We start from the raw sequence: 72,089 nt of genomic DNA on the forward strand, positions 1-72,089 counted from the left end.
AGCCCGATGCAAGACTCGATCCCAGGACCCTGGGATCACACCTTGAGCCGAAGGCAGATGCTCAACCACTGAGCCACCCAGATGCCCCTCGTTTCTTTATTTTTAAAGCAACTGTTTTTCTTTCTGGAGTTGCCTCTTGGCTAAGCAATTTGACCAATGGCCTTCTGTGCTCCACATGCATGGACTCAGCTCTGTGACTTTGTCTGGGCCAGGCCCATGCTGTTCGGAGGATGATCCACGATCTTTGCCCCTCCTCCCCAGTCTCTGCTGGTGGCCCTGTGTCCATGGGTTCCAGACCATGGCTCCCACACAGCTTCCTGCAGTGCGTCCAGGCCCTGGTGAGCTCCCTGACCTCTTCTGGAAGAAAGGATTTTAATAAGCCTGGTCTTTCTCATGCACACTATTTGACACAAACTGGATTCATTCGTAAAAACAGCAGATCTGCAGGTTGATCTCTGAAAATTTTGGAGCATCTGTGGAACTCTTATGGACTGAAACACAATAAAATGAAAAGGTTGTCTAGAAGCTGCTTTTCCCAGCCTTAGTTTTTAGGAGTCAACAGGTGGATCACATCTCCATGCCCCAGCCTGCCTACCAGTTGTGAGGGTGACAGCTCCTCCCAACACCCGTAACCAGGCCCTAGTTCCCAGGTTTCTGAATCCTGCAGCAGGAAAGCATCAGTGGCACTTGAAAGATAACTCTTGCTTTACTTGTTGTGTGTGCCTGTATGAAGCTCTGGACGCCACGTTGGTGATATCTGACAGTTCTTGGGTGTCCACAGTCAGTTAAAGAATGACTGGGGACATCAGAAAGAAAGGGTTGGGGGGCACAAGCCTGTGCTCTGCTGGTATCATATCCAAAGTCATCTGGTTGCTGCTCAGACACACACTGAGGACTTGAGGTCCCTATGCCTCCTCTAAAGTGGGTCTGCCCCCACCCAGCACTCACTCTGTTCTCTGCATCCTTCCCTCCAGACCCTATAGTTTACACATGCACATGTTTACTGGCCCATGCCTGGGCCCCCTTTAGGCACCCTGGGTGAGGGCAGGACTATCCCCTCAGCACCCACAGGGCTGTGGCTGTGGTCACTGGTACATGATATCATGGGGATCATGAGGGGCCAGGCAAGGATGACAAAGACAGGCATTGTCTGTGGAGTGGAATGTACCAGAACACAGTGCTGAGAACTCTTTTTCACACACCCAAAACATTTATAAACCTTTTTTTTTAAGATGCCAGTAAGTTGAGGTGCCTGAGTGGCTCAGTCGGTTGAGCATCTGACTCTTGATTTAGGTTCAGGTCATGATCTCAAGGTCATGACATTGATCCCCGTGTCTGTGCTTGGCAGGGAGTCTGATTGAAATTCTCTCTCTCTCTCCCTCTCTCTGCCCCCCCCAAATAAATAAATACTTATTTTTAAATGTGCCAATAAATTAAGATGATAGACCTAATGTTGTCAGTAAAAGCAGTGAAACCACAAATAACCAATATGCATTGAGCACAAACTATGGTCCAACGTGTGTGCTAAGCATTACATGTGCACTAACTCATGTAAGCTTCACCCTAGCTGATCGGGTAAATCCTATTTTATGCTGAGTTGTGTATGGGGAAACTGAGGCACAGAACATTTAAGTAATTAGCCCAAGCTAGTATATCTAATAAGAGCAATTCAGGCGGGACCGTCCCAGAGCCCGTGTGCCTGACCATCCCACCAGGCGACTGCCGCAATATTGAAGGTCCAAGCCAACAGTGGTAGGTGTCCATCCTTGTACTGCTGTAGTGAAAGAAGCACATAGGATTCTAGCAGGCCCTTTCCTAAGTCCGCACGCCCCTCTATCCTGTCTGTAACTATATTTATTTATTTGTTTGTTTTTTTATTTGTTTTTATTGAAGTTCAATTTGTAAGTATTTTTAGAGTCAGCAACACGGAAAAGCTCCTGAGAGGAGGAGGTGGGTGGGGGTGGGCAGTGTTGGGTTTACTGCATTGAAGTGCAGGTTCCAGGCATTCATCGTTGCTTCTGGGACAGTCACGGGACACGCATGTTGGAGATGACCTACGACCCATGTCAGCACTTACATGTCAGGATGGGAATCGACCCTGCAATGCTTTCCTTTCTTCTCCGTGAATTATTCAAATATGCAAGGATGTCTCTTCCTCATCAACTGGAACCTCAATAAGAAAACTCACATAAGTAAGAAGGTCCTTCCCTGAGAACGTTCGTGTTAAGAAAAGAGTTAATGCATTTTGCATACTCATAAATGATGCTAAATGTTATTCTTAGCTGCAGGTAATTAATTTTTTGCTATTTAAAGTTAAGCATCAATATAGTCGAGTTAATTATTAATTATTAATTAAAATTAAAGTTACATGATTAATTCATTAATGTTGAGAAGCTGAAAATGATAAGAGGGACATGCACTTCAGGATCAGTTGCTTTACAGACAGAGCCCCTTCCACTGCAGCTCCGCGTGACTCAGGGAGGCGTGACGCCTGAGGGAGCAGGAAAGTTGAATGTGAGGATGAATCATCAGAGCCACAGAAGATGAAAAGTAACCCACCTACTTTGCACGCAGCGCCCATAGAACTTCCACGTGAGGGGACATTCCCGAGCTACTGCACCTGTACAAACACTGCATCTCCTTTGCTGCCCAAGTAGAAAGGCATCCATCCCTCTTAACAGTTCTGCTCCCTAGGGAGGGTCACAGTCCCTGCCCACCAAGTTTGGGGCCACCTGAGCACTCAAACTGGCTGGTGACACAGGAACAAAGGACCCGAGTCATCTTCAGGCAAGAGCACCAACAACCAGTGATGGCTCCAACAGGCTCTCTTCCCTTTGCCAAGGCAATGGGCAGAGGCCCCCTTACCAGCTGCTCCATCATTTTGTGTCCTGGGATGGTAATGACAATGACTCAGGAAGAAGAACCCCATGCTGGTGGTGGAGTGTGTATGGAAAATCAGCCCTGGTGGCATAGCCACCGGGATTCTGTGTGGTGGTTGTTGCTACTGCAACATGATTTTGCCTGTTGTGGCTGATATGATCATCAATTTTCTCTGATACTGCAGGTTCCCCTCCTCGAGTGAAATCTCCTCTTCCCCCTTGGCCTCAAAGTAGAATTCTTTCTTCCCAGCCAAGTCTTGATTTTTCTAGGCTCTCTCCCCAGCAGACTCACTTTATGGTGTAAATCAAAGTACCCTTGCTGGCTCAGCCCTCACCCCAGCCCTTCCTCTGCCTGCTTCCCCCCTGAACCCCTTCTCTTGAACCCAAGTGCCCAAATACCCAGGCACTGCTGGTTATCACTGGGCTCTCATCAAGGGAGAAGCTATATGTGCAAAATGACCTTCTCTCTGAGAGGTGATGGTAAACTCCTGCTTACTAATTGTCTGCATGTTTAAACTGCAAGCATATCAACATATGTGTCTGAGTGATAGAACAGTAAAATATGTTGTATGCTCCTAAAATGAAAATTAAAGTCTGTTTCTCTTTTGCAGGAAAAGCTCCCTATAAGTTGGCATGACACATGTGGCCCAGTAAGTGGTAGTCGCAGTCTCTGGACTAGCATCGCTGACCTCAGGACCTCCTCATGATTCCCTTGTCAGCAAGGGACACCCCATCCATTCATTGTGGGGTCCCAGACCTTCAGGGCCACTCAACACCCAGCTCCTACCTCCACATTTTGTCTGTCCTTCTGTCTCAAGGACTCTTCCTCTGGAATATGGTTTCTCTGTGTCACCTGCCAACCCCCCAGCACCCACATACTGTCTTTTTCTCATGGTGACCATCATTCTTTTCATGGCAGCATCGCAAGATAGTCATGGGATATTCATTGCCTGAACTGGCCCCAGATGGCTGCACCGCCCACAAGGCCCATTCTGGGTAGAAAGAGCACAGGACATCAGAGCACTGTAACAGTATATGACAATAAATGACAATGCATGGTTCAGCTGAGAGTAGAAAGTCTTCCCTGAAGAACAACCATTAGAAACCTGTGGGTTGAGGATAACCTTCTTGACGACTTGTCAGTAATTAATCTGGGAAATGCCACTAGAAGGTCATTGTGTCCTGGGATACCAGCAAGCAGCGAGAAGCCCTCCAGCTGAGTTAGCACAGAGCACAGAGGCACCAGGTCAAGAATGGATGACATAGAGCCTCAGGGATGAGATGAAACCTCTTGAGTTGCTATTATGTTTTAAATTGTTATTGTGACTTGAACAATGAAGTGTTTGGATGTGTGTGGGGGTGACTAAACAACCTTTAGAGTTTTCCAGGAGCTTCTATAACCAATTTAATTGGTTAATTCTATAACCAATTTTGGTTATAACCAAAATAACCAATTTTCCCAGAAAAATGGACCCAGATTGGATTATCAAGTGGAGTCACTGCAGTAACTAAACTGCCTGAATTAAATAACTATCCAAAGTTACTTATATCAGCACGTTAAAAATAGCTCACATACAAAATGTGTAAGTGAGCCTTCCCTCCTTTTCTGGTTTCTGTTGGAAGCACCTCCATTGGAGCACATCGCTGGGACCGTGCTGTGCCTGTTAATGTCAAAGCCATCCCGATGTGCTGTTTAGAACCCCTTGTGACTACGTTTTTCCCTGGAAACTCAGGGCCCATGAGACTCACTAATCTCCCACGTTTCTGGAAGCACTTCCTCCTATATATGAAACCCACCCATGGTAATCCGGGCTTGTGAAAGGAGATCACCCCTCCCCTGATTTACTCTCTTATTTCCAGGTATTCTAATCTCCAGGGACATTGAAATTTAGAGCATCAGGGGTACAGTGAACCACCTCCTTTTTGGGTTGGACCACATTTCCCCAAAACCCAACCCAAAGCTGCCTCTGGATTTTGACCCCCTTGCACTGCACTTGGGTCATATACACACATGCCCATGTGTCCTTGTGGGTGGCAGCCTATCGTTCCTCTTGAATTGTATGGGTTTACCCACTCAGTAATAGATCCTGTGCACCCCTCAGAACCCAGCATCCTGCTATGATAGGAAAGCAAGTCTTGAACACACAGCAGTGCAGAGACAGTGAAGTGCAGAGACCCAAAGATACGGCAAGGTCACATCCTGCCCCCCCGCCCCCCAAACACCTGGAAATAGCAGCATTTCTCTTTTCTGTTGCCATCAACAGCTACTTTTACCTACCACATAAGTCCAGAATATGAATTGGAAAGAAGTGATAAGAGAGCCTGAAAATGAACAGTGAAGCTAATGCATGAAGGGGAGCCAAGCACAGTTGTCCGCCGCTAGTAAACATTTAACTCGTCCAAGTACATTGACTCCTGCTCCAGTGACTCTCCTATTGAAAAGAAGAATCCAGATGGATGTCAGTATGCGAGGGCCTTGTGGGGGCTTCTCCACCTGCAGAAGTGGATGAACGACAATAAAGCTCACGACGGTGCTTGCTAATAAGATGAGTTTTCTCGTAGACAAGACAAGAAAGGGCGATGGTTATTATCCAGGATGGTAGAGCGCTGGTCTTCAGAAAGTACTCGAGTCTTAGGTTTTTCAGAAAGGAAGACGGAGGGAGGAGGGGAGGCATGGAGGGCAAACTACTCCCTCCTGGCCACCAGCACATGAAAAACAAAATGTCCACTCCCAGCGAGTTCTTTAAAACAAAGGGCGCCCTGATTTCAGCAGCACCTCTCAAAGAAAGGAGAGGCACAGCATTTGTTGGCATTTCCTACTCACTGTCACCACCCAGGCCTGCACTTTCGGGTGAGCGTCTTGGCCCGACCCCAGGAAGATGCTTCCAGAGAGGTTGTGACAGCCGTTGACTGATGGTTTGTTTTGCTAGCCTGTCAGAGTAATCCAATAGCTTGCTAATTTAAGGCAAGGTCTTTATTTGAAAACATCAAATGTGTTTTATTGTACACATCTGTGTCAGGGACTACCCGGCCAACATATAAGCTTTTGCTCATTTCAATAAATCAGCCATGTGAGTATCAAGAGGAAAATATGCTTGAGGGTTTGGGGAGCGGCGGGTTCCCTAACATGCAGGGGCACGGGAGAGGCTCAGGGCACTACCCGGCATTCCTGGGAGGTGTTAATGACTGTAAGCCTGTGAAGAATGTCTCCAGTTTATACAGAAAAGACAATTCATGGGGTTGATAAAAAGGTGTAACATTTCCTACAGGTGAGCTTCACTGATCAAGAGATAAAAAGGCCTTTGGTTGCCACTTTGGAAAGATGCATTGTCCATTTAGCCAGTGCTTTTGATGTGAGCTTTGAAGGCTTCCAGAGGCTTGGGGCGGGGGTGTCATGTGTTGTTGGAGGCCCGGCTGCTCTTTACTGAGGAGATGACAGAGTCCTGCACGTTGACACAACACGTTCATTAAAATGTCAGAGAGAAGAGTAGCACAGGGCTTCCAGGGGTCAACATAGGCCAAGAAAGCTCCAGAGCGATCATTCATCTTCTCCCCTCTACACCGTACCAACAACAGAATCTAAACTCTTTATGAAGAAGCCCATTGAATCTAGGAGCACTTTGCAAAGGGAGCAACACGATATTTACGGAGGCCTGGCACTTGGCGTCTGCTTTAGGGGCCAATCCAGGGCACCCCACACTTCACATGTGGGATTTGACGATGAAATCTTTCAGAACCTTCTTAGAAATACCAACTTATCCCAAGAGAGATCATGGCATCACTGCTGCACGGTAGCACTTTTTCCTCATCTGGGGCACCCGGGAAGGTGAGAATTGAGAAGTGGGGTGGAGAAGTCAGAAGACAAAGCTCTCCTCTTCATTTATCTGGGATATTGATGATGAGCTCCTCTCCCCATTCCTGCCGACAACCCCCCCCACCCAGCTCCTTCCCCAGTCACAAACTCCAGACCCCATTCTGCTGGTCGTGGGTGGCTAACTTCATATTATCAAAAGATTTTATCCCCTCGCAGAATGATACAGGTGCTGTGCCTTCCTAATGTCAGCTCGGGGTGATCTGTCTTAAACAGAAGGCTTGCACTGTGCTTGTTTCTCTTTCGTTTTAATTTCCCACAAGTTAAGCAAGAAAGTTACCAGATTTGGAGTCCTATTCAGTGTCAGAAATCACTGCATAGCATTTTGAGAAAGTAGGAAGCCGTGAACAGGGCTGGCTGTTCAAAGATCTACGGCCTGAGCAGTGGCCGTGCTTTTTTTAGAACAGATGTTGGTTCAGTACAATAGAGGCAGCGAGGAGGTCACATGGACACCACATTGTGGGAAATTCACAGAAATTGGAACAGGAAACAGACAAATTATGTATTACAATACATCCAGGCATTTCCATCTTTTAAAATGCACCATTAACTAGAAGGCCGTATAGGGTTTCCTCCAAGGGCACTATATCATCAGCAATATGTAAATGTTGTCTTTGTCAGTTTATTTTTCCAGGTGAAAACCCTTCCTGTCTGTGAAAGAAGCCTTTTGTGGCCACAGCTCCCTAGTTTGCCATAAAGTCAGAAGGGATCCTGTTCTTGTGGAAAATGTGCTGTCTTAACTTTAAATCTAAAATCAAGTCATCAGAACACTGGGCGACACACAGACGCGTGTGTTCTTACTGGATTCTAGTAAGGGATGGTCAGGGGGCCATCCCCTGAGAGCAGGGTCGAAGCTGAGAGAATGTTCCTCTGTCTGCTAACGTGAGCCTGTGCTCCTTCGTTGGAAGGCAAACACAGACTCCTGATTTGGAGTAAAGAGGACAGTTTTGTTTCTCTCTTGCAAAAATTATATTTATGGCGATACTCTCCCATCAAGCCAGCCACAATCTTTCCAGCGGATCCCTTTCTATCAGAGTTAATTTTTTTATTGGAGGATACCAAAATGGGGGGGGGGGGGAACCTTCCGATGGCATTTCACAGACACCCTGGCCACACAGTGTCACAGAGCAGAGCTTTGCTGGAGGAAGTGCATTCTGAGAAATAGTGACAAAACAGAGTTTATGGCCAGATGGCCTCTCTCGTTGGACATGTTTTAACTGTATTATTTTAGATAAGTCAGCATCTAGGAAAAAGGCTCTGAGGCTGATGTCACATGCTTGCTTTGTGGGACATGTTGGCGATGCATGGACCCCTGAAGCATGTACTCCTCCTGCACGCCTGTTGTTTAGGCCTCAATGACTGTGAGCTGAGGACACAACAGCCTTTGACAGAGGGGAATGAGAATACATGGTAATCAAATGCAGGTTTTCAGCTTAAAAAGAATGTCAGAGGGTAGATAATGAGTGATAGAAGGCTTGAGCTTCCACTTGCACTGTTTTGTATAGAAAGAGTCAAAAGTGCCTTTTACGGGGCTGCCCACATAGAATTTATTATAACATTCTATACTATAATATTTTGAAACTACAGTCATGGGGCATGCACAACAGGCTGTGCCTGAGCGTGAGATGCACAAGGGCTTGTTCTTTAACCTCACAAAACTCTGTGAGATTATTGTCAGAAGCTTCCAGATGGAGTTGAAATTTAAATAATTTGCTCCAAGTCTCCCTAATAGCAAATGAAGCGCTGGGATGGGAGCTGCAAAGGTGAGCAAACCCTTAGCCTGGACTCTGGAGCTGTGTGTGCAGAGAGATACGTGGGGTTCCCACACTCCTCTGGCTGAGGATGCTACACCCTGAAGCCCATTTTATTTTATTTAAAAATTGTTATTTAGGGCAGCCCCGGTGGCTTAGCGGTTTAGCATAGCCTTCGGCCTGGGGTATGATCTTGGAGACCCGGGATTTAGTCCCACGTCGGGCTCCCAGCGTGGAGTCTGCTTCTCCCTCTACCTCTCTCTCTCTCTCTCTGATAAATAAATAAAAAAAAAAATCTTTAAAAAAATAAATAAAAAATAAAACTTGTTATTTAAATTCAATTCAATTAACATACAGTGTATTATCAGTTTCACGGGTAGAGTTTAGTGACTCATCAGTTGTGTACAACACCCAGTGCTCATCCCACCATGTGCCCTCCTTCATGCCTGTCACCCAGGTACCCCAAGCCCCAACCCCCCTCCCCTCCAGCGACCCTCAGTGTGTTTCCTAGAGTTTAAAGTCTCTGATTTTTTTTTTTAAATCAAACACATGCTCCAGCTCAGCTGAAATGGGGGTCGGTGTGGGTTTGAGCAGAGGCTCAGCAACAGACAGCCTGGGGCCAGATCCTGGCCCTCTGCTGCTCAGTGTGACTTCCAGGGACCTTCCTCCTCTCCTCATACTTTCACTTCCTCCACCGTCAGCTGTGGATTAATCAAAATCCCCACCATGGAGCTTTGTGCTCCTGGGAAGAGAACATGGACAACTCTGGCTGAGCCTGGTCAGCACTCAGAAGACTCAGCCATGATCACATCTACATGATCACATCTACAATACAGTGGCACAGCCACATGGTGCTTTGTTATGTAGAAAATACCTCTAGTCAACTGTATGGGTCCACATACTACTTTCAATTTTAAGAATCATTGTGCAAATTACATCAAGGGTCCACCTAATGATCCATGTACATTTACTCAGTGCTTAGGCTTTATGCTGGGATTAGGACAGTAAGTCCAGTTTTCTGTTAAAAGCGATGTTCAGAGAGTGTGTGAAAGTAGACTAGCCACCGCCGAGTTTGGTGAATCTAGGGTGGAGGCATAAAGCACAGAGGCATAAAGCACAACCTGGAGTGGTCCACTGAGCTCTGAGCCTGGTGGTTGAGGTGGAAACACAGAGAGACTTTCTGGGGGGAGGACTCCACGCTGTGTCCTGTGGTGTTAGAGGAGCCAGACAGGTCACCACTGCAGCAGCTGGGTTATCTGGAGGCAGACATGGAGATGGACCTTGAGCTAGATGTTCATGGGGTCAACATCTGTGAGAAGTGGGAAGAGGGAGGGTTGGTCAAAGACAGAAGTCAACCTGGGGTGCAGACTCCCAAATCCCCATCAACTCAGGGATCTCTGGGAGCACATTTCTCATCAGAGACTCTGGTATGGGGATGGAATCCTACATCGCTTGAGGAGAAGATGAAGGCTACCCAGGGAGCAAGGGCATGACCTCTCAGCTGAGGAGACCCTGAAGCTGTTGACACCATGTCTCAGCAACATATTCTTCCCTGCAGGGGTATCTGGGAAGTCAGCACTTCTCTGAGTTGACCACAGTCCACCCAATACATGTACCTGGGGCCACATGCACCTGCTCTAGCCAGTGTACTGTATCTGATAGCATAACCAGATTTTGGTTAACTGCTTGGTTGGGCTTGTGGCAGTTTGTGTCATTCTTGAGATCCACCCATTTTTCTACATAGATCAGACTGGTCAATCAAATGGGTATACACAAGGGAACTACCACCCTTATGCCCTTTTGGTCCTTAATGTTGGCACTGCTTTCCATCATGATGTCTGGAATGGAAATATTTGTGATTTCCTACCAAGATCAGGGTTGGTGAGGAGTGGTTTTTGCTATGATAGTGCTTATACTGCACAAAATGAGGGCCTTTTTGAGGGTTGTCCCACTGCCATGTTTGTCAATCCAACTATACGTTTGGTCACCAGGGAAAGGAGCACCAAGTGAGTTCATTGGCCTAACAGATTTATTGTAAGTTGAACTTTGGACAGGACTCCATATTATTATGGTGTCTACCACACATACCCAGCCTTATGTAGGGGAAACATAGTGACCCTTCGGATCTCTTCATCTCAGGTGATCTCAGACACTGGATCCAACCATTTCCAAAAAGCTCGATCTTTCCCTTTCCTTAAAATAGTTACCCAGGTAAATGATTGTCGGTTTCTTGAGAAAAAACAGGGAGAATTATTATAAGCAGGTCTTCACTCCTGGAACTTGATCACTTCTGCAGTCACTGGGCTCTGGGTCTGACTCTGGCTCAGGTGTGGAATGTGGGCAAGGGATTAGGACATTTTTTTTGCGTTATTTTTAGTCTTCCGATCATGTCTCCCTGTACATTCTGCTGTTACAACCTGATCAGCTAGGGAAGCTGTGTTCCATTGACTGGCTCAATAACACTCCTGGGTCAGCCTTGTAGGATACCACTTCATCGGCTACTCAGTAAGCAAAGTGCTACCCCTTGGCAGCAGTGCCTGGACCCTGTTGTTTCAGGGTCCTATCATCTTCATCACCATTGCCATCCTCCCTGTCATTACATCACATCCCTGTAGATGAAAGGTACCACCAAACATTTTAGTGATATTTGTTTATTCTCACCAGAACATTCCTTATAGCTCTGGGAAACGGCGAGTCCTCTGGGCCTTCTTGGAAAAGGCGGTGGGCCCTCTGGCATCTGTAGTAGAGCTGTTCCAACATGCCCCCTTCTCAAACTTTCCACAACACCTCCATAGTCACCATAGCAATTCAGGCATCTCAGCTAATTGCAGACTGGTCCATCCTCCTGCCCCGGTTTCAGTGATTCTTTCTAGCCGTAGGCAGGCCCCATCCAGTGGGGTCCTTGCAAAGGTGGCAAATTCTGTGTGTAGGAAGAGCGCTCAAGCCAATATACTCTTCCCCATCAGCTGTATGTTACAACATCCCCTTGATCAGGCATCTTCAAAATCCAATCCTATATGTACTTGCTGTGCTTGCTGGTACAAGCTGCTGAGATTTTGAAGATCCCTGGGGGGTTAATCTCTCTCTTCCTGTATTGGTTTCCTGTGGCTGCTGTAACAAATTTCCACAAATTGGACAGTTTAAAGCAACAGAGATCATTCTGTCACAGTTCCGGTGGTTAGAAGTCTGAGATCAAGATGTCAGGAGGGCCATGCTCCCTGGGAGATGCCAAGAAGACCCTTCCTTGCCTTTTTTCAGGTTCTGATGATGGCCATAAGCAGCATTGGTGATCCTCAGCTTGCACTGCAGCTCTGCAACCCCTGCCTGTGTGCATACGTGGCTTTCTCCCTGTGGGTCCTTGTTTCATTTGGTGTTTTCTCTTCTTATCAGGACATGGATCATATTGGCTTGGGGATTATCCTAATGGCTTTGCTTTAACTTTTTGTATCTGCAGAGATTCTATTTCCAAATAAGGTCAGGTCCACAGGCATGGGGGTTAAGATCCCAGCCTATCTTTCTGTGGGACACAGTTGAACCCATGGCTCCTCCTTTAAACATCCCCGGCTGAGTTATGTTGCAACTTAACTGAGTCACAGACCTAGATGGAGTGTACAGTGGAGGCAGGTCCTGAGGGAGCACCATTCACCTTTCAGGGGAGATACTTCTGCATTGTTCTCCAGCAAAGGGAGATGTCCTGCCTCATGTTTGGGAAAGAAGGGACAAGTCTACAGATTTTTAAGTTTCTGAGGCATCTGAGGACTCAAAGTGTTTGGGAGTATTTTCCAAGGTACATCCAGCCCATGGGTCAGTGTCGTGGACTGAGTGCTTATGCCCCCTCCCATTCATCTGTCAAAGCCTGAGCCCCCAATATGACAGAATTTGGAGATGCAGCCTTGACAAGGTGAAAAAATTTAGGAATAGTTATGAGGATGGGGCCCCCATGATGAGATTAGGGTCCTTTTGAAAAGAGGGAGGCACCAGAACTAGCTCTCCCTCTTAATCCCCATTTACACTCACACCGAGGAAAGATCCCGTGATGACATAGCAAGAAGGTGGCTGACTGATGCTGGGGAGAGAGTCCTCACCAGCTACCAAATAGGCCAGCACCTTGATCTGGACAGCCAGCCTCCAGATCCATGAGAAAGAAATGTGAGTTGTTTTGGTCACCCAGGCTGTGGCGTTTTGCTCCTCCAGGAAACGATAGATTCATTGTATGTGACCAGAGTCTGTCCCTTTTCTCCCAGCACCCCATCCTGGGCACTTGGCCATGGTGTCCCAATCCCATATGCTTGCACCTAGTGACTCCACCACACCTCACTAGTGCCTAAGCTGCATGGGCAAGTTGACTTCCTCCACGGGCACATCCTCCAACTCATATCAGTGCCAGTGTAACAATTAGACTCCACCTGCAGTGAAGGTGGGTATTGTCGGCATAGGGGTTATATCACTTCAGTAACAATCTTGTCTTACACATTTTGCACTCTTAGCTGACTTCATATGAAATCAAATATTCAGTACCATTCTATGCTAGTCATTCATCAAGGATGAATTACTGCATGAGCAATTCAAATGCAGAGCTTAATTTTTAAGCATTACTGAAAATGTCTTTTTCTGTCTTAAACATGCTCTAATATTAAATTAATACCTGATACCCAAGGAGTCAGCTTCTTTGCCCAACCTCTCAAATTCAATGTGTAGATTATCTCTTCATTCAACTACTGAAGAACTTGTCTCACCAGCTTTGGGAATCCAAGAGTGAAAGAATCGACTCTTCGTGTCTGAGACTTTTAACCGAGGGAATTACCCCAGTGGATGTCTGCCATCTGGAAAACGAGGCAAGTGTGGAGATCTTCGTATGAGTTTTCAGTGATTTTAAGGGATGGAGGCTCCTAACCTTTTGAAAAGGATAATTACCTTCAAAGGAGAAATAAATACTCACCCAAGGATAAATAGCATTCGTGCTTTCCCTCTGTGGGGAGATTTGCTTGGAAATTTGGAGGCGCCAAAACTATTCCAGAGGAGCCTGGGGAATTCCCAGAGAAAGCTGGGATGTGGCTGGAGGCTGTGCTATTACTAAAGCAGCTACACCCTCCTGCAAGCTGGAACTGAACTTGACCGCTCTGTGTTTCTGAAGGGTATTGGCTCTTTTTGATGAATCCTGGCAAATGTTCTCCCTCTCAGTTCACATTTAAAGTCTCTTCAGCAGACAGCAAAGAGCAGAGTAAAAGAATTGATGAAATTCATCCTTGTAGTTTTGAGTAGTGACCCCATAACCTCCAGATTGAGTGTGTGTATATGGTTATAAGCGTGCGCACACACATACACGTTCCCTTACTGTATGACAGATGTTGTGGGGAGAAGGGGGGGGGAATTTAGAAGGTGAATGTCTAAGAGTGGTGGTCTTATAATCCGTTCTAGAGCCAGGAGAGAGCCAATCAAGTGACTGAGCTCACCACTCAGCTGTGATTCTTCTGCTCACACGTTTCTTCACTTGCTATAAGGTGCCCCAACAATACCCTAAAAGATTTGGGTCTGAGAAGATGGAGAAAGCAGGAAGAATTTCTCTTGCAGGGGATTTTCTGTAGGGTTGTGCATCACTCTAAGTAGAATGACACTCGTAGTACAGACCTGAATCACACAGGAGCCCAGGTGCTTCACACCTATCAGCCTGGGCTCGGTAGATACTGCCCCACTACCATTATGCAGAAGAAAGAAGAGAGTGCAATGAGGTGATGGATTAGCCCCAAATTCCAAGGCCTCTGACTGCTGGAGGAAGGATCCACATAGAAGCCAGGGAGAGGTCACCAAATGCTTTCCGTACCCACATACCCAGAGGACACCCTCTGGGTGGAGGAGGCTCAGGGACCCACCTGCACACATCAAATCCAAGTGGATGTGCTCCCCAACACTAGTGTCTCTTGAGATGCAGTCCGCCCTCCCTCTCTCCTGGCCAAGGCATGAGGACCTTTCTGTGTGAGGACAGCAAGGCGATGTATGCAGACCAGCCCCTGACCCAGGCATGGCAGGTGAAGCCTGGATACGCCAGGAGCTGGGCCCAGGAATTGGGGGACAACCTGTTCTCACAGCCTTGCTCAAAGAAAGCCCACTCCCTCCCTGGCTTCTGTTCTGAGCTAGAAGATTCCAAGACCCATTATGCATTTTGTTCTCCGTCAGCACCACTCCCAAGTAGCTGTCCCAGAGCACGTGCTCCATTCCTTGAAGCACTGATGCTTCAAGGTGGGGAGATTGGAGCAGCACTGATTCTGGGGAGCACTCACCTGGTGGCTGGGTGACCGGTAACCAGGACAGGGCGAACCAATTCCTTCTAGCAGTTCTCCTGAGGGAGTCTTCAATAAAGGAAAGGGAAGAATTTTGAAGTTGCTTTCTCTGCCCCTACCTGTGAACTACCAGGAGCTTCCAGAAAGATCCCCTGTTGTCTTTCTTAGAGAGAGAGTGGAAGCTCAGGCTGTCTCCTTTCCTCTGGGCTCCGTGTGAATTCAGGGCTCGTCCAGCCCCTTCTCATTGCAGGACAACTCTTGCATCCCTCCAGGAGGTGCTCCCCTTCCCGACTGAACCAGACTGCCGTGGCTCTTCATGTCTGGACCATGTGGCTTCCTTTTGGGTTTAAAGCCACAGTTTTCACTTTGCTCACAGTGAGCCCTCATAGTAACAGAAGAGAGGAGGGCATCATCCAGAGTTGGATTCCAAGGAGGGACGTACTGCTCCTATAACAATGGAAATGGACCAGACGGTGGGGAGAAGAGTAGATTTTGTGTAAGGCATTGCATTATTGTGTGCATGTTTGAGAGAGACCCCACACTATGTGGGGTCAAAGCCTGGATGGTTATGCTGGTGACTAGGTACAGGTTTGTTGTAAGGGCAAGGCTGCACGTGCGCGCACACACACACACAAACCAAATCAACGCTAGTGGACACCTAAGAACAAAACAGCTGGCTGGTTTTAATGTTTACATAAACCTCATGGTCAGAATACATTTTCCTGATTATCTATTTTCTTGATGAGATGATTGTTTAGTGTCTAAATGTTAGCGTCACACTAGTAATGTCTTTGATGTAACCTGTTATTCTCAGAGTTTGGTACCATTTTGATATTTGCGTATCACATTTAGAGGACCTCCTTTCGGAACTATTCATTTTCAGTGTATCTTAAAAATAGATTACAAAATGATTTCTTTAAATATATTTTCTCCCCCTTTTCTTTGCCTTTTTCTTCCTTTTTTTTCCCTCAACCTTCTAAAAGTGGCCAATTGAGCCTCCCAATAGAAATCAAATGCATCTCTGAACATCTAAATTTACTTTACACCGACTCTGCAGAAGGAAGGTCTCCATAACCCTTATAGAAGCAATATTCCACTGCTTTTTTTTTTTTTTGATTCCTTAAAAGTGCTTATCAAGATGAATGAGAACAGTGGTGTGTAATTTCAAAGATGAAATTGCTTTTCTCTCCAGCTTTCCCTCAGCGTTTCAAGGTCACCCGTAAAAGGCAAGTCAGCCTATAGTGGCGACCTCCTCCTGGGTCCGTGTGGCACGTTACCCTCTCTGCGAAGGAGCATGCCTTTAGATGCTCTGTTTTATTTTTCCTCTCCAAAAAGGGTGTGAAATTCCGACTCATTCACACATTGTTGGGTAAGCTGAAGTGTTAAGAAGAGTAAATCACATTCTCTGTCCTCTGTCTGCAACACTGTTTTCATGGCACCAGTACTCACCCGCTGTCCTCTGAAACCGAGAGAAGCCTGCAACGTGCATCCCAACGATGAGTCTCCTCGAAAGAGTGACAGTGTACAGATGGGTAACGCTAGATGGGGCACAGAAATCACACCAGGACTGTGCCTCTTTTGATTTAATGTCTAACAAAATATCAAAACAACGTGTTCTGCTTTCTTCTCTCCAATCCCCGGAAGCTCACCACTACTTGAAGCTTTAATCTGACAATACACTGATGCCCAAATATTCTCAAGCATCCAGGATGGCTAGCAGCTCAAAAATTACCGAGAGATCCTGTTCCTTTATAGAAAAATATGCCTTGGTGACCACTTGTATTGGGGAGATCTGTAACTCAACACTTGATTTTTCTTGGATTAAAATGATGACTGTATTCTTACAGGTAATGTGGCCTTAAAAAACTTTAAAGCTATCTAAAATATCTTAAGAAGTATTATCTGTCGAATAGTAATTGTATAAAAATTAGGAGAACTATAGCTCAGATTGACAATTATTTTGCTTATGTCTATAAAACGCCCATTTCTACAGGAAAGTAACAAGACTTACGAAAGTTTAAAGGACAATCATCAACAATGAGGGGATTGAAATAAAAACACTCTGAATACTTGAACCCAAAACAAGAAAGAGCCCTTTAGGGACACCCCAGGGAATGACATCACAGTAGAGGATACTGCCCAGTGGTCAGTCTGCTATAAGGCGACACAGGCACAGCATTTGGCAGGACTTCCCCAGTGCTCAGATTCCTGGGCCCCAGAGGTGGTTTCAATCTCACAAAGTTCTGTCAAGGGTGAAAAGCATGATGCGAGTAACTGCCAGGCCATGCCCTCTTGGTAGTAAGTACCTGCTTTATTAACAATAGTCAATATTATGATGAGAGCACTTAGGAGAACTACCTAAGTAGTCCCTTGATGATAAAACAAGCACCTTAAAGGGAAAGACAAACCCTAATACATAGTTTAGCAGCATCTGCCTTGGGTCTGGTTGTACGTAATTTTTTTCACAGTGTGACTTGGTTCGATTTTTTTGACTCCTATTCCCATCCCCCAAATTTTCGATAAGTTTTGGGACATCGAGGAGAAATGTCATTTAGCACGAAACCCAAAAATGAGAAGCACATCAAGACACAACCTAGGATGTGGGGTGTGGCTTTCTATCAAGGTCCAGCCGTCACAGGGGAGGCTCTAGCAGTAGCCTTCCCTCCTCTGTGCCCTCTGGTGATCTAGCAAATCGCCACTGGGAAGCCCAGGAGGATTTGACCAGAATCTTGCCTGCAGTTACATTTTTTGGAGCAAGGTAGTCAAGAGCTGTGGTTTAGTAATTATCTCTTTAAAAAGGTTAATGCCACTTTAGATGACAACATGCTTTTACCTATAATAGTTACCGTTTAAGGAAGTTCGTCAGACTTGTCATCTCTGCACGCCCTCCCCACTGTCCCTAAGGTAAACAGTATGACAATAATAGTAACAATAATTACAATAAGAGTATTATTATTATGATGACTATTATTGTTTTATTGATAAGAAAACTGAAGAATGAACAGTCTAAGTGATTTGCAGGGAGAAGTTAAATAACTTGCTCCAGAACAAGAGTCTACCATGTGATCCGAAGCAGGAGCAACGAAGGGCGTGTGAGGTAGCACGTGTGCACTTACTCCCACCTGGTGCCTTGCACACTGAGGTTTGGGACCTCTGAAGCATCTAATCCATGAGTCTATTACGTTATTTAAATGAACCTGAGTATAATCGTGAATAAATTTACAATCTAGAAATGTTATATAGTAAAAAGAACACCAATTTAAAACAGGAATCTGATCTGAAGGTAATTGCAAAGCATTTAAGATGCCCTGTTGCTCTTCCCAAGTTCATGATATGGCTTCTAAGTGCTGTAATCTGTTTTTATACGAATATGTTTCCTAACGTGATTCCATGTGCTCATCAAATTCCTATTTCAAATATGCCAGCAACCTAAGTTAGTTTCTCTTCTGCTTCTCATCAGTGGCTTCTCATTAGTGGACACTTTCTAACTTGTCACTAAGGTTTGTTTCTGTGAAGCGGCGACTGTGTGAGCACCTGTGGCTGAGATCAGGGTCCATGCAGAAATCTCTCCCAGAAGCTCCTCTTCATGGAACTCTCTCGCATATGCCTCAGTTCCTGAGTGAGAGTCTCAGATGAGGACAGGTGGACCCAACCCAGTTCTCATGGCATATCTTACAGTCAATTATAGAGACTGGAAGATTCTCCCAAGTGGAAAAATATCTTCTTTCTATCCTCAAACCTTCTACCTCAAGACTTCCGTGCGACTGTGCTCTGCCTTCCAGAGTTCAGGATATTTTTTTTTCTCCCAGATTTGAAAACTTACATTCAGAAGATTAGAAGAAGGTAATTTTAATCAGAATGGAATTCTGCTCCCCTTGGGAAGGCTGGCATTACACAGTCCAAGGAGGATGTTTGGGTCCCACCTACAGACCCCCACGTGCCCCCACCCACACCCTCAGGAGTGTGGGATACACACACACACACACACACACACACACACACACACAGGACTGTAATGAGCTTATCCTGACAAAGCCAAGCTACTGAAAGGAAAACTTCACTTTCTGACTTTCTTATTTTGTGTCTTCTAAGTGAAAGCATGTTGTTCTTATCTGTGACGTTCCTGTTTCCCTGCTCAAGATTAGGGGAAGTCCAGCAAGGTCTGTTATTAACGTCAGTCGCATGTTCCACTGAATGGTTTATCGACACTGACACCCACCTAGAGGGCTGTGCCAACCATGCTCCTTTCTAACAAATTCATTTCTTTATAATGCAGCACATGTTATCTTTCTTTCAATGGTTAAAAACAAAACTTTGACTTCGTTGCATTTTAAGAACGTCACCTAATTCAATTTAGCTAACAAATCACTTACGGATACATAATCATCATGATTACCATTCTTTCCTTTTTTTTTTTTTTACTTTCTTCTTTTATTTTTTATATTTTAACTAATGTTGTGACAAAATTTCTTGTGTACATTTTGTGAGAATACATTCCCCAAAGGTCACTTCCTCAGGGCTAGGTAGTCCATACTTGAGATCTCTGAAACTTGGTTTCAGAAGCTTCCACAGACATGTGACCCTGCAGGGAATGCACAAGTGCTCATTTCCAATGGAAGAGCAGTTTTCACAGGTATCTTTAGCAGTATCCAACACATATTGACATTTAATAAATTCCTTTGGATGAATGAATTTATTTTTAACATTACTAATGTGGTGTTCACCATTTTTTAACCTTTGCTAACATGAGATGTAAAACATATTTCTTTGTTTTCATTTGCATTTGTTCGATTACTTCTGGGGCCAGATGTATTTCCACCAAGGCCTTGTCTGTTGGCGCGTTTACTTGCTCTCTCGTGAATTATTTTAGGGTGTCCTCTCTCATTTTCTTCTGATGTTATTGACACATTGGTTTCTTCTCATTGAAATCAAGGAGAATAATTCAGAAACTTGTCAGTAAGTCTTTGTTGGTGGTGCTTCAAATCTCTTTTCAGCTACCTGCTTGTCTCTTAACTTTGGTTGAGTTGTTTTTACCATACATACATATTGTGTTTTCCCATGTATGTTTATTTTTTCAAAGGAGAAAATAATTCTGGGTCTTTACCAGATTATTTACCCCTATTCTATGGGCATGTTTTTGAAATTATTCCAACAAACATTGATGGAGCTATAATATGTGCCTGACTCATAATTTTCAGAATATAGGACATAAAATTTTAGAATACCATATACAAAATTTGCATGTTTTCATTTGGAATTTGTTTTCCATGCAAGGGATGGGGAGCTTTCTAAATTTCCTTCTTTTTAAAAATACTTGTCAGCTGAATGAACACCATTCATTCAAAGTTCAACGTTTCCCCAGAGTTGAAAGGCCATCTCTGTCAAATATTAGATTTGCATATAAAACTGGATCTATTTTTAGACTCTCAATTCTGTTCCTCTAATCTCGCCCATAAATCGCTATGCCCATACTATTCCATCACATTTCAATTATTTAGCTGAAAACTGCATTTTATTATCTGGGATATCATGTGGTGGTCTTTGCACTTCCTTTCATAATTCCCAACCTTATTTGTGCATATTTACTTCCTGCATTAGCTTTAGAATTATTTCTGTTGTGTTCTTAAAATTCCAGTGGAATTCTCTTAGGATGCCATTACATGTGCGAATTAGATTGGGAAGACTTGCTGTCTTCATGAAATGTAACCTTCATGCCCAAGAAGCCGGCTTGTTTTTCAATATATACATCATATGTTTATGTACGTAACATAACTTTTAAATTCTATTTTAGCAACATATAGCACAATAAACATGATATATAAATCTATTTTCCATGAATAGAAAAATAAGGTCATCTAGGTTCAGCCCAGACACGAGCCTCTCTGCATCCCCTGGAATGTTAAGTTGTAAAATCGAACAAAGGACTCAGAGACTCCCTTCTTTTCTCTTAAGAATATTCCATTTTAACCCATCATTTACGAATTAATGGAATGAATTGCCACATTTTCTGATCTTGAGAGTTTGGAACCCTGAAAACCTCTTGGGAAGCATGGAGTTTAATCTACCTATTGCCTGCTGGTCACAGTGGCGTTTCTTTTCATTTGTTGGAAAATAGTCTTTCTTGCTTCAAGGGCTGCCCTTGCTCACTGGCGTTCCTTTATCCTCTTGTCTCTTAGCATCATCATTGTGTGGCTTTGATGATATCATGTCTCAGTCATTACATTTAATATAAAAGATCCCTAATATATTGAGCTTGGACTCATGTACAACCTTGCCATTTGATTCTCCTGTGGACCAGCAGCTTTATGTCTTGGGTAGTGCCATTGTCTGCCATTTACAAAGGAAGACTTGAGGCAGTTAAATGACAGAGTTTCCATCCCACAGTATCTGCAACGGAGCCTAGAAGGAAACCCAGGTGGCAGGATCCAGAAGCCTCCCCACCCCCACCCCCACCCCGTGTAACTCCTCATCCTGAAGTCTATAGTATTTCATTTTCTGTCCACTGACAGAAGAGCCCACCAAGCCTAGACATCACATGAGGAAGGTGAGTCGTTCCTGCATCACTGCTTAGAACATAGCTGCTGCCAGTTGAATTTTGGAGTTGAATTGAAAAAGAATCTTTTATTGTGTTTGGCCCATCATACATTTTGGGTTTATTACATCATCTAGTTGTAATATACTTAGCAAGCCCTGTTAAATATATGGTTAAAAAATACATCCTTACTGCATGTTTAAATAAATTTCAATAATTGAGCAACTATAAGGAGGATAACATTAGGGAATAGGATGAAACTAGAAATGAGGTTAATTCTCAATATGAAGAACATGAAAGCCCTTCTTCTGTCTCAGGGGATAAGTTTGGTTCTAGGGCAGAAGCTGGAAAAAAGGAAAAGAAACAGAATACATGACTGAGGAGAAACACAAGTGTTGGTAATGCCAATGACGGTGTTCTTTCTGCCAATCAGACTGAAGTATTTATCCATGTGAGGGAAAAAATTAGGAATCCATCTGCAATTAAAATATTGATGTAGGTGTCCATGTACATATAGATGATATGTAGATATGCAGATGTACATGTAGATGATATGTAGATATAGACATACATGCAATATATAGATATAGAGGTACATGCAGATGATACGTAGGTATATGTGTACATGTAGATGATATGTAGATGTACATGTAGGTGATATGTGGATGCAGATGTAGACATATGTGTAGATGATACACAACTGTAGACGTACATGTAGATCTAGGCATAGGTACACATGATGTTGATATAGACCAGACATCAGTGATGCAGGTATGATTTTAAGCATAGGCACAGACTTAGGTAGAGATTATAAATGCTTTTATCTCTCATTCACTTGTCCATCTCCAGCAGTTCATGGACTGTTCAATCAGTGACTTGTTTGGAGTACTCTATGACCTCTTCTTACTCCTTCACTCATCTGGCTTCTCAGCTGCCTTTGATATGGTCAGCCATTCCTTACTTCTTCAAACATCTTCTTCCCTTCTTCTCTGTGACTGTCTTGTGCCTCAGATTAGTTCAACCGATACAGCCGCTGCCTTGAGTGCCTGCTGCTCTGATTCCTGCTGTCCTATGAAAGTCCATGTCCCTCAGGTCCTGCCCTGGGTGGCCCCTGTTTCCTACTCCCACACTGTTTCTGAGTGTGCCTACTCACCTCTATGGCTTCAACTCCTTCCTTTGATGCTTCCTCACTAACCTCTGTCACTACCCCAGGCCCTCCTTATATAGCCCACATCCTGCACTGCCCCAGTGATGCCTGCCTGACCTGATAACCTGATGAGTCCCATGCCCAGAACCAAAGCTATCCCCTTCTCCAAATCTCACCACTGGGGTTTCCTGCATTGTCCTGCCTCATGGGGGCAGCTGCCCAAACCAGAGATTTATGATCTATCTCCCCTTCCCGTAGATTCCTTACACTCCCCACTCATCTCCATCACAACCCCAGTAGTGATGGATGTCAACCATTACTTTGTACACTGAAACTAATAGAATGCTGTATGCCAGTATATCTCAATAAAATAAAAGTGTGAGTCAAGGATTTCAAGGTTTTTTATTTTAAAGATTTATTTATTTATTTGAGAGAGGGAGGGCGAGGGAGGGAGAGGATGTGAGTGGGGGGAAGGGTAGAGGGAGAGGGAGAGAGAGAATCTCAAGCAGACCCCTGCTGAGCAGGGACCCCCCCCCCCAATATTGGGCTTGATCACACAACCCTGAGATCATGACCTGAGCTGAAATCAAGAGTCAGAGGCTCAACTGACTGAGCCATCCAAGTACCCCAAGGATTTCAGTTCTAAACTTCCTAGAACTTGAGAAATTTTGTAGTCAAAAATTTTTTTGAGTATTCTAGTAGGGGTCAAGCTTCATCCAACTAAAACAAAATTTTGGAAAAATAAGAGATAATGAGTACTGAATGGCTTTAATTGGAAAATCAAAAAATTTTCCAATTAAAATTTGGAAAACTTTGGCAAAATAAGAGATAATGAGAATTGAATGGCTTTAATTATAAATCTAAGATTAAAATAAGTATAATAAACCTTTAAGGACATTATCTAACAAAGTAGAAATACAACTCAAAATGGGAGTGAAAGAGAAATGCAGACCCAGTTTAATGATTACGGCAAAGGTTGTAGGTGGGAGTGAGAGACACCAGTGAAACTAGCAAACCAAAGTCTCACAGATGTAGGTGGTAAGGAAAACAGGAGTTATGAGCTGAGAGCCTTAGTTATTGAAGGACACACTACCTAATTTGCCCATGTTGAGGGCTTCCCCTGAGGCTCCTTCACCTCTGACCCTTGTGGTATCTTCTAAATACTTCAAAAAAAAAGGGGGCACCTAGCGGGCTCAGTCGGTGCAGTGTGCAACTCTTGATCTCAGGATTCTAAGTTCGAGTCCATGTTGGGTGTGGACATTACTCAAAAATAAAATCTTTAAAAAATATTATTTTTAAAAATGCTAGGAGAGAAAGAAGACCACGTAAAAACGGGTCTCAGTCAACACAGGGATATATATTTTGTGACATTTTGCAAATATATGAACATTTAAGACTATTTTTTATTCATTAATAGCCATGAAGTTGCACATAATGTATTAAAGCAGAAGTACATAGCTTTGTAAGATTATGAAAGAGAACACTGTGAAAACACCTCATTTATGAATTTTTAATTCTCATGAACAGGAATTCAAGCTTTATGAATTGGCACTTCTATTGAAGATTTATAAAGTATTATTAATCTGTAAATTTTATCATTTTAAAATCTCAATGATTATCTTGACTGATTTTCATTCTATTTAGATGTTTAAAAATTAGATAACAAGCTCAGATAAGTTCAATGATCTACTTCAATCTGAATATTAATATAGAAATAACCAGCACATTTTTCTCATTCTATTCACACCAAACACATATATAAAACTATATTTACACATCTTAGTCATCTATCTAAATATGTTTTGTGTTTGGACATAGTCACAGAAATACAGGAACTAAAATTATTTTGTTGTTACATAACAAAAATATATAATTCTTTGGAGAAAATTTAAAAATTATAGAACAGTTTAATGAAAAAAATTACCCATAATTCTAGAAGAATTACCCATAATATCTAGAGGAAACTTCTGTAACTATTTTGAGATTTTTTTATGCCAGACTTTTATTTTTAATATCTTATTGTAATGACATTTTTGCAATTCAAATCCAAATTTTTCACTTAATGCTATGGTAAACATTTCCCAGTATATTAAATATTGTTTGTAAACCAAATTTTGATGGTTATATATTATTCCACCACATGAACACCTGGTTATTTCATTAACAAATTCTATATCATTTTAAATGTGCATCAAAGTTCATAAGAGTTATTGTTGCTATTATATTTAACTTCCTTAGGATCAATTCATGAAGTGGAAGCATGAGGTCAAAGTTCCTAAATATTTTGAGTTTTTTTGTCCAGATGTCCAATGACTTCCCTACATAATTGTACCAATTTATATGAGCAAGGTTTCAGAGGACTCTTAAGCCACGCCTTCAGTGGAATATATTTCACATGTTCTAAAATGTTATTTTGGCAAAATAAAATATAGGTTAACTATCATCCATACCCTAAGTCCTAGTTATTGCTTTGTTTTTGTTTTGTTGGGTTTTGTTTAATCAGTTTTAGTAAATGATATGGAATATTTTGGAAAGAAATTATAATCCAAAACATGAGCTTCTGATTACCGAGGTGTTGGGGCAACAGGCTCCAAGGTCTCTCTTCTCCCTCCTCTTTACTAAGATAAAAGAAAAACCTATTTTTATTCAGACAAGTTTTCGAATACTCAAACACATGTGGTTCCATATTGATGATAAAACCTGCTTAGGGCCAGCTACCAACTGATTTTTTATACTTCCTATTTTCGGAGATGTTCAAATTCAAGATTAAGGATTCAAGAAATTATTACTAATTTTCTGTCTCTCCCTTTTTAAGGTTAGAATGTTGAGCATCTTCAGAACTAAAGTATCATAATATTACCCTGCCACCTAGGGGTATTGCCAAAGAAATTTATACATGCACAGTAGACAGAAAGGTGTAGTATGTTGGTCAATATACAAAAATTCTGTTAATACTATAAATAATTTAGGCATTAAATTCTGTCACTAATACAAATAGCATCCACCTTATGCTTTTATGTTTTAACTCTTCCAAAATAATCTATGTCTTTAAAACCATAGTGAAATGGAAATGATTAAGATGCTCCTTATGTCTGCCATAGTCTTCATGGAAATGTAAAAGTCAACACAATGAAGACTGCACATTGATATGTCCTGGCCCCATAAATAACATATATGTTTTCCCCAAGCCCTCCATGCCCTTTATTATTCCTCATTTAAGGCAGTGCTGTGTGCTTGGGAGACAAATCTCTGTTTGGGGCTTGGCCAGTTGTCCACTGCCATGGAGGTGAGCAGGGGCCCCAGATCATAGTGTGAACATACAGTCTGGCTGGCTAAACCCTTCATACCACCAAAGGCAATGAAAAACCATCATCCAAACTGTTGGTTTCCTATGGCTGTCCTCCGACAATGCCTAACAACATTTTCTAATCCCCTGAAAATAAGCTTTCCCTGATGAAATTTACTGAAGTGAGAAATCTAAATATTCAAACTTAATAGCAGTCACTGCCTCCTCTGTGCAGAGGGGATGTCTACCCCGAGGGACCTAAGAACCCACACGCATTTGGGGAGATAGCGAGCGTCCGGACGTGCAGGCCAGATAGCGGAATCCTTCACGAAGCACACTTGGCCACTATTTAAAATTAATGGAGCATGTAAACAGAACTTCATTTTGGAAACTCACACATTCTGACCTACAGCAGGGTTGTCCGGCTCTGCAAACTGAGGAAGTGACGAGAAGCTCTGCAGAGTGGCCCCAGCCGCCCTCCGTCGCTGGCGTGGCCTGTCCCCTCTGTGCCTTGGGGTCGAGATGCCCAAACCCAGGGCACCTCCCCAGCCCATACTCTTCAGTCTGATCCTCAGGATCCCGAAGGAATGAGCAAGATGAAGGGAAACAGAGTCTGTGTCGTGTGTTAGCCTTGTCATTTCAATAGTGATGCTATTTGTCCCAGGGACTGGTGACTAGTTCCCTGACCTCAAACCTCTGTAATTAATCCCTGCAATAATATCAGCCCAGAGGGAACCTCCTCTCCTTAATATTAGGAAAATCCTCAAACCTCACCCCCATACCTGTTTTCTTATATTTCCCTCTTTCAAGGCAGGGGGATGGAAATGAAAGATGTAGGTGGCCGGGGTTCTGCTTAGCTTGGGGCTCTTCTTCATCGTGACAGGCCTTTGTTCCTGCACAGAGAGAGCTCTAATTACACCCTCTCTAAGTCAGGGCTCCATGTCGGGGCCATGCAAATGCCAGGCGCCTTTTCTCTCCTCATTATGACCTGTCTCTTCCCAGGCACATCACTTTCTCCAAGGGTGGGGGCTCTTCCTTCTGAGTTACAAACACACTTTCTTCATCTCCATCTTCTGCTTACCGGTTTTGCTCCAAATCTCCTTCCTGTGTAGAGGACTGGGAAAAAAATGCTGGTTTGGATCATTTACCATATGTGCCAGTTTTTGTACTAAGAGAGCAGCGACAATGGTGTCAGATTGCCCTTGCATTCCCTCATGCAGGCTGCGGTCCAAGCTCACGCCAAGGCCCCAGGAGTGTGGTTGGGCCTGCCACCCCCTGTATGACCACCACAAGGCCACCTTGGGCCAGTGTAATGACATCATTTAAAATGCAATCTATGCACTCCAGGATTCCAAAACCCATCTGAAAGACACTCAAAGTAGCTGAGCCTGGGCTCCACTTGCACTTGGTGAAGGGGTCTGATTTGTGCTTTTTAATTAGGAGGTTACTCAAATACCCTTGAAATGCAAACTCAGACAATAACCAGACTAGGTCTTAGTATAATGGTAATTGTTGGGCTTTTAGGAAAAAATATTGAAAGGAGTCCATAATATTTTGGCGTAATAGAAGGATCTTTACAAGCTCATCTCAATTTCATAGTTTCTACTGTTATTGTTGGCCATGTCTTTATTTCAAAGGATTGCAATTGCTCTTCCAAGTTTAAAAATCAAGTCAATACCTGATGGAACAACATGAATAGCAATTCTTTTGGTTTTATTTACATTTCTTAGCACAATTTTAAAATTCAACACCAAAAAGAATTGACATAAATTTGAAAATTTTTGTTTTGTGCAATAGTATCTTCATCTGGTAAATAAGTCTTAGTAAGAAATGCTCACTAACTTTACAGAGATAAAATGTTCCAATTATATAAAATTAATAGGAGTTATTAACTCTGCTATAATTTGATATTTGCTGGTACAGAAAAAAGGTTTCCTCTTCTCAGCATCCATTTAGATAATAGATAATTCAGTACATATTTTATAAACAGTATTTAAATTATTTATGAAAATAAGATCCTGTATATTTTTACATATACATATACACAGGTTTTTGAGGAAATAACATTGAGCTATAAATTGTCAAATTATGCCATCATATGTATAACATGTGTTATTTAATATACTTAATTCCTTTTATTATACATTATATTGAAAACACTGATGTTAATTGGGCTGCTCTTGACTTTGCAGACTTTATTTTCTTGACTTGTGTTTTAACAACTAAATTATTCCTTTTTATTAGCAGTCACATCTCTAAAATATTCCTAAATGATAAAATCAAATAATTTTCCTATTACTATTATAGATAATTTCTGTATGTCTTTAAATAAATTACCACTGTTGAGTTTAAGCATTTTCATTAACAGGCGATTCTATCCCCTGCTTGAACTATCCTAATTAATTTTCCAGCTTTGATGTGAGATACTAAGATCACCTCATATAAGTAAAACGTACAGAGAGAATAGTGAGATCCTTGAATTCTTCAAATAATTGTTCAAGATTGTTTCTCATTGATAAGTATCAGATTACCTTTATATATAATTGATACCAATATATATTTTGCAGGAAGTGATTGCCTGAGCCAAAGATTTTTAGATACACAGATGCAGAATGATAATGTTTCCAATGGTATGATTTTGAACATTTGTCTGTTTCATGAAGTCACATCCAACTGCATAGTATTTATGAAAGATAGAAAAGTGTTCTCTGGTTTCCTGTTTGTAAAATTTGTGGGGCATCGTTGACAAATTCATGGGTGCTGCAAGGAATGCCTTGCAGAACCAAGGTCTGTTGGAGACACAAGTTCGTCCCCTGCACCCTCCGAGCCTGGTGCTGGTTCCCCAACATGGGCCATGCAGCCCCCAGAGCTCTGAGTGACTAACTCTGCAGGACACATGTCCCACGCTGCCCCCACGGCAAATTACTCAGATTTTTTTCAAAACAGATGCTTTTATTGGCCTGTTTGCCTTCATTCATGATCAGGTAAATTAGATTTTCTTCTTGAAAATCTATTCTAAAAATAATTGGGGTCATTTTAGCCATTTTTTTAAAGCAACATGAGTATTTTGGAAATCAATTGCTTTTTACTACCATCAAAATCTGGACTAGATTTGAAGATTTTCACTGCCTCACTGAATCCCTGCATGATAAAAACAGCTCCCAAAAATGAAAAATACAGCAAATGATCTACTTGGATCACTTCGATCTTAAAATTTTGTGGTTCCTCCCACTCCAGAAGGCATATGAATCGATTAAGTGAAAACTAGTGAAATAAAGAGCATATTTGTCAGTAAACTCTGGGGCTGTCAGAGGTGAATAATTATGCTCTTTGCCAATTCAAAAGAAAAAGAAGGAAGGGACAATAGCAGCAAGACGGAGCTACTAAACTAGGTTGACCAAGACAAGGATTAATTTATTGAATTCTCACCACCAACCTCTGCAGCATGAGGAAACTGAAACAGAGAGGTTGCACAACTTGCCCGATGTCACCCAGCAATCAAGTTGTGGAGCCCAGAATGGAAACTTGGGCATCTTGCTCCCAAATCTTACCCACTAACTGCTAGGAGTGGCTATGGCCTGGCCACCTCCCCGGGGTTACCCTCAGTGCTTTCTTATGTAAATAGGGGATTACAATACCTGGCTGGGGCAGGAATTAAATGAGGCAATTGTTATTGTCAAATCTCTTGGCCAGTTTGCAGAAAGGGCAGGAACCGTGCATGGGTGTACACGGATGTATGTGTTGCTCATATGTCCCTAACCCTAGAACTTTATCTCCCATCAAGGAGAAGTTCAATAAATGCTGGGAGAATAAATAAATGTATGTATAGTATAATATAGTATATGTATGTAACTGAATATTAAAAATGTTTTTAAAAGTGTTCTTGGAAAATTAGTTTTAATCTTTTTTTTTTTTTTTTACTTTGTCTTATACATTATGGCTTTTACTACTGTTACCTGTGAACTGATTGTTCGCTCCTCCCCTTACCAGACAGTGAGGTTATTTAGTTCAGGGGCCAAGACTTGCCAGTTTTTATACTCACACATAGTGGGCACAAAATAAATATTGGCCGAATACAATTAGGTTTGCTTTTACTCCAGGGCACTGTAATTCTTTGTCAGTTTGAAAGTGGCAATGAAGGGAAGATTTGCTTTGCAGGCTTGATATTAACAAGAATTCTGGCCTATGTGTTGTGATCCATTTAATTCATGTTCAAAATGCATTTTTCCCCAAGTGCTATATACATAACAGAGGAACAGCCAAACCCAGCTGGACATCCCTGACTGGCACTGGCCTGGTGCCCACAGGCAGGAGAAGCCAGGTTAGGTGTTGCAGAGGGGCGTGGCTAAATCTTCAGGCTTTCCTTAGAAAGGAGGGGTAAACAAAACAAAACAAAGCAAAGGAAAGAAAGAAAGAAAGAAGGAAAGAAAGAAGAAAGCAAGAAAGCAAGAAAGCAAGAAAGAAAGAAAGAAAGAAAGAAAGAAAGAAAGAAAAGAAAAAAGGGATAAACTTTGAAGGACAAGTTGTGACTTCAGGGATGAAAGAGAAATCCGAAGCAAATGTAGATGACAAAACAGGGAAAAGCATCCATTAAGAGTTTCAGTCTCACTGACTAACCTCCTCCTGCAATTGGAGTGCAGGGAACAGGTGTAAAATGTCTTACTTTCACTCTGCAGTTTTCTTGGATGCATTAGTGCACAGATTAAAATCTTCCATGTTCGCTTTCACCGTGTCAATGCTTAAGGACATAAACACAAGGAAACAGCATCTTGTCCTGTGATGTCAAAGCCTGCTATTAACTAGATAAAGCCGGTTTCAGACCTCATTAGTCCAGTCTTGTCTCTTGGTGAGCCTCCTCCCTCAGCATGAGAACACCTGACCTCGTCTCCTCTCTCTTTGATTTCCAAGCCAAGCAGGTTTGTGTGTAAAAGCCCTCTGGCAGGAAGCTACAGTGTCGAGGCCTCTCTCCCTACGGAGAGTTAAAACAAGACCTGCCTTTAAACTGATCTGCTGGGATGGGTGCATGGGTGCACGCAGGGGGGTGTGTGTGTGTGTGTGTGTGTGTGTGTGTGTGTGTGGCTGTGAATCCCCACATGGGGGTCCTGTGTCGTGAGGTTGCAGGGTCCCCAGAGTCTATCACCCAGATAGACCCACGCGGAGGCCGCGTGCCACATCATCAAAGTGATGTTGACAAACTCAAAAGCAAAGAAGAGAAGCAAAAATGATAAAGCAGGTGAGAGGACTGATTTATGAGGAAGAATACAAAGAACTCCAGATAAAAGTGAATTGGATTTTGTCTTTCTTGTGGAGCACTTTGGGGGAATTCTAAATAGGAAGTCAGAGGAAACATATCTGGAAAACAAAAGTGTGGAGATTCGGGGAGAAACCAAAAGGAGATAAATTAAGAAAAACAGCATTTGGTTAGCTAAAATGGGGACACACTTTGTTTGGGATCATGATCCAGAAAATAACACATTGCCGAATGAATTCATGTTAAAATGAGTGAACACCGTATATTGACGTTGCAAAAGCTGACTTAAAAACAAAAACAAAAACAGTGTTTATGTAAATGCTGGCACATATTGGAATGTAAATTATCTGAGGACTTAAAATCTTCACACATTAAATCTGATAGATGAGCTCACAGCGGACAGGCCAGGAGGGGTGTGAGGTGTCCTGGCCTGGGAAGGAATGTCAGTAGCATCTTCCTTTTCCATACACTTGGCTCCATACTTTACTCTGGAGGAGAACTATTTGACAGTCTGACCCCTGGGAATAAAGTCAATATCAATCAGGGCTTGAGATCTGCTGGCATCAGGGAACAAAGAAAAACCCTATTTATCTATGGAAGTGTAATGCCACATGAGCATAAGTGTTTATATTAAATGAAAAGTTTATGATGCTTTGCAGCAATTTATTATGATTTTCCTCCAAACAGCTGTGCCTTCACCATCTTCCCAGAACCTTTCCTAGGAGTTGAGTTGGGTGCACACTCTCCCCCCCATGAGTACTCACTGATTCTAATGGTGACGCAGGCAGTGACCAGCTCCTAACAGCAAATGGAAGGTGTTTCTGGACTGTTCCTGCAGCAACACAGAGCTATCGATTTCCAGCTAAATGCCTCAACTGCGGTTATCGTTACATTAGATTTCATGTGTTTTGTAGTTAAAATGCATGATTAGCAGCGTACAAAAGCATGTGTTGGGGGTCTCACATTTTTTAGAGTAGGAGAATATGGAGCTCATGTTACAACTCAGAGACTGGAGATGGGCCTAATTTTCAGAGATTAATCGTATTTTGACACACCTAATAAAATGCAAAATATCAGAGCATGATAAAGAAGACTTAGGAAAGTGTATTTTGTTCTCATGGCTAACAAACACGATCAGCAAACTTTTATCAGTTTTTTTTTTCAGGTAATAATTAAATGTTTGATTTAGAAGAAATGCAATGAATGTGAGATGCTCCCAATCAGTATCAAGTGTCCTTTTTGTACGATAGACACTTATTTCTTTACGTAACTCCTTCCAGAGAGCTCATTTTCACTAGAAGCCAAACTAAAATTTCATACTTTGAAATGTCTTTTGGAAGCCGGTTTCCTAGGAGTCTTTTCTTCGCTGGACGTGAGGCTGAGCTGGCTGCGGGGCAGGCTTGGAGCCCGTGAGACACACTCACTCTCCCTGGATTATAAGGTTTCTTAGCAATTGCTTTACTTGGGTTTTTCTATTTCTTTTTTCCCCCTATTTAATATTACAAAAGTGATTACAAATATCTGCTCTGCTTTTCCATTTCCTGCACTGGGATTTCCTTATTCTTCCTTCAGAAGTCAAGTGGGGAGCCTTCCTTCCCTCTGCCCATGCTAATGTTTCCAGAATGTTCTCTTCTCCTTGCTGGTCACTGGTTCCTGCTTCAGCCTGTCCACCCACACTATCCATCCCTTGGTGTTTTCCTCACTGACAGGCCTATAACCCTGACATTAGTTCCTAAATTCACCTCTTAGGGAGCATGAGGCCATTTCCAAAATCGTGAATTTGGAAGACTATTCAAGTATTCATCTTTTACTCATCAAGTGCAAAGGGTAACCCCTTATTTTTTTCTTTACCGAGGAACAACAAAAAGAAAATATTTGAGAATCTCTTTCTAGCAGGATTCAAAAAAAAAAAAAAAAAGGCACAAAATAACCAAAGAGCATCATCCATCAGAGGAATCTGATTTTGCTGGTAGCAATTGTGTATGTTGAAGAACAAGGTGACAATGAGACAGACACTGGGCACTGGGAGTGACCCTGTGGACTTTGGGGAAAGGGGTGCCTGTGCCCCAGGAGGTGAGGAGGACACTGCAGGGGGCCCACTGCTGCGGAGGCTCAGGAGCACTAAGCCACCGGGCTTCTGTGCTCATCTGTGGGGCTCCTTCTGGCGGAAAACACACGTACGCAGTGCCCCAGTCCCTATGGCCACATTTCCTCATCGTGACCTTCCCTGGAGTGCTGCCACCATGCAGAGGGCATGCCAGAGGCCTGGTGTTTTGTTTCCAGCACATTGTGGGATCACTCTGGGGCAGAGCACAGGCTGTAGGCCATGCAGCCGGGGAGCAGAAGCACACATAGCCCACAAGCCTGTCAGACCCCAACCTACCTTTGGGAGTGATGCAGATGTCTAAGGAGTGTGTGTCACGTTGGCCCCTACTGTGTGTCTGCTTCTCACCCGAGCTGGTGCACCTGCACCGAGTAGGGCTTGTCTCCAAGGGGAGCCCAGGCCACCGGCACAGAGAGCTCTGAGTTGGGCCTGGAGAAGGGCAGGGAAAAGGAAACCCAGGAAGCAGCCCGAACAAAAGGCCTGCTCTCCCAGCACCGGCTCCGAGGACGGTGCTCCTGAGCCACTCGCACCCGAGGAGCCAGGCAGCAGCAGGTGGCAGCATTGTCACAGGCCTGGCGGCCAGGCCAAGCGGGCAGGGACACTTGTGTCCTGCAGGAAGTTTCGCATGTGGAGAGGACATGGACCTTTCAAGAATTTATTGCCACCTCCTGACTGCTCCATTGTTTGCCTGTGACTGAAGCGAGTAATTAGGCACCAGCACTCGAAGCTCAAGTTATCTGAACTCTTCCCTTCACTTGCTGTTTTTCCTGTGTGACACCAACCTGCGTTCCCTCACCTGGTTTACCCGTGGGAGAGATAGCACCAATCTATCTCTTGCTAAAGAAGAACAAAACCGAACCAGAAACAACTGGCAGAGGGGGCAGGATGGGGGGCATAGGCGGTAGGAGCAGGATGGAGGGGGCATAGGCAGTAGGGGCAGGATGGGGGGCATAGGCGGTAGGGGCAGGGTGGGGGGCATAGGCGGTAGGAGCAGGATGGAGGGGGCATAGGCGGTAGGGGCAGGATGGAGGGGGCATAGGCAGTAGGGGCAGGATGGGGGGCATAGGCGGTAGGGGCAGGGTGGGGGGCATAGGCGGTAGGAGCAGGATGGAAGGGGCATAGGCGGTAGGGGCAGGATGGGGTGGGCATAGGCGGTAGGGGCAGGATGGGGGGCATAGGCGGTAGGAGCAGGATGGAGGGGGACATAGGCGGTAGAGGCAGGATTGAGGGGGCATAGGTGGTAGGACCAGGATGGGGGGGCATAGGTAGTAGGGGCAGGATGGGGGGCATAGGCGGTAGGGGCAGGGTGGGGGGCATAGGCGGTAGGAGCAGGATGGAAGGGGCATAGGCGGTAGGGGCAGGATGGGGTGGGCATAGGCGGTAGGGGCAGGATGGGGGGCATAGGCGGTAGGGGCAGGATGGGGGGCATAGGCGGTAGGAGCAGGATGGAGGGGGACATAGGCGGTAGAGGCAGGATTGAGGGGGCATAGGTGGTAGGACCAGGATGGGGGGGCATAGGTAGTAGGGGCAGGATGGGGGGCATAGGCGGTAGGACCAGGATGGGGGGGCATAGGCAGTAGGGGCAGGATGGGGGGCATAGGCGGTAGGAAGGAATGCGGTCTCACCTTCACGTTGAAGGTGGGCTACATCCCTGGGTACGACCCTTCTTTTTTCTCGAAGTGGTGATGGAGATGAGTGACAGCTGGCCCATCCTTGTCATCGGAGTCTGCGGAGCGCTGGAAGGGACAGTCACAATGGGGAGCGGCGGGTCACAATGGGGGAGGCGCCGCCAGGACGCAGCCGGCCGGGCCTGCACTTTCCCGGGAAGGGCAACCCCGGTGCCTGTCCCCGAGCAGCCCAGCAGCCCGGCCCTTGGTCGGAGGAGCAAAGCCGGGAGAGCGGCCGAGGGCGACGCGCTGGAAGCGGGCACTCACCGGTGGGTCACGGGGCGGCGGGAGGCGGGAGGCGGCGGCAGGTGGCAGGTGGCAGGTGGCAGGAGGCAGGAGGCAGGTGGCAGGTGGCAGGAGGCGGCGGCCTTGCCTCCGTGGCCCAGGCGCCCTGCTGTCCGGCCGCCGTAGTTGGGTCTCGGCTTTGCTCGGTCCCGGGAGTTAGTAAAACTCCTCCCGTGAGAAGTCCGTGGAGCTGCCACGCCGAGGCCGGGTCTGACACGGTGGAGCCGTCGATGCAAGTTCCGTGTAAATGATGCCAGAGTGAAGCGCCAGGATTCATTAAACCGGGCAGAGTTTCTCATTAAACGTGTAGATTGACAGTCGGAACTAACTGTCATTTGCGGCTTCCTGAGAGTCCCCCCTACCCAATAATAGGTATATATACATTTGCAAAGCTGATATTATATTTAGAATAAAATAGCGAAATTGGGACTATTTGGTGGCTGGTAGATGCCTGCTTTGTATAAAGACGGCAGTGCTCTTTCCTCCTCTGTCACCTCTCCGGAGGAAGCACAAACCCAGGCGGGAGGCTAGTCACCAACATTTCCAGTTTACGTCAAAATGAAAGATAAAATGGACCCGTGCTTCCTAGAATATATTTAAATATTAACCATAAACTCAAGAAACTCACAGCTTGGGCTTTCCGTTTTCTCGCCATTTAATTCATGCATTATTTCACTTTAACTACAGCCAATAAATCCTTTATGGGAAATTCCTCCTAATATGACTACGGAGGAACGGTCAAAAATTAACATCTCTTCATGCTTGGAAAAGTGACTTGATGAAGGAAAAGCACACACTCATTACAGAAATATAATTTTTCCTCAAAGATCTGAGGCCCCTAGGTGACACTGTTTTGCATCTTAACATAAAATATGTAATGCAGAACCTTCTGGTATTAACAGATAGCGCCAGAGTACTCTGCCCTGGGCAGTTTGCAAAGATGCGAGATAGTCATGCCTTGAGGTACGAAAAGAAAATATTTCTTCCATAAATGCGGGATCCCGATCATCAATGAGCAGATATTCCGGAAGGCGCTGTCAATATGAAATGTCATCTAGGGGCAAAGATGCTTTCCTGATCTTAAAAAAAAAAAAAAAAAAAAAATGAGAGAGAGAGAGAGAGAGACAATCAGTATATGCGTCTATGTTCATGTAGTTACATATTCAAAACTGTATGAGAATGATAGAAGAAGCTTTGGGGAAGAGCCTTCAAAAAAATAAATGCAATTTTCCAGAGAACAACTGGAAGGACCATGTCATTACTTGGAGATCTTTTACTAAGAATTGTCTTCCAGGAACGTAGGCTCTGTTTCTGCTCCCTCCCAATTTATTCACGTCCTTAAATGCACTTCTAGTGAGGAAAAAAAAAAAAAGTTAGGAGAAGTACACTCCTGTCTGTGAAAAGCTTCTTCCTTTTTACACCTATGTTCTAGAAGGAGCATTTCAATTGACGGTAATGTGACTTTTAGCCCACAGTCTCATTTCTTCATTCTGTCAGGAGCTGGGATCTCCCTCTTCAGGTAGACTCTCTAAAGGCCCCCTGAGCTACGACGAATTTGAAAGCATTTTCTCGGGAAAGCTTTTTCTCATTCTCTTTTCTCAGTCTTTCACAGTGAGAATTTATTTCAGAAGGTGGCTTTGTACTCTTTGTATACAGATCTAGACAGAAGTGGATATAGATATAGATGGGACAGATACGGATGCAGGTACAGGATCTCAGGGCTCAATGCTCTTCGTGTCACCTTCTGATTTGCATGCCTGCCTCTTGTCTCGCTGGTCCCCTAGGGCGAGAAGTATTCTTGTGCTTTTTTGTGCATCACTGACTACCCTTGTCAGGTGCTTTAAAAAATAAATTATCAGAAATTTTTGAAAAAAAAAAATCTTCACCTTTGTCCTTGGAGCTGAAAGTATTACTTGAACATTCTTTCTGAGGATAGCGCAAATTATAGTAACATGTGCCATCTTAAATCAACGGTATCTTCATGATCTTGACATTCATAATTCTGCAAGTCAAGCCCAGATTGAAAACAATACCCTCCTTTAATTACATAAAAGCTTTTGAATTCATATTGCAGGAAAGAGCCCAGAATATCTAAAAGTGTGCTAGAAAAGTGAACTTGGCAAAGATAAAATAATTATTTACAAGGATGTGACTAAATTCCTGAAAAATTTTTAAGCTTTATTTAAAAGAATACTGGAAAAATAACCATCCACAGAATTTCTCATAGTTTTGTGCCATAAAGATTTTCTTTGGACTATAATTCACATGCAAAAGCTAAGATACAAATTACTTTTTTTTTCAGAGCAACATTAAACACTGCAAAATTTTTAATTTGGCAAAGATGCAGAAAATTAAGGTATATGGTAATGTTCACATTTTAAATTAGTGGAAAAAACAGAATATTCACCAAATAGCATTAAGAAAACTAGTTGCCATCTAAAAATAAATTAACCTGACCTCAAAAAATTTAAAATAGTTGAAATTGTGCAGCATGTGTTCTTTGACTACAAGGAATCAATCTAAATCAAGATCAGGCATCTGGACAATCCTCCCCATCCAAATTTGGAAAATAAACATCACACTTCTAAATAACCTATGATACAAGGAAGCAATCACATGAAAATTTGAAATATATTTTTAAAAAAGGTACAACTAAAATACATCATATAAAAACTTGTGGGATCTTGGGTACCAGTGACTGAGTCTCTTAAGCATGTGACTCTTGATCTGAGCTCCGGTCTTGATCTCAGGGTCATGAGTTCAAGCCCTGCTTTGGGCTCCATGCTAGGTTTGGAGCCTACTTTAAAAAAAAAAATGTGGGATGTAGATAAAGAAGTTCTTTGAGGGACGTTTATAGCACTAAAGGTTAAATTAAAAAAAATGTTACAAATCATTTGATAAAACTTCCACATTTAGAAATTAGAGAGGAGGAAAAGTTAAATGTAAATGAATCATAAAAAGGAAAATAAAAAAATATAACAGCAGAAATCAGTGGAATTAAAAACAGAAGGGAAAAAAAAAACCCAGCAAAATCAATGGAATCAAAGCAGGTTAATTTTAAAAGATCAGTGAAATTGATAAAACTTTAGCCAGACTGATCAGAAATAAAAGAGAGAGGAAACAATTTACTAATAACAAAAATAAAAGAATCCTAGAGTTCTGCAGATGTTAAAGGGAATAACTAAGTGATATTACTAAAGATATACAAAAACATGTCATAGGTTAAATTAGATTTGTTGAATGATATAAACTGCAAAAGCTCATTCCGGAAGAAATAAATACCTGAATACTGTAATATCTATTAAGGAAATTAAATTTTTAGTTAAAAATATTGCCCCAATCACGAAAACAAAAGCAGACTCTGGGCTCAGGTGTCTTTACTGGCAATTGTATCACGTGGTTGTGGAAGAAATATAGTTCACCCTTGAACAACATGGATTTGAACTATGTGAGTCCACTTATATACAGATTTTTTTTATAAATACAAGACAGTTTTGTAAATGTACTTTTTCTTCTTTACAATTTTCTGAGTAACATTTCCTTTTCTCCAGCTTACTTTATTGTAATAATACATGCAATATGCAAAATATATGTTACTCCACTGCTTATATTATCAAAAAGGCTTTTTAGTCAACCATAGGGTATTGATAGGTAAGTTTTTAGGAAGTCAAAAATTATACATGGATTTTCAACTGTTCAGAGGTGGATGCCCCAAACTTTTGTGTTAAGAGTCAACTATAATATACCTGTTCTATATAACCACTTCCCAATTTACTTATTTCCCAATTTACTTATTAGTCCAGTCGTATACTGATATTGAAATTAGACAAAGATATTTCAAGGAAAGGAAAATATAGATTAGTAGACCTAATGAATACAGTCAAAAAAGTATTTAACAGAACATAAGCAAATCAAATCCTGGATAATAAATCATGATCAAGTAGAGCTTATCTCAGTGACGCAAGGCTAGTTCAACCTTCATAAAATGATCCATGTCAATTAGTCAACATATCATACATACACATTTATATCATATATCAATAGGAGAAAAAAACACGTCATCATCTTCATAGGTGCAGAAAAAGCATTAGTGAATTCCAATAGCCATTCCTGAGAAAAACTTCCTTAACCTGAGAAGTCCCACCTACAGAGAACCACAGCTAATATCCTACTTAGTGGTGAAAGACTTGCTCCTAAGACTGACATGAATAAGCAAGGATGTTCCTTATCACCATTCCTAGTCAATATCTATATTAGTTCTCTATTGCTATCGCAACAAATTACCAAAAACTTAGTGGCTTAACACAACCTGCATTTATTATTTTACATATCAGTGAGTCAGAAATCTGACACAGATCTACTAAGTTAAAATCAAGGTGTCAGTGGGGCTTCATTCCTTCCCAGACACCATAGGAAATGATCCATTTCCTAAGCAGGAAGCTGTTGGTAGAAATCAGTTTCTTGAGATGTAGGACTGAGATCAAGGTCTACACTCTTAATCACATTTGCAAAGTCCATTTTTCTACTTAATGTAACTAATTCACAAATTTTGGAATTTAGGCTGTGGATATCTTTTTTTTTTTTTTTTGGTCTTTTTGGTGGGGGGTGAACATTATTCTGCCTACCACAATATCACAGCAGAAGAACTGTCAAGTACAATATGACAAGAAAAGAAAAGAGTGATATTACAGGAGTTTGAAGGAAATAACTGAAATAATCGTTATTCATGGACTCTATTATTGCCCATGTGAAAAATCCCAAAGAACTTAAAAAACACTCTGAGTATAATGTCTTAGTTCAGCAATGTTGTTATACAGAAAGTCAATATGCAAAAATCAATGGTATTTTTATATGGTAGAAATGAAAATTAAATATTGAAAATTTTAAAAGAAACACAATTTGTGATAAGAACAAAAAGATATTTAAATACTTAGGGATAGATCTACTGAAAATTTGTTTGAAATTTTACAATAAAAATTAGAGACTTTGAAGAAAGAAATCAAAGAAGGACTAAATTTTAAAAACTAGCGTTCGTAAGTGGAAAGTCCTAATTCATTTTCACCTAATGGACTTATGGATTCAAAGTAATCCTAACCCAAATCTCTGCAGTGATTTGTTGAAATAAACAGTTGCTTTAAAATTTATATGGAAATACAGTGTATCCACCATTGCAATCTCCAAAAGTATAAAATACAATGAAACAGAATTTTTCTTTAAAAAAGAGAGGTTCCAGATGCCACAAATGCCAAAGGCTTTTTCATCCTTTGCTACAGAGAGAGACAGCTTCCTGCATCTATGTCTGTCTTAAGAATTTTTTTTCCTGAAACAAAGACAATTTGAATCTGTTTTTCAAGGCTACATGTTTGGTCCAGGAAAATTTCACCTAAAGAAGGAGATCTATCATGTCAAAATTACTGTCTATAGCACATGAAAACTAAGAGACCTTCCCTCATAAGCTCCATAGAAGGAAACTTAGCAGATGAATAACTTCAGCCAATCCAGCAGTGGACATGGAAACTAAACCCACGAGATTAGCTATATACCTGAAATGTATGGAATAGAACCACAAATGGATGAAGGTGACCACCAAAATGAAAGTGTGATGTTTCGCTAAGTAGGACCAACAACTAGCATAGATCACAGAAGAGAAAGGATAAGATAATTTTGTACTAATGTCTTTTTAAGTGAAACATTAAGAAAAGCAAAGATATTTAATGGAATAATTATAACACCAAGAAAGGTAACATTGACTAATACTGATGCTAATAGAAGATAGGGAAGATGATAGAAAGATGCTATCTTTATCACTGCTTACAGGAAGGGACTGATGGATGCCGCCTAAGTAATTGAAGGATGAAGGTACTGTATGAAGTTATAATTACAAAGATAACCACTAAAACAAACAAAATTAACAGCCTTCATAAATATTAGAAAATCTATTCATAAAAAAGCACAAAGGAAATTGTACACAAATTAAAGACTTTAAAAAAAATCTACAAACAGGAGCACTTTGGTGGCTCAGTGGTTGAACGTTTGCCTTCAACTCAGGTCATGATCCCAGGATCCTGAGATCAAATCCCGCATCGGGCTCCCCACAGGGAAACTGCTTCTCCCTCTGCCTGTGTCTCTGCCTCTCTCTCTGTGTCTCTCATGAATACATAAATAAAATCTTTTAAAAAATTCTCTAAACATAGAAAATACACAAGATCATATGGCAAAACTAAAATGAAACATATTTCTTATTTCAATAAATGCCAATAAACAGTTTTAAATTCAGTTAATTTACAAAGTAAAGCCCACATTTATGCTGTTTAGTGGAAAATACTTAAAACAATGTGACTTTAGAATAATAAAAAATGAAAACCAAAGGGCTGGCAAAGTCATGCCAGGAAAAGGGTGCAAAAGCAGGGGACAGGATTGTAGTATCAGACAAAAAGAGCAGTAGGTGAGATCTTTGAACAAGACAAAAAAAAAAAATACAGAGAAACCATAATACAAAGATGAACTGTTGACAAGCGAAATGCAGCAGCCATGAACATGCACACAGGAAGCAGCACAGTCTCTGTATTAATGGGGCAGAAAGTACAGCTGCAAGAAAAAATAGAAGAAACTGTGGACATTTCAGCGTATTCTTTTTGTCCACAACAGACCAAATTTAAAGTAGGAGTATACAAAAATCGAAGACCATAATTAACAAAGGAGATCTTCCTTTTCTAGAACAAATACTGCATCCTATACGTGGAGAAAATATCCTTCTTTATACACGATCATGGAATGTTCACTAAAATTGCGCAGAAACTAGGGCACAGAGGAAAGAGCAGAACTTGCAATTCTTCATGTGTTTCACTTTTGAACAAAGGTAGAAACATTTTATCAATTAGGAAATGGACATCTGTTCTTGATTTATTAATTTTTCTAAAATTATGAACGCTTGTTGAATGTTTCCAAATGCCTGTCAGCATCTATGGAGATGAGCATATTTTTTTCCTTAGATCTTTTAATATTATGGATTGAATTAATAGATTTCCTAAAATTCAACCACCACTATATCTGGAATCAGGTTCACCTAATTATATTAAATAGTTATGTTTATAAATTGCTCTTTGATTATATTTGCTCATTTTTCACTTAGGATTTTACACTAGTATGTAGAAGTGAGATTTCTGATAATACCTTTTTGTGTGAAATTATTCATTTAACTATCATTATGTTCGTGATTACCAACATCATTTAAAAATATGTGGGAGGGGGGCACCTGGGAGGCTCAGTGATTGAGCATCTGCCTTTGTCTCAGGGGATGATCCTGGGGTCCTGGGATCGAGTCCTGCCTGCATCAGGCTCCCACAGGGAAACTGCCTCTCCTTCTGCCTATGTCTCTGCTTCTCCCTGTGTCTCTCATGAATAAATAAATAAAATCTTTAAAAAAAATGTGTGGGAGGCACTAGCCAATGTGATTGAATAAAAAAAAAAACAAGTAGAGATGGAATAATCGGAAAAGATGAGATAATTCTTTCACTATACAATGACGCATTATGTGAAAAAACTAACAGAAATACAGAATCACTGAAATACTGAAATACTGCTGGAAACAATAGCACAATTCAGAAATTATACAATGTAGAAAATTAAGTAACATCCACCAATAACATCTATGATGGAAAAGTCCTCATTAAAAATAACAAACCCCCCAAAAAGTGGAGAAAAGTCAAGAGGAAAGAGGCAGTATCTACCTGGAGCAAACTTCGCAATATTATCAACGAACAGGAATAGAACTGAACATAGGAAAAGACGTACCGAGTTCTTGAACAAGAATAGTCAAAACTAAAAGTATATCAAATGCTTACAATTTAATTTACAAATTTCACATAAAGCCAATACAAATATGCCAACAGATACTTTGGGATTAATAAGACCAGATGATTTCAAAGCTCATGTGGAAAGATAAGATTCAGAAATAGCAAGAGAGAAAAAGCAGTGGTAGGTGGTTAACACTACCAGATCTTAAAACACATGATAAAATCTCCATTATGAAAATAGTGCGGTGCTGGCACATAACAAGATAGACCAAAGAAAATAAACTGAAATGCACTGGGACTGTGGAATATTATTTTTGTGGCAATTAAAATATGAGGGCTAAAGATTGATAAAGATGGACTTTTCCATAAGTGGCGCTGGGACAACTAAGTTGACTTAGGAAAATATTAATGTTGGATCTGTTCTGTACACCATACCCCAGAATGCATTCCAGTGGTTCAGAGATTTAATTATAAAGTATAAACTATTAAAGCACTAGAAAAATGGCCAGATTCTTTAATAATCTTAGAGAGAGGAAGTCTCAAATAAAAATCAAGGAGCCAAAAAAGAAGATTGTTGACTGTAAAAATAATAATTTTATATATAAACCAAAAAAAGAAAGAAAAAATAAAAACAGTCTGAGAGAAGATGTAAAACTATAAAGACTTTCTTGCAGTACATATCACAAACCCAATATTACTCTCCCAAATACAGAGTTCCTCAAGTTGATGAGAAAAACACCAACAACCTCATAGAAAAACAGACAAAACACATAGCGAGAGGTTTCACAGGAAAGAAAATAAAAAATAAGGAAAGATATTTTACTTCACTCACACTGAAGGAAATTCACATTAAAATGATACTAAGTTCTGTCTACCATATAACAAACACCTGAAAGTTTGATAATACACTTTTTGTTGAAGTAGTAAGGAAGGAAGCATTCTATAAAGAGTGGAAATTATAGTACCACCTTTCTAGAGGGTGATTGGCATCACCCATCAGAATTACAAATACCCTTATATTTTGACCCAGCAGTACTAGCTTTGGGAATTTATCCTCGCATGACAGTCAAAACATGTTTGTATATAGTTATTTATCACAACATGACTTCTAAAAACAAAATTGAACCAGTATAAATATTCACTTGTAAGGTACAGATTAATTAAATCACTGTCTACATAAGCCAATATGTACATACAAGAAAATACTCTAGAGCAAAATAAAGAAAAAGAACATGATACATGGAAATGTATTATAGATTGAAAGATTTAATTTTGTTTATTTTTATTTTTTAAAAATATTTTACTTATGTATTTATGAGAGACACACAGAGAGAGGCAGAGAATAGGCAGAGGGAGAAGCAGACTCCCTGTAGGGAACCCAATGTGGGACTCAATCCCAGGACCCCAGGATCAGGCCCTGAGCCAAAGGCAGATGCTCAACTGCCGAGCCACCCAGGTGTCTCAGATTTAATTTTGTTTAAATGTCCATATTACCTAAATTAATCTACAGATTCAACACAATCTCTGACAAAATCCCAATTGCATTTTTTAAAAAGAAATAGAAAGAGTGGCACCTGGGTGGCTCAGTCAGTTAAGCATCTGACTCTGGATTTCAGCTCAACTCTTGATCTCAGGGTTGTGAGGTTGAGCCCCATATGGGGCTCCACACTCATCAGGGCATCTGCTTGAGATTCTCTCTACCCTTCTCCCTTCCCCCACTCCCTATAAATAAATAAATAAATAAATAAATACATACATACATACATACATACATACATAAAATCTTAAAAAGAAAGAAACATGTTAAAAATCCATATGCAATATCAAGGGACACTAAATAACCCAAACATCCAAAACAATCTTGCAAAAGAACAACAAATCTGGATCCCTCATACTTCCTGATTTCCAAACAAGTTACAAGCCTACAGTCATCAAAATAGGGTGATGCTGGAATGGAGAGCAACATGCAAGCCATGGAACAGAACAGAACAGAAATTAATCCTCATGGACATGGTTAATTAATCTTCAACAAAGGTGTCAAGACCATGTAGTGGAGCAAGATAAGTTTCCTTAACAGATAACGTGGGAAAACTGTATAGTCATGTGCAAAAGAGTAAAGTTGTACCTTTAACGTTGTACACAAAAAATAACCAAAAATAGACAAAAGACTTTTTTTTGTAGGGGGAGGGGCAGATGGAGAGGGAGAGAGAGAGAATCTTAAGCAGGCTTCACTTCCAGTGGGTACTTAACTGATTGAGTCACCCAGAAGCCTCACAGGTGCAAGATTTAAACAGGAGACCCAAAACTATGAAACCCCTAGAAGAAAACAGGGGAAGTCTTCATGACATTGGATTTGGCAGTGATTTCTTGGATATGACACCAAAGCATAGGCAACAAATACAAGACTAGACAGATAGAACTACAAACTTGAAAAATTTCTGCACATTAAAAAAAGTAATAAAAAAGGAAATAATCAACAGAGTGAAAAAGCAATCTACGGAATGGGAGAAGAATTTGCAAATAATATATTTGATAAGGAATTGCCATTTAGAATATATAAAGAAGACTTACATTACAGCTCAACAACCACAAAAATACCCCAAATAACCTGATCTAAAAAATCAACAAAGAAAACATTATGGAGTTTTCTCCAGAAAAGGGGGGAAAAAAGAAATAGAATTACCATATAATCCAGCAACCCTTATAGGTGTATATCCAAAAGGATTAAAAACAGAGTTCAAGAGGGTCATTTGCACATCCATGTTCATTGTAGCATTATTCACAATAGTCAAGAAACGGGAGCAACCCGAAGATGGGTGAACAGGTGTATGGGTAAAGAATAGTGGTATTTATATATACAATAGAACATTAGTCAGCTTTAATAAAGAAGGAAATTCTATCACATGCTACAACATGGATGAGCCTTGAGGACATTATGCTAAGTACAACCAAGTCCATCCCAAATGGACGACACTCTTTGATTTGACTCTTCTGTGTTATGTCATATAGTGGAAGTCCTAGAAATACCAAGTAGAATGGTGGTTACCAGAAGCTGAGGGAAAGGGGCAAATGAAGAGCTGTTTCATGGGTACAGAGTTCCAGTTTTGCAAGATGAAAAAGTTCTTGAGATCTGTTGCAGTACAAAGCATACTGAACTGAACGCTAAAAAGTGGTGAAGATAGCTTAAAAAAAGAAAGAAAAAGCTTTCACGTTTCTTGAGGATTTATTAAGTAAAAAAAAGATGACCAATATTGTACATTGTATTCTTCCCTTTCCGTAAAAATATGGACATTAAGAACATTTGTTTGCTTTGGCCAGAGTGTGCAGAGGAATCTTGAAAGTTTACTCAGGAAACTAAACTGTTGACCTGTAAGATCCACAGGGTGCATGGCTGAGAACGGAAAGATGGAAGATAATGTAAGAGAGAAACATTTACACAGTCTAAGTGTTCATTTTTATTCATTTATAAGCCATAAGAATATAATTCATTTTAAAAATTGTATTAAAAATTAGAATCTTTTTTAAGGCATGGAATCCTTAGCTTGGAAGTCCCGGTTAAAGGAAAGCATTACTTAGAAAAATAAGTGTTCAGTAAGTCGGATATTGGGGTTTGGAATTTTAGGTGGGTTTTAGTTATCAATTATGGCATATTCCAGAAATAAGGCGACAGGAGGGCATGACTGACTGGGCTGCAGTTAATGACCACTGAGCGTGATGAGATAATGAGAGCCTAGGCTGTTGGCTCGGTCTTCAGGGATGTCCAAGTCTTCAGGAGGCTGGTGGTAGTAAAGAGAGAAAACCAGAGGCTGGACCCTTCACTGAGAGGAGTGTCCAGGAGGCCACAGTAAGGGCACAGCACAGTGAATCTGAGACACTCACCACATAGAGGAAGGTGTTTCCAAAGGGACTGAAGAGAAATGGTTCAGAAATGATCCCCAGGCTACAACAAAGAACAAGAAGCCTCTTCCTTCAATGTCCTGTTTCCTCATCTGTAAAATTGGGTTGTTGAGAGGATGAAATGTGCTCACAGATGCAAAATGTTAAGAACAGGGCTGGGCATGTAGAAGGTGTTCCACATAGCATGTGAGAGAACCAAACAGCACCCTCCTGAGAGAGCTGCAGGGTTCACATGTCTTCTGGAGTTGGCAAGTGTCTGAGCATGATGGGGCAGGCAAACGAAAAGTTGAGCATAGAAGGGATTCTTAGCCTAGTAGGAGCTTTGAAAGTGGGAAGGGGAGTCCCTAGTGGGGCCAGTAGGAGATAGAGACCCTGATGATGAGGGGAGAGGGCCTGGTGCTGAACTGATAGTAAGATGGAGGTGTGGTACATGATGGGGCTGATGTTGAGGGCCTTTGGGAAAGAGTGATGGTCACTATAGCACTTACAATGGGCCAGCCCTATCTTTGGGTGCTTGGAGTGCCTTGGGCAGAGGACTGGTGGTGGGTGGCTGACTTCGAGGCCCTGGAGGACAGAGGGTGGTGACGTATCCTTGCGGGCTGCTATGGGTCAGATCTAGTGTGCCGGGGCCACCATGCCTGTCCCTCTGAGCTGACAGATGGTGGACTTCATTTGCTTTTTGGGAGGAATGTGACCATGAAAGAGGATTTCTTTTCTTGTCACTCTGGAAGTACCATATTTTGCTCAGTTTTTTCTTGTTTCCCTGTGAGTATAGAAACGATGATGCTTCAGGTGGAGCAGCAAGTCTCTTCACAGTGTAAGTGATGGGGCCTTCTGACGTCCACACAGCTTATTTTAATGAAGAAGGAAAGAAGATAGCTCTCCCCAACATTACAAACAAGCAATTTATATATTAGGAAAGGATTTTTGTTGCTATTTCCAATGTGAGCTACATTTGTGATAAAAACTGTATAATTATTTTGTACCATAGCAGACATTGAAAGATACATAATTTATTTTTCAATGTGTCCTTATCTGCTGACATACTGTGCTTCCTCTGTAAGGGATAAACATTCTATTCTTTTGCCAACATGCTGCACGTAGTACCTGCAATGTCACCACAAACTTACTTCTAGGAGACATGCCATAAGCACGAATGGACACTTTACTTGTAATCAACACACAATTTTTAAGCCACAGTAAATTCTGAATTTTATTGAGATGTATACATTTAATTTATTCATTAGTGCTTGTATATACACAATTGAATTCTCTCCAACCCATTGTAGTTTTATGGTAGATGACAAAGTACATGGTTCAAGCATTATTAATTAAATTCAGTAATGTTTACGAGATATTTATTTCCAAAGCACTAAAAATTCCATCTGCAAATAATCCCTTTAGAGCACAGTAGAGGGAAGTTTGGAGGAAATGCAGTGCCATCCATTAATTTTAGAGCATGTGTCTTTATGGAACCTGAGTGGTCGATTATTGTCTCCTTTAACAATCTTTTTTTTTTCTTTTTTTTCTATAAGAGACAGAAAGAACTAGTTTCATCTGAGGCAACATGTCCAACCACTACGAGGTGATAGAAATATAAAGCTTATCTACATGTACATTTTTCAAAGTACAATGTCAGTGAGTCAATATCATGAACAATTCCTCCATCGCTTCAGCTTCTTTCGTAAGTACAGTGGCTGATTTTTAAGAGTCCCATAAAGTTCAATGAGTGCTTGCATAACATTGCCTAAATTGAATTATCTTTATCTTTGCATCAGTGAATAAAGCAGAGATTAGCTCCGGGCTAAAGGTTGCCCAAGAATGAATCAAGTGGCCCAGTGTCTGATGCTACATGTCCTAGCTCTAGGAGTTAACGCTTGTCCTCAGTAGGACTTGTATGCTGCGTAACAGAATGTGAAGCACTGACCACATTTTCCAAGGGTTGCAAAGACAAACCCATTGACATAGACACCAAACATCTAATTTCGACCTTCTCTTCACGATGTTCAATATCAAGTTTGCGTTTCTGCTCTGGTGATTTTGAGCAGCTTTCCAGGCTCTGAACTAAATGACCATCTATGCATATGCTAGTGCTGTTAATGCAGAATGGAAGCCCTCAGTGCGTGGCCAGTGGCTGAGTAAGCATCCCCAGGACTGCATCTAGCCAGACTGCATCACCGCACTGCATCATTGGTGGCTAAAGGGCATGTCAGTAAGTGCTCTCATAGTGGATGCTCGGTTGTTTACATTTTCCTCCTCCAAGAAAGTCTCCTCCTGGTAATGCCTTGTCTGGTAGCAAAGGTGTTCTCACTGACATGATGTGAGAGAAAAAGCTCTTGGTTGACACAAGGAAATCCTGTTAGTGATGGCCTTGGAGAGAAGTGCAGATGGCAAAGCAGGAGGCGGGTCAATCAGATAATGTTGCAAGAACAGTTCAATTAGCAGGTAATACAGGTTCTGAGTAATCAAGATAATAAATCTTAGGCTGCATCTTATGTTCTAGGGTTCTCCTTAATTTTTTTTTCTGTTACATTTTTGGCATGGGGGTGGCAAATTGAAATAATTATGTAGATTAGAACCAAAACGTCACCTAAAAAACAGATTCTTGGGGGCTGGCATTAACATTTCACGGCTAATACTCTTTTCATAAATCTTGGCATTCCTGTTAAATTATTCATACGGTGTTCTATGAGAACATATGACAATTTTTTGAAATGTATTCTTCACAGCATCTTGCAATCAGCCAGAATGCCACTCCATGGGTTATTTTTCTGAATCTTGCCATCTGAATGTTCTGAATAAATTTCACTTTATTCAATAAGTTTCACTGTTGTTTCCAAGCATTTCTTTTATGATTTCTACAGCGTCACTTCTATTGTATTACCCTTCCATTTTATTTCTTTCCCATCGTCTTGATTTCCCTTTATATCTGCCGTGTGCTTCACTTTACCACTTTTGCAATCTATCATTTCAGCTTTGAAAAAAGAGATTTCCTATTATCTGATCTTCTCTAGATGTACTTAACTTTGTGACACTCGTATTTCTCTGAGTGACCTTTGTGATATAATTCTTTGGTGCTACATCTTGAAAGTGCCTTCTGACAGATTTAGCGGGTGCCCTTTTAATTCCCAGAGTGGAACCGCCTTGCCTGCCTAGAATATACTTTCTGCCAGTCCCATATTGTCTTCACTTCTTCAGTCCGAGACAGTTCAATAATAACTCTTGCATGTGCCACTCCCTTGCTTCCTCTCACATTTTTCTTTTTGGAATTGTCAGTTGACTTTTTCATAGTTATTTGCCTAAAGAAATCTAAAGTCAGTGTAATGGAAACATATAGACATTCTCACGGAGCCCCTCTCTGGGGTGGGTGGATTGATGGATACCTTGCAAACCACCATTTTCAAACCTGTGGTTTCAGGGCCACATCCTCCTCCGTGTATATGTGGTTCCTCTCTCTCACTCCCAAAGTCCTGCCTGGAACTAGTATGAAGGGTCTTCAGTTGATTGTGGACCATCCTGTTATTCTGCTAAGGTTGTCCCAAGTCAGAATCTATTCTTCAAGGTGATGACAACCCTGCCCTGCCGTACTGGGTGATCTAAGGGTGAACTGCCTCCATCCTCTGTTAGTGGATTAAAAACCTCTGTATAGCAAAACCAAGTCTGAGAGAATGACGGAATCCCATCAAGAGCTGCCTCCACACCCCCACTTCCTGTAACTAATATTGTCTCCTTCTAATAATTTCATACTCTAGGCTGTGATGTTCACGTTTTCAATAAATTAGAATAAATTGTTTGCTTAATAAATAAGAAATCATGAAGTCCCTAGTATTATTGTTAAGAAAGTCACATTCAAATGAGCTCCTTGCCTTTAACAAAAGGGATTCTGTTTTGAACTTCATTCCACAGGATACTTGGTTTTTCTTTCAAGTAGTTATATAACACTGGCATGTCTGGCAGCTTTTAACGGGAAGAAGTAATGAAATGGGTGAGGCAGGCATGTCTGCTGGTGCATATTGGGAGGATTGTGGAGAGCTTACAGAGATCTTCCTCCACAACCAGAAAGAACTCCTGAGCAGGATCCTAATGCTAGCCTGGAGGGTGAAAGAATTAGGTGTTTGATTATGTTAATCCTATTGAGATGATATGAAGAGTTTGTTATTCGAATGGAATAAATGAATAAATTTCTTCCAGCTCTGAAAATGGGTATAAACAAAGTGACTTTTCTGTGTTGACCTTGGGGAGGATGCAAGCAGCTCTTCTGGCAGCCTGGATTCAGACTCCTCTTAGTTCACTGAGCTTCCATGCTTGTCCTACTCACCACCGTGGCTGCACCTGGAACCTCAACTAGTAGAGTCCTAGCTGTCGGATAACTCAACTTCTCCACCGTGTCAATTTTCATGCCCCCCACACCTGGCGCCATCATCACCATGGCCACTGGAAATTGCTTTAAGCTTTCAAGAAGCTCAAACATTGATTCCTGACCATGTTGTTGTCTCTCCTATAACTCCATTTCAATTAGCATACTTTTCCTACTCTCTTTGCCTCTATTAATATTCATTTTATACCTAGTCCCTCTAGTGTTCCCAATATCTGGTCACAGAGCCAATGAAATGACCTTTCAACTCCTCACTGATGCGGGGTCAGCCATTATCACAATGCCTCCCATCAGAGCCTGGAATTCTCTCCTCATCCTTCAAACATTGCCTTTCTGATCCTCAAGGCTCTTGCTTGCTTCCTCTCTCATACCTCCACTTGCAGACATCATGGCAGTGTTTTAAATTAGGCTCACTAGAGATTCATAAATGTGATTCATGTAAACTGAGTCTTTGTGGAGGAGGCAATTCCTGATCTTTATTATCAAAGATGATGGAGAATATCCAGGTGAAAGTGAAGAATGTAGAGGGGGACACAGATGAGAGGACATCCAGACCGATGGAGCGGCAGCTCATGAGAACATCCCATCAGCAACCCAGGTATGAAGATCATGTAAACAGTTAGTTGGCACAACATGGTGCAGAAGCCAGCAATGAGAGTGCTGTGGATGACTCCAAGAGTGTTGATTGGGTTTGCCAGGCCAGGTGATGATTCAATGTACAGAGAGAAACAGAACAACAAGGATAAAATGTGGGTGGAAAGATGATGAGTTTAATCTGACAGAGTAAAGCTGAGAAAAACACGGGTTGTGCTTGTCGGACTCTCCAGAGGTATGTTGGCATAGATCTATCAGGATCTTAAGAGAGAAAAAGGCACTGAAAAAATAGATCTGAGACTGCTGAAGCATGCATTTACGTAGACTTTAGTTTCAAGTTGCATAAGCCATTTTTTTAAAACTATGTGAGAATGGAAACTGGACCACAGGGCAGGAGGGACAGGAAAATAATGGGTCCTGTGGAAGACACTAGCGCTAAAACTAGAGACTCCTCAGGCACCCAGACACTCTCATTCTGCTTCTCTGTCCACTGGGCAGGGTGTGGTCACCCATAAGCCCTGCATCCAGTTCTAGCCCAACAGGCTGTAGGAGGGGAATGGAGTCATAGAGTATGAGTAACCTGCCCCCGGGCCATCCTTATTAGTGAGAAAGTGTTTCTCAGAGAAAGGACAGAGGCTCCTGGGTTGGGCCGACCTCCACAAAGGCATTATTACCACACAATGGAGAGGAACCCACTGACCTTGAAAAGGGATCCAAGAATGAAGCTGGGCCCAATGGCAACACACCGAGAAGCTCCATGACTTCTTCCTCTGTATAAGTCTTTTCCCTCTGAGAAAAATGGGGTTCTCGTTTGTCCACCCACTAAATTGGGCCACATTCTTTAACCATCAACTTAAAATCTTCCTTCAGGAAGAGTCTCTTTGTTCCTCTTAGCCAAAGTGATCCTGGATTTTTCTGTATCCTGAGCACAATTTTCTCAGTGTGTGCGTTATATCATTCCTTTGTGTCAATGCACCTTCTCTACATGCTCCATTTCTTATGTGAAAGGTTTTATTCATCTTTTTACCTTATCTTTCTTCTCAGCCACTAGACCAGCACACAGGCTCCTGCACTAGAGTGTAAGCCTCTTGACAAGAATACTTTTTGGCATATTGTTTAGCCCTAGCCGTTATAAAAGCACAGGCCAGAATAGGCAGTCGATAAATATTCCCTGGAAGAGTGAGTGAGACTGCAGTCCCTACTGTGTTACCAATACCTCTGGAGGGCTCTGAATTTATGCTAAGTTAATTATAGAATGGCAGTTGTAGAAAGAAGAAAAATCTATTGTTTCTTGAAGATGATTTTAAATTTCCCTGAAAACTAGGGTTCTTTTACTTTATTTTTCTCCCTGGGTGCTAGATGGTGGCATATATAATTATTTCTTCCTTGAAATGTCAGCTCATAAGAGTAGATCTAGGACATAGCATACCAACTAAAATATGAAGTTGCTTTTTAAGTAAAACACACACACATACAAATATGCAGAAAGAGAGAGAGATTGGTCTGCTAAATATGTATTGAGTGCCTCTCATTTCCAGGAACCTACTATTGCTGTGTCCATAATTTAAACCAATCTACACCTACTGTGGGAGACACCTTTGTTGCCATAATATAGACCTGAGGCAGGAATGGAGCAGCACAGGCTACCTCATTCTGGAGGGTTAAGAGAAGCCCCAGAGGGGAGTGATAAGAAAGCAGCAGGACAATCTGCCCAGTGGACCAAGAAACAGGATTCTAGTCAGAGAAAAAAAGCACATACAAAGGCATGCAGATGTGAACCTGTTTGGGTGGCACATAAGAACAAGGCTGTCCTCAGAAACACGTAATGTAAAAGCATCAGCCCCTGACCCCGAGTTCAGGCTCCTGGGTCCTTTGGAGCATCTTCTTATCTACACTGTGATTTGATGCCTCTTGGAAGGTCTCTTGACATCAAATATAAAGAAATAGAAACTTTTGTTTTCCACAATTACAAAGAATAGGAAATATGATCTCAAAAAACTCAGAAAAGTAATACTTAGATGTGTATTTACATCAAATCTTTTTATCTCCCAGTAGAGTTTACCATGAACTGTGTTCCACAAATCAGGTAGACAGCAGTAAACAGGACAGACAGGGTTCCTGCCCTCATAAAAATCAAGGCTCACACAGAAAAGCAGCCCAGACACAGTGTCATCAGGGAAGAGGAATGCAGAGCCATGTGAACTACTTTTAATTGCTGCCATAACAATTTATTATGAATTTAGTGGTGTAATACAATACAAATACACTATCTCATGGTTTTGTACATCAAAGGGACTCTGACACAGGTTTAACTGGGCCCAAATCAAACTGTCAGTATGGCCAGGTTCCCTTTCTGAAGCTCTAGAGGAGAATCTGTTTTCTCACCTTGTCCAGCTTCCAAAGGCTGCTCATGTTCCTTGGCTTGTGGCTCCCCCACACCTTCAAGCCAGCAACAGCAAGGTGAGAACACATGCCATCTCCTCTTCTCCTACCTCTTCCTCTGCTTTCAGACCCTTGTGATTGCGCTGTGCCCACCTGGATAATCCAAGACAATCTGCATATTTTAAACTCAGCTGGCCAGCAACATGAATTCCATCTACAACACAATTCCTATTTTTAAATTAGCATAAAATATTCACAGATTTCGGGCGCTGGGATGCGGATATTGTTGGGAGTCATTATTCTTCCTTTTGCCAGAGTGATAGAAAAGAAGGTCTGGCAGTCTGGCGTCTAAGAGACATAGAAAAGGTGATTCTGCCAAAGGAATCTTACACAAAGTGGTGGAGGAGAGGGAAGGAAGGAATTTCCTGACAGAGTCTCCACTGTCTGGCCTTATCTACAAGATCTTAAGAGGAGGTGGAGAGCACGATTTCCAAAAACAGGGAAAGTGGTAGAATGGGACTCAGTGGGAACAATCATGTGTTGAGGTACACCAGGATGACTTACTCAGGATACAGAACTAATTTAAGGGTTTGGCACCTTACTTGGGGGGTAATGAGAAGTTATTGGTGAATATTAAATAGATAGGAATACAATGAAAATGGTGTTTTTGAGATGATTGCTCAGAATTAACATGAAAACAGAGGGGGTGCATTGGGGTGTAGAGAATAACAGGGAACAGAGAGAACAAAATCTGGTGATAAAGGCAAGAGGCAGATGTTTTATCGATGGCACAATACAAGCAAGCTATGCAGAGAGTTAGACTGACTTGCCTCTGATAATGTGGTGTCACCAAGTGCATCATTCACGTTAATGTTAAAATGAGGAAATGAGGAAAAGAGTCCATTTTGACCAGATAGATCTGGATTTGGTTTGGGGGCAGATAGCATCTCAAGAGTATACCATCTTTTCTCCTCCCTGCATGTCCCACTTCAGTGGAAAGGTTGTCACTTCCTTGAAAACTACTTTCAAAATCTGTGGGCTATTTTTTTTTCTTTCTAAGATTTATTTATGAGCGAGCAAAGAGAGAGAGAGAAATAGAGAGAATGCAGTAAGGAGGGGCAGCAGGAAAGGGAGAGAGAGAGAATCTCCAGCAGACTCCCCACTGAGTGCTGAGCCCCATTTGGGGCTTGATCCTATGACCCCCTTGGTTGTGACGTGAGTCAAAATCAAGAGTCATGCTTAACTGACTGAGCCACCCAGGTGCCCCCAAGATCTGTAATTTATGAACATGGTCACATTCGACCCGTGATGGCCTGTGAGCATGTGTTGGCTTATTCGTTGGACTCTGTTTCACCAGTGCATGGACCACAGCAGGGTTAGTGTGTATCATTTGATAGCCAAAACATACTCTGGTTCTAAGGGATGACGTGTGATTTATTATATCACATATCTTTGAGATGAGGAGAGACCATAATTGAAAGGCAGCTTTCACTATAGAAAAATAATGAAAACTCAAAGTTTTTGAAGAAAAGAGCAGTATGAATACAAATCTATGCTAAAAATCCTGAAGCACAACAAATATGGGAAATTATGGGGCTTTGAAAGACATAAAGGTAAACAAATAAAGAAAATGTCCTTGACATAACGGTTAGCAGATTTATATAGACTTTAGCATATTTACAGAATCTTACATGGGTCACTGAAACTGCATTATGCAAGTAGACTTAAGCAGACTCTGGAATAGGATCCTGAATGCAGAGATGTAATAACCGTTAAGAAGCACCGCGTATGTTTCAGGCTACAGCTGAGTCAGAGCTTCCGGGGTTTAAGAAGCTTGGGTGTAATAATAGTCAGTGTCCCAGAGGGATGGAAGTCTAGGTGTTCCACATTCCAAACTGGACCTCAAGACATGTCTCATATTTTCAAAGAGACAGTATGTTCTCCTTTCAAATCTACTTACACTCAGGGGTTGAGATGTGATGATAGGCCTGTGTGTCTGGGGAAAGGTGAGTGATGCTCAGGAAAAGCGAAAAGCCCTGCCACAAATGAAATTTAAGATTGAAGAAGACACAACTTTAGAATCTTATAGTTTAAATCTGACATTTAGGTCTATGATTCATTAGGAATTATTTTGTGTCTATGCTGCAAACTATTCACGATGGTTTTGCTAGTGGTTTTGTGTATATATATATATATTTTGTACTTTTGTACATGGATACCCACTCATTCCCACACCATTTGTTGAAAAGAAAGAAATGATGCCTCTTCCTTGGTTTGCCTTTGTACCTTTGTCAGAGCTCAATCCACATTAGGTGTGAACCTACTTCTGTTCCATTGATCTGCTTTTTAGATGGATACCTTACCGTCTTGATGATTACAGCTTTATAATAAATTAACAGAAAGTGATATCAATCCTTCAAGTTTGTTCAATCTCCAAATTGTTTGGGGGCATATTTTGAGGCAAGAGAACTATTCTAGTAGAATCTATACTAACATGACCTCTCTCATGCATGATATTCATATGTTTTGTCTATACAATTTATATGAATCTTCTCAAGACCAGCCTTTGATTTCAATGATTTTCTTCTTTATTGTTCTGGTGTTCATTCCATTTTCATCTTCTGTTCACTATCATTTACTTTTCTGTTACATAATTGTTTTTCCCTTCTTTTCCTTTTTTTTTTTTATTGGAAAAGCTGAAGCCATTGATATGAGATTTTTATTCTTTTCTAGTATGGAAATTTGTTGCTCTAAGTCTTATTCTTTTTTCTACTGTGCATAGCCTAAGCTACCTCCCACAAATTAGGATATATTTCATTTTCTTTCCTGTTTAAGCAAAAATTCTTTCTATTATCTTAATTTGTGATGTATTCTTTGATACGTGGGTATTTTAGAAGCAAGTTATCTCAATTCCCAAATATTTGTGATTTTCTAGAGATCTTTGTGTTATTGATTTCTAATTGAACCCATTGTGTATGAATCAAATTATTTTATATTTATTGAGACATGTTATATGAACCAAAATATATTCTGTTTTGCTAAATATTTTCTATTCATTGGAAAATAATTTGTATTCTCCATTTGCTGGGTAGGGTGCTCTAGATATGTCACTCAAGTAAAATTAAGTGGTAGTATTGTTTAAATATTCTGTGTCCATATTGATTTTCTCTCCACTTGGCTTATCAATTATTAAGAGAAGGGTATTAAAATCTTTAAATGTAATTATTGATTTTCCTATTTCTCCTTATAGTTCTATCATTTTTTGCTTCATATATTTTGAAGCACTGTTATTAGGATGATAAAACTTAAAGATTGTTAGTTCTTCTGAATAAATAGACTCCTTTGTGATTATGGAATGGCTTTCTTTATACATGGTAATATGATTTTTTCTGATACTTTGTTTTCTTTGGAAAGTGTCAGCATGACATACATTTTCCATCTTTTTTTTAAAACTAATTTGTGTCAAAAAAATAAACTAATTTGTGTCTTGACATCTAAGTTTGCTTATTACAGACAGAGTATAGTTTGGTATTTCTCTCTCAGTGTTTTTAAATTTGATCATCTCTGCCTCTTAATTTGGGTGTTTGAATCATTTATACTTAAAGTAATTTTTGATATTATCAGGCTTGAGTATATAATCATGCTATTTGCTTTCTAACTGCCCCCTCTATTCTTTATTCCTTTTACCATTTTTTTTGCTTCATTTAAAATAATTATTTCTCATTTTTCACTTTATTCTCTTTTTTGCTTACTAGCTATAATTTTTTTGCTAAGTTAGTGGTTGTGTTAGGATCGGCAGTATACATTTTTATTCTTATGTTATTTTTTATTTTTCTTTAAGGATTTTTTTTTTATTTATCTGAGAGAGGTAGCACAAGTTGGGCGGAGGGGCAGAGGGAGAGGGAGAAGCAGACTCCTTGCTGAGCACGGAGCCCCCCACGTGGGGCTCTATCCCAGGACCCTGAGATCATGACCTGAGCCACAGGTAGATACTTAACTGACTAAGCCACCCAGGTGCCCCTACTTATGTTATTGTTTAAACTGAAGTATAGTTGACATGCAGTAGCACATATTTGGGAGTTACCACAGTCCCATTTTAAGTGAAATTGTACCATTTCATCCACAGAATAAGAATCTCATAATCATAAACTTTCAATTCTTATCATCTCTCAAATGTTGTGCTATTATTGCCTTACATTTGAAGTTTGCTTATAAACACTGTGATACAGTGTTATCTTTATACAAATCACAAATTGATTTTGAAAGAAAGAAAGAAGAAGGAAAGAAGAAAGAAAGAAAGAAAGAAAGAAAGAAAGAAAGAAAGAAAGAAAGAAAGAAAGAAAGAAAAGAAAAGAAAAGAAAGAAGAAAATCTACCCATGTGCTTTTTATTTCCAGTGCTTTTGATTCTATTGTGTATAATCCCATTTTAGGGGGTATCATTTTCCTTCTGTCTCAAAGACTTCTGTTAACATTGTTCTTAGTGCAGATCTACTGGTGATAAATTATTTCAGTTTTTGAATGTATCAAAAGCCTTTATTTCACTAGTGATTTTGAAAGATATTTTCTTTGGATATTCTAGGTTGACAGTTCATTTTTTCTTTCAGTAGTTTAAAGATTTGTAATTGTTTCTTTTCTTTTTTTGTTTCTTTGAATTTTGTTTTCAAGAAGGAACGTGTAATCATTCTTATCTCTGTTCCTCTGTACATAATGTGTCTTTTTTCTTAGCTTATAAGATTTTTTTTAGTTGAGTAATATGATTATGATGTGACATGGCATGGGTTTTTTTCCTTTTTCATGTTTCTTATCCTTGAAATTTGTTGATTTTCTTGAATCTACTACTTGGTAATGTTAATGGAACTTGAAAACATTCTGCCATTATTTCTTCAAAGATTTTCATTTTTCCTCCTCTAGTCTCAGAGCATCTAAGTGCATATATATTGATTCATTTCCAGTTGCCCCACAGACCACTGATATTTTATTAATTTTATTAAATTATTTTTTCTATCTGTTTTTCATGTAATGTCATTTCTTTTGCTATGTCTTCAAGATTGCTAATGTTTTCTTCTGCAATGTCTAAACCGAAATTAAGCCCTTTCAATGAAATTTTAATTTTATAAATAGAATTTTCAGCTCTCAAAGTTCAATTTGTATCTTCTTCATCCTTTCTATGTCTCTACTTAACTTTTGAACATACAGAGTACAATTTAAGAACTTTTTAAGTGTCCTTATCTGTTAATTCTGACATCTGTGTAATTTTTGGTTGAATGGCTTTTCTCTTCAACATGAGTCATGTTTTTCTGCTTCTTTGTATGTCTGATAGTGTTTAATTGGATCATGGACATGGTGAGTTTTACATTTCTGATTGTTGGACATTTTTGTATTATTATAAATATAGTGACATTTTGTTCTTGGGCATAGTTATACTATTTGAAAGCAGTTTGTTCCTCTCAGGTCCTGCTTTTAGTTTGTTAGGTGTAATGGGAGCACTATTCAGTCTGTGGCTAGTTATTCCTCCCTAGTCAGATAAGACCCTCCTGGACATACAGCTCAATGCTCATGTATCGTGAGTTCTGGTCTGTTTGGTCAAATAGGCACCCTCCGTGACCTGGATGAGTGCCCAGGACTGTTGCCTTTCATCCTTTCTGATGGTTCTTTCTCAGCTTTGGGAGTTTCTTCACATGTAATTTTGATCAGAGTTGAGCTAAATTCTTTGAAGAATCTTATGAAACTCCCCAGAAGATCATCTCTATTCAGCTCTGTCTTCTTTGGTGCCCTGTTCTGTAATAATCTAGCCACCATTATCTCCCTGGATGCTCAGTTGCATCTGTTTGTTGAGCAAGAGGAGTCCACTAGGACCCACCAGGATTGCCTCCCTGCATTATTGTTTTGAGCCTCTCTCAAGGCTATAAGCTTTAGGATGACTATAAGCCATCACAGGGCTTTCCAGGTTTATTTCCTGGATCTTAAATATTCAGTGCCTGGTATCCAGTATCTTGAAAACCACATACCATAGTGTTTGTCTGTTTAAGTTGTTTCAAATAAAGCTAATCTGGCCCCTGTGACTCTGGCTTGGTTTGAGGTGGAATTCCTTACAACAGATGTATTTTAATGACCAGAATCCTGGCATTCTATTTGGCTCTTTGAGCTCAATTAAAAAATTATTAAAAATAACAAATAATTTATTTTGTTTCCTATAATGTAATCTATCCTAAGAATGAGGAATGTAAAATTCCTAAAAGTAATTGAAAATTTCAAAGTTCATCCTTCAGTGACCAATAGACTTGAGATCTTGTATTGCATGTCTATTACATCAAAACTATTACTATACTTGTTCTATGTTTTAAATTTTATTTTTTTAAAATAATCTCTGCACCCAGTGCTGTGCTCCCAAATCCCAACTCCAAGATCAAGAATTACATACTCTACCAACTGAGCCAGTCAGGCACCCTTATACTTATTCTAATATAGTGAAGCCACACCCTTGTTTTTCATTACTATTTTATCACCTGTCATGTTCATATCATGTTCATAAAATTTCATTTGGTACCTCTTCACTGATATTTCCTTCTAACAGTTTTCTTAGCCAGACCTTTAAAAAAAAAAAAATTCCTGCTAAGTCCTACATTTTCCTCTGTTCCCGACATAGACATACATTGTAAATATATGTGAAATACGTATTTTCCTAGCTACTGGTTTTTATATTGACCGATAAGTTGATTTAAAATAAGGAACTACTCTAGAGAATCAAATTATATGCAAACCAAGCACTTCCTGCCCATAATATTTAGTGTTTAGGTCGTTTGGTTTGTGATCCATTTAATTAACATCTTTAATTAAAAAAAATAAATTAAAGGTAAATGGAGAGCCATAGTTGCTAAATTCCCAGCGAGGATTTTCTTTCAGCACCTAAGTCATTGGAATTCTGTTCTGCTTCGTTGCACTGCCGGCTGTTGTGGAAATTTTAATGGCGCTGACTTATGCAAAGGGTGTGCTCTACAAGTAAAACAAATAAAAATGGGGAAATGTACACTTTGTACCTTTGAAAGGTTGCATGCAGCGGCCCCTGGGACTTGGGTTACAAAAACATCTGAAATGAGCTGGGCAGTGGGAACGTGGTGGGACCAGCTTGGGAGGAGAGACAGTTGACTAAGCACTGAATGATTTAGTGCGTCATCCATTATTCCCTGCCTGTCATTTAAACAGGCTATCTATATGCATGGTAGGACCAGGAGCGCGGAGAGGAGGTGGACACATGATTGATGGATGAGGGCAAACACCTGTGGGTTAACCAGCTCAGAAATTAGCCACAAGTAGCATATTAGTGCAGCTAATCAGGCACGGTTCAGTATTTCGGTTTCTTGATTTGCCCATAAATAAGCTTCTATGTGGCTGCCCCGAGGCCTTCTGGTGATTAACTGCCTTGACCTACAGTAAAATACACAGATTGAGCAGCACAACGGGGTTTGCAGGTGTACACTGTAATCATATGACTCTAAACTTGTACCTTTGTGGGCAGAAGGTCTATGAGTTTTGAGAATCATGTTAAGAAGGCTTATCAGAGTACTTAACAATCAATTTACTTTTCATTTGCCTACTCCTGTTATTATGTTGACAACTTGTAGATTCAACTGCCCTGTGACCAGTCACTGGCCATAAAATATTTTCTCCCCTAGTTTCTATTGCAGAGCCAGGAGGGGGATGCATATGTGTTAATGTAGCCATTTTTAGTAAGATTCCAATCCTCTGCATTACATTTTTTGTATTCCTTTTTTTATACACATAGAGAACCTCTATCACTAGCTGGTATATGTTAGTTATAACTGGAAAGGTCCCTGAAATCATCTTCCATTAGTAATGACTAGGCTGGATGGTTATATGTTTGAAATGAAAGGCAACGCAAGCCAATAGCAGTGGAGCTAGGAGAAACTCACTTTAGCCAGTCTGTTAAAAATGTCTTATACATTATTGACTAGGTATTGCCTCTTTCTTTGATCTTAGAAAAGAGACAAGAGGATTAATAAAAACCAAGCAGTCAGGACCCTGGGGCAAATGGTCTCTGCACTTGAGTGCAGGGGTAGAAGTTAATTATAAGGACAAGATAATTGATCTAGATGACTTAGGTATGTCCAATCTCACAGGTAAACATAGGCACTCTAAAGCAAGTAGGACAGTGAACATTCCCCCTCTTATTTAGAAGTGTTTTCTGAATCTCCTAATCTAATTTGTGCAGGTTGTACAGCTCCTGAAATTCTGCTAGCTCATGTAAAAACTCTGGTTATGTTGGGAGGGTCAGTACAATGATATGTTCCAAGGTCTTTGCCTGGTTGACCTCAGATCATCCTAAACTTGGGAAGAAAAAAAATAGCATGACCAAGGTGCTTGTATTATTTTTAGTTGCAGTGAGGAGGACAGTAATGGGTAGTTACAGAGTGCTTAGGAGTGTTGCAATGTGGACGGGCAACAGTAAGGACTCAGAGCCCTGTTGTGAACAACAGCCCTGCTGTTTGCAGGATGGACAGGCAGGTGGTACCCTGAGTGCCCAAGGGGAGAGAAGGAAGACATCCTCTAGGATTTCAAGCCCCATAGTGGTGCTGCTTCTAGAAAAGACAGTAAGAAGAGGTGACTGAGAGACAGTAAACTATTTTAAGTGTGTTTCCTTTTGAAAGTTAATGAATTCAAGAGAAACCCAGCTGAGATCTGACTGCTCCACCTCTTCTGCCCTGAGAGTTACATTTTAAACCAAACAGGGCCCTGTGGACACTATTCCTCAAGGCAAGCCCAGCGTCACATGAATTGCAAATGGGACCTGCTAAAAGCTTTCCCAGGCTTTTGCTTCCTGTTTGGGAACCCCTTCAATGATTCCATCCAAAAAAAGAAAAAAAAAAAAAAAAGATTCCATCCACTTACATGTGGAAGAACATAGCAGTTGCTAGGCTAAGCCCCTGCCGCAGGATGTTTCCATGGTATTAGCGATGTGTGAAGGCCACAGGCTTGGCACTACTGGTTTTCTGTCGTATTTTTCATGAAGAAAACAGGGACAGGCAGCCTCTCCCCCCCATCCTTACCCAAAAGATGTTGTCGCTTCTGTAGGCAGAGAACTTCTTAGAGTCCAGTCCTCTGCCTTCTCGAAGTGCCATGTATATTCCTCTCAGCTGAGAGGTCCAAATACCAATGCTCCATGACAGAGGTAGTCAGGGAGGTGACAAATAGATGTTCATCTCCTTGAACTTATCACTGGCATCCCTCATGAATGGTGTAATTTTCTAGATTCCATTATTATGGAAGAACCAATAGTCCCTTCCAATAGCCATGTGGCTCTTTCTATCTTGGCACCTCTAAACATTGGAAAAGGGGTCATATCAGTAATTCTTGCCTATGGACCTTGTGTAGAAATGATGGATCACTTCCAGGTCAATGTGATTGAGAGTATGCATGGCTTATTTACACTTCACCCCCTGTATCCCCCACCTCAATCTTCCAGGTTGGAAGCAAACAATTCCAACATATGAGATTTCCATTGTGATAGCCTGAGACCATGAGTCCCCATTTGAAAGCAACCTGCTTATCTCATCAGCAGGTGCACAGTGGACTGGTATTTCAGTTAACGATATAGTTTTGTTCTGTAAATCCAGCCTTACCCTTACCTATCCTTGTTAATGTAATCATTTCTGATTGTGTAACATCAGTCAATGCCCCTATTTCAAAAATGTATAGAATAATACCACTGGATTTAATTGAATGAACGCATGGAAAGCACTATAAAAATACATGGTGATGTCTAGTAAGTATTAGCCGTTATAATTGTTATCAATAGAATTTGGCTTCTCCACAAGTTTACTAAGAACAGAGTAGACAAGAAAGCATTCTTCATTTCTCTAGTGAACAAAATAAGTGGTCTTCTCAACATGACTTTTTCAAAAAAAAAAAAACAACATGACTTTTTCAATATCACTTTTTGAAGTAGAAAATATCAGGATGACTCCCATTCAGTCTTTCTATTCTCTTCTCATAATTATTATTCTCTTATGATCAACTAACATAAACCTATTTCAGTTGTGCAGTATTTTATATTCTCTGATTTGTGAGAACATTCTTTTCCCCTCAAAGTCATTAAAAAAAAAAATCTACTCTGCCAGGAATAGCAAGTCTGAAATTTATTTGAGAGAGAAGGAACAAAAAGCCTCAGGTCTGTTGTCAACTCCATGTATCCTGGGAAGTCAACTTCAGCTCACAGTAGTTTCAATTAATTCCTAATTACTTTTGTGTCATCTTTATATATGAGGAGACACATTCAAAGTGGAGAATAATAGTTTGTAGTACTGTTTCTTTCAGAGTTGAATGAAGGCCGTGTTTATTATGAGCACTAAGTAATGAGCATGATCATTAGTAATTCTTTACATCTGTGTTTACCTCTGAGGAGTTTTGAGCTAATGAGTTCCACACATATATAAATAACAGGAAAATCAAGGAAAAGATCTCATTTTTTCCATAGACATTACATATTTAATGTATTCGGCAAGACGTTATGATATAGCATAATTGAGAAAATCCTCTTGGGTAAGTATTTACCATTTTCTGACTTTGCAAGTGGTCTATAAGACATTCTAGCATATTAGTAATATTATAAAGAATTGGCAATACTTTCAGTTTAGGCAGCCACCAGCTCTAAAAAAGAAAGGCTTTTCAAACTTTTCCTTTTTTAGAGATTTTAAGTAATCTCTATACTCAACATGGGGCTCAAACTTACAACCCCAAGATAAAGATTCGCATGCTCTACCTATTGAGCCAGCCAGATACCTCCAAATGTTCAATGATAAGATGAAGAAGGTCTGAGGATTTCATGTGAAACTTACATGGCAGAAGGGGCACTGGGGTGACTCAGTCGGTTAAGCATCTGACTTGGGCTCAGGTCATGATCTCAGGATCCTGGGGTCAAGCCCCACATTGGGCTCCATGATCAGTGGGAAGTCTGCCTTTTCCCTCTTCCCCTTCCTCTGCTCATCTGTGTGGTCTCACAAGTAAATTAAAAAAAAAAAAAAAAAAAAAGAGACTGAGCTACTTGTTCATTTTTCTAAATAAAATAAAATAAAATAAATAACATAAATAAAATAAAATATGTGGTTACTATAGTTGACACCTCTATATTGTACAATTAAAATCTAAGAGAGTAGAGCTTAAGTATTCTTTCTCACATACAAAGGGAAAATATGCATAGGGATGGATGCATGAATTAGCTCAATGGGGAAACCCTTTCACAATATATATGGATAGCAAATCATCACACTGTATACTTTAGATATCTTTCAATTTTATTTGTCACTGATATGTCAATAAAAAAAAGAGTATCTGCCTTGTGTAAGGCCGTGGGGTATCAACTAGAAGATGTAGGTCTAGCAAGCAACTTGTAAGCATGCAGGTCCAGAGCAGTGACTAGCACATTTACTCTCTAAGTCCCAATGGATTGTCTGGTGACAATATCAACCTTGCAAGATTTCAGTGAGGACTGACTAAGTCAGGGTCTACCAGGCATCCAGCACAGCACTTGAGATGTGTAAGTGTTGCCTTTCACTCCCTCCTTCTCACTAAAATGCACCAATCTAATTGATCCATCTGCTCATCACAGATGGTAACTGGTGTCTGTGCTGGGTGAGGGGAGGCTCTTGGTTCGAGAACCTTTCTAATTTTACTCTAGAATTTGACTTGAGCTATTAAAAAACATTTTATAATGTAATTTGTTTCTTGAAAGTGAAATCTGTCGTTGCCTCTCTTTGTGGTAGGTATCTCCAGCTCCTTGTAGTCATCCTCTTGTGGAATCTCCTCCCCCTAAATGTATGAATATCTTCATGGTTCACTTCTTATGAATTTATACAACAACAGAAGTGATGGATGTCACTTCTGAGATCAGACACAAAAAGAGCTGTGGCTTCCATCTTGGGTCCTCTTTGGAATTCTGTCTTGTACCACCTACTACGGTGCTCTGAGGACTTACGCCCATTTTGGAGGGGCTGGGAAGTAGACTATCCAGTCCTAAGAGAGCCCTGGCTGCAGCCTGAATAGCAGCTTGCCTATGGCCTCACTTGGGACCCCAAACAAAGGACCCCCACAAGCTATACCCGGTGTCCAGACACACAGAAACTGTTAGATAATAAATTTTTGGTGTTTGGGAGACAACACATATTGGGGTAATAGGTACACAGCTCTAAATAGCTAATAAACACCTTTACAGAAAACTAGAGACCTATGGATTGGATGACCATCTTTCTCTAGGTTGTTCTCAATTATTTTTTTCATTTTAGAATTAACGCTCAATTTCAGTACATATGGTGCTGAATGACAAGACCAAAAATGTCCATTCTCAAGAAATGAAACCTTAGAATACTGATACAAAAGAAACAGCTTAAGTCATGATCTTAGCTTGATAAAACTGATATCAGCTATTATGGTTTATAAAATATCACTATGTTAATATCATTAGGATATTTTTAAGCATCATGATTGTGATTAATCATACAACCATTCTGCCATTTATTTTATAGGTATTTGTGGAACATCCACTAACTGTAAGACACCCCATCCATGGAGAATTAGGACCCAGAACCTACTCTCACGGAGATCAGAATTCTTTTTACTTTTCCATGTTAAAGCCGTTCCAGCAGAACAGAAAAATCTTCCAATAAGTCTGATGGAAAATACAAGGGGAGGATTAGTGCCTCAAATTATGAAACTATCTAGATTAACCAATAGCAAACATCTTTCAACGAATCCTTTCTTTTAGCCAAAGGGAGGTTTATATCTCAGGTACAACAGACAACTCAAAATGGCTACATGAAATCAAGAACTGTTTGGAAAGAGAAAAGAAAAAAGAGAAAAAGGAATTTATTGTAAGAACCCTGAACTGATGTCTGATGATTCTGGGAACAGCCCTTGAGATGTCAAAGATGATAATACAGTAACAGCATTTGGGAAGTATTTCTAGTCTTACACTTAGCCTTTTGGCAGGAATTTATTAAGACAGAATAAGCCTGTGACTTTTCAATTCCGAGTACAATTTGTTTCTCTAATACATCCGCAGGAGTAATGTGTGATGGAATATTTCCTTCTGCAGCCCCTCCACTGTGGGTGATGATATGCTATAATAGGTTCTCACAGGCCATATCTCAGTAATATAAAACACAACACATGTACATCTGTGGCCCAGTGTCAGTGCCTTAAATGTACATCAGAAATGCATTAAATCTCCTGATTGCTATTCTGTTTGTACAGCTTGTTGGTTCAGATTTTCCCCTGTAATGTACTCTGTTGATTACCTTGAATTATCAGTATATCCTTGGTAGAACAAGCACACCTTATTCAGGAAAACAGGCATACAGACGTGGCTTGAGCCCTTTTGGTGTGAAGAAAAACAACAGAAATATTTCTTGGAAGGTAACACAGGTAACTACATGCTTACTTACAATCACATCTCACAAGCATTTTTGCTTCCAGGTAATCTGGTCAGCACAGTCCTCCTAGAATGCTCTCAGGATTCTCTGCATTTGATGGTGTGCAGGTGATGCGCATGTATGCAAATCTCCCTCCTGCAAGGAGAGGAAAAAGGGACAAGGCTTCTAGGCTGGTCTCTGCTCTAAGCAAGGGGGATGCCCTTTGCCCTTTGTTTCTTCTTGCTTGACTTGAAGGATGTGCAAATAATGTCAATATACATAAAGTCAAAAATAAAAGTTGGAAATGCTTTTTAGGGTCTAGCTGGCTCATATTAGCAACAGCTACATTTCTGAAACAGACAATTCAAATAATTGTGAATAATGTTGAATATCTTTGCTGATATCAGAAAATGTGTGTTGCAGTTGACTCTGTCAATGCATATTAAAACCATCTCCTGAATTGGTGAGATATTTTAATATTACTGTCACAGATTGTGTGTGTGTGTGTCTCTGTGTGTGTATACAAGAAGTCATCACACCACATCCTTTAGGTTGGTTTTTGAATAGTGAAAATGTAACTGCTAATCTGTTCCTTTTCTCTTTTGACAAACGGCATGATTTGTAAAGTTTAGAAACATACTCAGTGGTCAAACAACAAAAAAATAAGGTAGTATTCACAAACCAAGAAGGTAATCTAAAATATTACCATCTTTTGTTACTTATAGGAATAAAAAGAAGAAAGAAAGAAAGAAAGAAAGAAAGAAAGAAAGAAAGAAAGAAAGAAAGAAAGAAAAGAAAAGGATATTAATCCTCATCCACTTGTGCCTTAAGTGCAATTTGTGATTTTCAAATGCTACTGACATTATTATTACCATCCCAACACTAAAAATTTTAGAGAATTGATGATTCACAAAAAGAACAATTATTCATTGAATGGCCCCAGTGATGCAGCTCTGTGCTGGACACTGGAGAGAGAAGTAGGAGCAAGGCATAGTCTTTGTGCTCTGAAACTAGACAGCTATTGGGGAAACAGCAAATAAGCAAAGCCCCCAAAGCAATAGTGTGTTATGAGAGAAGCATGGAGACCCAAGCTCACAGGAGGGTCAAAGTGAGCCTTTACCAGGATGAAGTGGTGATGGGTAAGAGTTGCACAGGATGTGGATGTGGCCATGGGTGGGGGCCGGAGAGGGTGCAAAAACAGGTGTCCTTAGGGATCATGCCTTTATCTGTAAATACAGGGTAAGGAAACAAAGATCCAGGGTCTTTTCAAACTTACTGTCTCACACACACACATGCATACTCGTACATGCACATACACACGATAACTCTGGTTCCTGATTCATGATTGCACTTACACTGATTTTACTGATATGCACACCTGATTTTTCCCACTATTTCCAATTCAGTAAAGAAGATCTTATACTTAAAATTTCTATCCAATCCAAATATAAAACTATGGATTAACATTTAGTATTACTCTATGCCTTTCTGTCAGCGAAGAGCTGAATAACAACACCATCGATTATCTTTTCTTTCCTTTAATTATATTAATTTTTTAATAGTTTGGTTCCATAAAAGTTTTTCCCATTTAAAGAAGAATCTATTTCCTTTTCCTTTTCTTTCTTTCTCTTTCTTTTTCTATCTTTTTTTCTTCTTTCTTTTCTTTTCTTTGAGAGAGAAAGAGCAAGGAGAGGCAGAGGGAGAAGGAGAGAGAAAATCTCAAGCAGGCTCCATGTGCCACATGGAGCCCGACGTGGGGCTCAATCTCACAACCCCGAGATCATGACCTAAGCTAAAATCAAGAATTGCATGCTGCCCAGGTGCCCCAGAAGAATATGTTTCTAGTTATAATGAATGACGAGTATAGAACTCCTGGTCAAGTATTAAATCACATTTATATAATCTATTTCAAGAACTTGTTAATACCAGGAGATTTTAGCTTACATTATTAAGAAAAGAGTAAGAACCTACAGATTCCATTGAGGATATTATTTTTGTATTAAACAAATATTCATTTGTATGTAGCAATTATTAAAATACAATATTCAAATTAAATAATTTCTTATCAAATCAGAAGGAATGTTTTCCCCAATTATAAATAAGAAGTGGAACTGACTGCCCATAGTATATACACTAAAGTACAGTCACTTGGTTCTGGAGGCACGTAGGAATTAATAGGTGTCTTATCCTACAGCCAAATTGAAGCTCTTGGAATTTGTGATAGTACTGTGAGAAGTAAGGGATCTTCTTTCTTTCTTTCTTTCTTTCTTTCTTTCTTTCTTTCTTTCTTTCTTTCTTTCTTTCTTTCTTTTTTTTTTTTTGTAAGGGATCTTCTTAACTGACTTCCTCACTCTGGTTGCCTGGCCCAGAGACAAGACTTGGCTCAGCTTTCCTGTTTGGCTAGCTCAAATATTGAAACAGCAACATTCCAAGCATAGACTCTCAAATACTACTTGTTAGTAAAATTTTTACTATTGCCTGTAGGTGATTACCTATAGGTAGGATATATTTTTAAAAGATTTTATTTATTTATTCATGAGAGACACAGAGAGAGAGAGAGAGAGAGAGAGAGAGAGAGAGAAAGAGGCAGAGACACAGGCAGAGGGAAAAGCAGGCTCCATGCAGGGAGCCTGATGTGGAACTCGATCCCGGGACTCCCGGATCACATCCTGGGCCAAAGGCAGGTGCTAAACCACTGAGCCACCAGGGATCCCCAGGAAATATTTTTAAATTATGAAATATTACTTGCACTTAGGAAAACATTTCATAATAAGAAGAAAAATCTAGAATACCCTGTCATATGAACTTAGTTAAGGAAACTTTTGTGTTAAGTTTTCTGGAAGAATTTTAGATTAATCTAGAGCCTTGTTTATTTACCTTCAATACACTGAAAACTCCATTTGCTCTGTACTTAACCACTTGACCTCATGGACATGGAGTCCACATAATAAAATTATCACTTTCTATTAAACTAAACACCTGTTCGGGCTAATCAATCCAAGGGTGTTTCCTCACATGACAGTCCTGACATTGGTTGGGAATAGTATTAAAAAATCAGATGTACTTATCGGGATCCCTGGGTGGCGCAGCAGTTTAGCGCCTGCCTTTGGCCCAGGGCGTGATCTGGAGACCGGGGATCCCACGTCAGGATTCTGGTGCATGGAACCTGCTTCTCCCTCTGCCTATGTCTCTGCCTCTCTCTTTCTCTCTGTGTGACTATCACAAATAAATAAAAATTAAAAAAAATCAGATGTACATATCAATACATAATTACAAGTGTGATTATAGATAAGTAAACTGAGCTATCACGTGTGCATATGTTTATAAGTATGAGGGAGAGAGAGAGAGATAGAGAGAGAAACTGAATTGTATCCACTGAACTTAAATGATCTAATCTTACTAAAGTCTCTCCCTAATACTTCTTTCTTTGTCGAACTCTTTACATGCTAATCTATTTTTTAACATAAATCATTATCTGTCGAATAATGAAATCATTACCTGTTGAATAAGGTTCTAACCTGGTCATAGCTTGAGATTAAGCAATCTCAAGTATCTGCCATGAACATCAGGATTACGCTAACTAGGTAAGCAAAAGAAAGCAATGAGAGATTATCTTTGCATCACTTTCTGCAAGAGCTGGCAAGGTATGAGGTGGAGAATCAGAGGGTGAGAAGTGTTGGATCTTTGCATGGAACCTTTTAGGGCTGGTAGCTGGGGAAAATGATCTGGACAACATCCAGAATCTTAAAGTACAGGAGGGAGCCACTTGCACCTAACACTTCCATGCATTTGCTGATATGACTTTGTTGTAACACTGCACTTGGAAGGTAAAGGTCCTTCTTTGTTTCATTTTCTATAACTACAGACCAAACTTGCTGTGAAAGGCTGCATCCATACTGAGCATCGCATTTATATCCAATGCCTGTTTTCTTGAAAGTAGCAAAAACATTGTCCAAAGCAAAAGAGCATTAATTTTAGAGACGAAGGAAATTGCTTAATTCATTGGTCCGATCTCCCTGGTCCATGTAATTCAAGGTCCCTGGGAACAGGGCCTGGGGCAGTAGGTTAGTAGCTACTGAAGTGTTCACACAGACATTGATTCTGTCTAAAAGCTGCTTTGCTCAGTTTTAACCATTAACTGTTCAACTGTCTTTCACAGGGTGGCCAGGCAGGGCAAACTTTTCATCCATGTTTGCTCAAATGAACTGAACCTAAAGCTGTTAGGGACATAATACTTGGTCAAAATTTTAATTGAGGGTATGTTTAGGATTTGTTTACAATCATCTGTTTTTTTATATTTCTTATTTTTGTAATGTGTTGGGACATTATTATAAACTCACCAAAATATTATTTATTGATAAAGGTTTGATGAGTTTAAAATTAGAATTACTTATATGATAGGATTTTAATCAGATCTTTAAACTCTAAATAGTGATCTTCTTGGGAGTTCTAATGTTAATATAAAAGAAATAATAAAAATAAGAAGAAGGAGCAGGGAAAGGAAGAAAAAAAACAGCATAAACTAGGAGCAATTGCAAGGTCTTTTGGGACTCAAAATCTGAATTGTTAGAT

At 40.7% G+C, this 72,089-nt stretch overlaps 1 long non-coding RNA gene across 1 annotated transcript; it reads right to left on the reverse strand.

Annotated features, from left to right (window-relative positions):
- Window positions 1-22,871: 22,871 nt before the first annotated feature.
- Window positions 22,872-34,853, reverse strand: LOC112662748 (uncharacterized). Its single transcript, XR_003138793.3, has 3 exons — window positions 34,725-34,853; window positions 33,379-33,528; window positions 22,872-26,860 (listed from the first exon to the last, which is right to left on the reverse strand). It is a non-coding gene; the product is annotated as an uncharacterized LOC112662748 (long non-coding RNA).
- Window positions 34,854-72,089: the final 37,236 nt, after the last annotated feature.

This window comes from Canis lupus, chromosome 34 (assembly GCF_003254725.2).
Source record: "Canis lupus dingo isolate Sandy chromosome 34, ASM325472v2, whole genome shotgun sequence".
Taxonomy (NCBI): Eukaryota; Metazoa; Chordata; class Mammalia; order Carnivora; family Canidae; genus Canis; species Canis lupus.